This window comes from Ailuropoda melanoleuca, chromosome 2 (assembly GCF_002007445.2).
Source record: "Ailuropoda melanoleuca isolate Jingjing chromosome 2, ASM200744v2, whole genome shotgun sequence".
NCBI lineage: Eukaryota > Metazoa > Chordata > Mammalia > Carnivora > Ursidae > Ailuropoda > Ailuropoda melanoleuca.
The window spans coordinates 140716734-140788822 of record NC_048219.1 but is presented as its reverse complement, the minus strand read 5'-3'; the positions used below and the strand labels follow the sequence as shown (position 1 = coordinate 140788822).

At 45.1% G+C, this 72089-nt stretch overlaps 2 long non-coding RNA genes across 2 annotated transcripts in view; one reads left to right on the top strand and one right to left on the bottom strand.

Moving 5' to 3' along the window:
* Window positions 1–1607, bottom strand: part of LOC117801093 — an 11485-nt gene extending 9878 nt beyond the window's left edge. The window contains exons 1-2 of the long non-coding RNA XR_004623490.1: window positions 1512–1607; window positions 330–492 (exon numbers count right to left, since the gene is read on the bottom strand). This is a non-coding gene — a long non-coding RNA (uncharacterized LOC117801093). The remainder of the gene's footprint in view (window positions 1–329; window positions 493–1511) is intronic.
* A 45457-nt stretch (window positions 1608–47064) lies between these two features.
* Window positions 47065–50985, top strand: LOC105241443. The gene is made up of 4 exons (XR_860499.3): window positions 47065–47215; window positions 48020–48173; window positions 48712–48798; window positions 50627–50985. It is a non-coding gene; the product is annotated as an uncharacterized LOC105241443 (long non-coding RNA).
* The last annotated feature ends 21104 nt before the right edge of the window (window positions 50986–72089 follow it).

Genomic DNA, 72089 nt, shown 5'->3' with positions numbered 1-72089 from the left:
GCGGCAGGGACTGACCTAGGACAGCGGATGCATTTTCAGGTTCTTTCCAGGGCAGCTGTGGTTTAGAAATACCAGGGACTGCCAAGCACACTGCTACACGATCTGAGAAGGTGCAACTACCACTCTGTAACCCGTATTTAGGAGGCCGGGAAGACGAAGCCCTCCCCCCTGGGCAGACCACCGGAGCTGCTGGTCTGCCTGGAGTCCTGGGGTGGGGCACGTCCTCCCACCACCTGGCACACAGTCACCTTCGCTCTAACGAAGCCAGTGCTGTCCCTGACTGCCTCGGGCTCCCGCAGCCTCCCTCCTGAGCCTGCAATCCCCCTCACCTTGCAAATGCTTGCCACCGGCTCATCCCATCGTCATCGGTGCCCTGGGGAGGAGACTTATCCTGTCGACTTCTGGTGCCTTCTTACTTCAAGGCCAGGCCTGGGCACCCGCTGGTCATTGTGGGTGTGCTTCTGGTTTTCAAGGAGTGGCCACTCTTTGTACCTGGATAATTATTTTTTAAAAAATGAGGTGCTGTGAGAAGTGAAGCAAGGCGTCTGTTCCTGAGGGATAACCTTTCTTTCACGTTGTGTAGCTAAGTACTCCAGACTAGAAAGACGCATGAGTGTACAAATAAAGGGAGCCCTGAGGTTTGGGGCTAAGGGTCACCCTCCTTCCAAGGAAAGAAGGTTCCAGCTCAGGCTCCTGTGGGTCAATATGGCTGCGGGCACACGGCTTCCTCAAAGCACTGGCTGCCCATCCCTACGCAGGTGCAACTCCGGAGGTTGGCCCTGCTGTGAGGTCTCTTAAGGGGATTAACAAGCCGGCCTTACCAAACCAGGCTTCTCTGGTTCTCAGCTAATTACCCTCCAGTAACCTTTTCTTTCCCTTGGAGGCCCAAGGGTCTGTGACAGGCCACTCCCTCAAGTCTCCAGGCACGTGGCAGTGCAGGCCCAGGAAGAGGCTGGGCTGGGAGCAGAAGGAAGGCTTGGTAGTTCCCAAGCTGGCACTGCGCCAAGGACACTGAATGTCGAGAGTAACCTGTTGCGTCTGTAAACCGAAAAGTGCCCCCAAAGAAATTCCACATCATCGAGGTGCTCGTTGCAGTGGGGAAGGCAGAGGAAGGAAAGAGCAGGAGTCAGTAGCTGATAAAGTATAGACCTGTGGAAGAGGCCCCAGATTTGTAAAATGGAAAAAGTGAGAAGTTCTAAAAAAAAGAGAGGGAGAGAATTGTTCTACACTCTGGAACATTTGGCGGGCTCGGGTATTGCGTGATTTTTACAAATCATGGAATTTTAAAATAATAACACATTATTATAACATATGTTTACAGCCAATAGTGGCAAAAACACAGAGAAGTATAAAGAGACAATCAAAATCACCAGCAAGAATAACCACTCACACACAAGAAAAACCACGGTTAATATTCGGTATGCCACACCCTCATCCTTTAGAGCGGTCTCTACCTAAAATCTAAGGTTTCTGTACAGAAGTCATACAATATGGTTACTATAGTTACTCACCTTGCAAATATTTCTTGATGACCTATTTTTTGCTGGGGATGCGCCAATGAGCAAATCGGACAAGCTCTCTGTCCTCATGGAGCTGGCACTCCTCCTAGGGAAACAGACAATAAATAAATAAACATGAAAATGTGCCATGTGCCGACAGGAATAAATGCAATAGAAAAAAATAAGGCAGGGTGGAGGACAGGAAGGATGGGGCCGCAGTGGGTAGGGGGAGGCGTGAGTGGCCACTATTTTTATATGGAAGCCAGGGATGATCTGGCCGACAAGCTGATTCAATCAGAGACTCAAGAAAGTGAAGAAGCAGCTGTGAGGAAATCTCAGGGCAGTGTTTCAGGCAGAGGAAAGCAAGTGCAATGTCCTGGGGCCACAACTGTCGGAAGAAGACTCAGGAGTCCAGGGTAGCTGGAGTAGAGTGAATGAGGAGAAGAGTGGAGAAGTGGGGCGGGGGCGGGGGGGGCAATGGGGGAGTCCAATTATGGAAGGCATGTAAGCCACTGTGTATCCTGTTTTGTTTGACTTATTGTTAGATTATGAGGATTTTCCTACTTCATTACATTTTCTTCAAATCATAATTTTCTAATGACAGCATGGAATTCCACCACTTAGACTAACCATCAGGTATTCAAACAATATCTTCTGTGGTTTTTAAAATTATTTTTCTCTGTTATCACTAGCATGATGCTTAACACATAAATCTTTATGAGATCTCTGTTTTGTCCATATAGTAAATTCCTAGGCATGTAATGGGTCAAAAAACATAAATACGTATAAAATTTTTGATACACATTGCCAAATTTGCCCAGAAAGGGTCTGATGAATTATAACTCTGTATGGGTAAGAATTTCCATTTCACCACTGGATATAACAATTTTTAAAAACTTTTGGCAACTTGATAAATGAAGCCCTATACTACATTGTTATTTTAATTATCATTTACTTGGTCACTAGTGAAGTTGGAGTTTTTCATATGTTAATTGGTTATTGCAAACTGCTCAGGTCCCTTGTCCATTTTTTCATGCAGTTTTTTCTTACTCTTTATATGTAGAGGCTCTTTATTTATTTGCTGGGTCTTTTTTTCTCAGTTGTCAATTATCTTTGAAGTTTGCTTATGGTTTTTTTTTTTACTTAAATTTTTAAATTCCTAGGTGGTCAAATATATCACTATTTCTCATATGATTTCATCCTTTGCTTCCTTACCACAAGATCAGATAATTTTTTTTAGGTAGGCTCCACTCCCAGCGTGGAGTCCAATGCAGGGCTTGAACTCACAACCCTGAGATCAAGACCTGCCTGGGCTGAGATCAAGAATCAGACACGTAAGTGACTGACCACCCAGGCATCCCAAGATCAGATAAAGATTTACCTATATTTTCTTTATTTAAAAAAATATATATATATATATATTTAAATCAGTCTTATTGTTTATGGGAATAAATATACAACTTTTTTTCTACTTAGCCAACCAGTTATCATCCTATGATCATTAATTGAATAGTGTAAACTTTTCCTACTAATATACAGCATACATTTATAATGCACAAAATTCATATAAATGTGTGTGCATGTGTACACAATTTCAGGATTTTCTGTCTTACATCCATTAATTTGCAAGTGTATTCTTGAAACAATGTCAGATTGATTTATATATCATAGCATTTTAATAATTTTGATGTTTGGTAGGGAAAATCTCCCCCAAAATTCTTCCTTTTCTATATTTTCTTGGTTAATCTCTTCCATTTATACTTCTTACAACTTTAAATCATTGTTATTACAATCCATAAACAATCTCATAGTAATTTTTATTAGAATGACTTAGCACTTACAAATTAATTGACAGAGAAAGTACCTCTTCCCTACTGAATCTTTACTAATGTGGTATGTCTCTAAATTTAGCCTATCTTATGCACCTCAAAATACTTACCACTTTCCACATATAAATTCTGTACACTTCTTTTAAGATGCTTATTCCAAGGTATTTTACTTTTTATTGCTGCTGTGAATTCTTTTGGAGGGAGATCCCCCCTTTTCTTTTAAAGAGGGCAATTGAAAAAGCTGGACAGAAATATGTTTGTGTTGTACCTCATCACAGGGGAACAACCTCATTCCTCACTGATGGATTAGAGAATACAGCTCTAATGGATAACTTCCTATCCATGGTCCTCAACTGGAGGGTGGGGAGATCATGCATGAAGTGTGTATTAGTTAAACTAAAAGGCTAGGTTGCTATATCCAAAAGACCTAACAATAGTGTGGAGTAGAGAGCAAAGAAGTTTCTTTCCCTCTCATGTAATAGTCACAGACAAGCATACCAGGCTGGTGGACAGCTGTTCTCTGTGAGGTCCCTCATGGACACTTGTTCCTTCCAGGTTGTCATCTGCCACACCCCCTAAGGTATTATTGTTGTCCATTTGGTCAAAGCTAGATTGCCTCACATTGGTGTTGCCAACGGTGCAAAGGGAGAAGAGAGTATTGGAGGGGCACGCACAGTCCTCGGGTCTAACTAGGCCTGGGGCTGACACGATGCTCAGACATGGACAGAACATGACCCCGCTGCCACACCTACATCCAAGGTGGGTGGAAAATCCAGTCTAGTCATGTACCCAGGAAGAAGGGGAGGACAGCTTTGCAGGACAACTGCCAATACCAACCCCTCACATAGAAGACGTGGTAAGAGAGGGCTGATCACTTAAAAGGGGGTAGGGCCAAGCACACAATTACCCAAGTCTGGTGCACGATATCTCCCTTTCACATCACCATTGCTCTTACGGTTGTGATGCACAGGCATGTTCCATTGGCCACTCCCTCCCTCAGAAGTACATGGAAGAGGGGTGCCCTGGGTGGCTCAGTTGGTTAAGCATCTGCCTTCAGTTCAGGTCATGATCCCGGGGTCCTGGGATCGAGCCCCCACATCGGGCTCCCTGCTCAGTGGAGAGTCTGCTTCTCCCTCTCCCTCTCCCCTTTCCCCTGCTCATGCTTGCTCTCCCTTTCACGTTCTGTTTCTCTCTCTCTCTCTCAAGTAAATAAACAAAATCTTTAAAAAAAAAAAAAGCACATGGAAGATTCATAATGACCAAACCAAACTCATGAGAACATGCCACCGTTCTTTGCATTTGAGGACAATGCTAATTTTCCTGCTGTCCTCACAGAGTTACAGGCTTTGGCTTTTAGTATCAATATTGACACATTAGTTCAAAATAAATCCTTTCTGTTTGTGGATCACCAGACTCATCTGTCTGCCATTGTGTCTCACATCTCTGCTACATTAAATGGCAGGGATGACAAGCGGTTTGCCAATATCTAGTATTGCTTTCTCTAGGATAAGGCCATAATTAACTGGGTGCTGGCTGTCAGAATAGACTGCACGTTTTCCAACTTCCTTTGCAGCTAGGTATGGCCTCGTGGCTAGGTTCTGGCTCGTGGCATGTGAGCAGAAGAGATATGTGCAATTTTCAAGCTGTGCCCTTAATTGGAGGAGCACGCCCCTCCCTTCCTCCTACCCCCCTCCTTCTGCCTAGAATGTGGATCTAACGGGGGGATCAGCAGATAAGGCAGCATTCCGGGAGCAGAAAGATCCTGGGTGTCTGATAATTCTGTAGAACTGAGCACATACTGGCTTGGACTTTTACATGCAAGAAAAATAAGCCTCTATTTTGTATAAGCTGGGTCTCTGCGACAACAGCTGAGACCGTATCTTAATTACTACTGAGTTTCAGGAACTCTTTCTGGTTGTCCTCCAACTCCGCATAAGGCAGCTATCTGGGCACCTGGTCTTGGCTGTCCTGGGCACAGTTGTGCTGCAACAGCCGCTGTGTGCAGCTTTGAGGAATTCATTCTTCCATTCCCTTCTAACACCCACTCATTCATCCTCCAAGTGTGTGTGGAGCACCTGCCTTGTGCCAGGCATGGGGCCAGGCTTTGGGAACATAACGATGAATAAGGCAGGGTCTCCATCCCTTAAGTTTTTGGAGAAGACTGGCCACATTTAGAAGTATATTAGCATGAGTTGGTGGAGAAATTCAGAGGGCGAAGAAATTCTGCTGAAAGTAGTCGATATCAAGCTAGAGACCAATAGCCATGTCTCTCACGCTCTACCTACCAGGAGCACACTCTGCCTGTTTCGCAAGAGGGGAAAGTGGTTCTGGAAGAGAAATCCTAAGCTAATACAATTTTTCACAACCTCCTTAATTGCCTTTCATATGAGGCTCTACAAAGTTCAGAAACCCTGCCAGAGTACAGGGATATAGATTCGACATTAACATTTTCAAAGACAGTTAAAGCAAGACTCTCCCCCTTTTCCCGCGCAGCATTCCCCCTGCAGTCCCTGTAATCTGGAGCCCCCATACCTCTGGCTGCCATTATTGCTTTTTCACAGAAACAGCTGGGTGGGGGATCCAGCCTGGACTGGCGCAGGGTCATCTGTCACAACCCCACACCTGACCAACCCCAAATTCAGGGTCTGTCTGGCTGTGTCCTAAACACGGCTGTGCTCTCCAGCTGTGTGCTTCTGTTCAGACTGTTCCTTGCTCCTAGAAAGCCCTTCCCCCAGGCTGCCTGATAGAATCTCAAATACTGTAAGGACTTTCCTGATAGCCCAAGTGGGTGCACACACCGACACCTGCGGCTCTGCCTTGGCCCCTGACCAGACTGTAAGCTCCTCAGACCAGGGGATGTGCTGGTGTTTTACTCATCTTGGCGTGCACTTAGCTCAGAGCTTTGCATGCGGGAGGTGCTTACTAAGTATTTTGGGTTTGATGGAGCTGATTTTTCTCTCTTAAGGCATGGTGACTGAGGAAAAGCACAACGGGAGGCGCTAGGGCATGGGGATCATGCACTCGCCTCGGTGGTGTAGCAGTGACTTTTTCACAGGTGAAAGTGGGATAATAATGCTGCTTCCTACTTTATAGGGCTTTAGGGAAGGACATTGTACATGCTAGCTCTTCTCACAACCTATAATTCCCTAACTGTGTGAACCCAATCTCGTCTTTTCATTTCTCTGGGATTCATTCACACAGGGAATAAAAAAAAAAAAAGAAAGAAAAATGTTGGGTATCAGAACAGCTGTTGATCCCTTTGAAAAAAAGACTCTATCATCTGTGACCATCATAACAGTCAATTCCAAGCGGATGAAAGATCTAAATGTGAAAGGGAAAACTGGAAAACTTTTGGAATCACACATAGAGAATATCTGCATGACCTCACCAGGCCAGGCTGCGGAACTAAGAGGAGCGGGTGGTGGCAGAGCGCACCTGACACCAGCTCCTCCGACGTCATGGGAGGCTTTCAGGCTCTCCTGTTGTCACCAGACTGGCCTGCTCTGGGGGGAGAGGGTGGACACCTAGAAACAAAGCCTTTCTCGGAAGCAAGGGAGGCAGACGCTGCACCTATCACTTCTAGAAGCGCCCCATAGCAGCCCCAGCCGCAAGTCTGGTACTAGAAAAGAAAGGAGTTGCGGATGTTGTGAGCAGCTGGCGGTCTCTGTTGTATTGAACAGAAAGGAGAAGACTGATACATTAAATTAGATTCACTTGAAAGTTCTGTTCAACAAAGACAACAGAAAGGTAAAAAAAGAAAAAAAGGACCAATATTGGACAGGAAAAAAAAATGTTAGGAACATGTATGATTGACAAAAGTTAGTATCCAGAATCTATGAAGAACTCTTTCAAATCAGTAAGAAAAAGAGTAGTAACTAGATAGAAAAATTCACAAAAGATGTAAACAAGCAGTGCTCAGAAGAAGAAACACAAACATATTTAAAAATGATAATAATAAGCCTCGTGGGTAGTCAAGGAAAGGCACATTAAAACCATAAATGGACATCACTTCACATCCATCAGCTTGGCATGAGAGTTTTAATTCGACAGTATAGAAAAAAGATCCAAGGAAACTCAATCATTGTTAGTAGTAGTATGAATTAATGCAACTGTATTAGAGAATTTAACACTCATGAATAAAGTTGAAATGCACACACCATGTGGGCTAACCTAGTCTACCTTTTAGATTTATACCCTGGAAAAACCCTGGAAAAACTTTTGCACCTGGGTACAAGGAGAGCTGGCAAGAACTCTCATAACAATGTTGTGTAATAGCCAAAAAACACCTATATGTAAGCAACCTGAATGTCCACCAACTGGAGAATGGATAACCTGTGCCGTGTTAACATGACGGAATGCTATGCAGCAGCTAAAATGGCAGAGTTAGAGCTCGACAGACGAGTGTGTAACACAACTCTGAAAACAAAGGAGCAGATTGCAGAAGAATCATTCATGGTGATGCCATGCATCAAATTCGAAAATATGCCAACAACTCCATCTGTTGTTGAAGGACACGTAAATTTGTTGTGGAAATATAAAAGAATGCACGGAAGGCTAAACATGAAATTCAGAATGCTAGTTTTTTAAGGGCAGTGGGACAGGGGAGGGGGATATGCTCAGGATGACTTCACAGAAGGTGTCAACTGAATTGATAATATTTTATTTCTTGAACTGGGTGGTAAGTACCTAAGTATCCACTTAATTGTTTTTATCCTTTTTATATATCTGAAAATATTTCATGATAAATTTAAGTCATATTTCAAAAGAAGGGGTTAGTGGTAGTCAGAATCCACAACAGCCCCAGTGACCCTGGCCTTCTGGTATTCATGCCCTTGCATAGTTCCCTCCCTTCAGTGATGGTGTATGACTTCTTATGCTAGGTCATAGAAGGCACTATGGTTTCTGCCTTGTTCTCTTGTGTCATTTGCTCTAGGGGAAGCCATCTGCTATGCTAGAGGACACCCATCCAGCTCTGTGAAGAGGTGCACATGGAGAGCGCCTGGAACTTCTCACCAACAGCCTGCCCCAGCTTGCCTGCCAGGTGAGAAAGCCACCTGGGAATCAGATCGTCCAGCCCCAGTCAAGTCTCCAGATGACCGCAGCCCAGGTGACATCTGACGGCCACCATCTGAGAGACCTCAAGCCAGAAGCACCTGGCCATGTGGGGTCTGAACTCCTGACCCACAGAAACTATGGGAAAAAAATAAATGATTATTGTGGTAAGCCACTAGGAACTGGCGTGATCTGTTATGCAACACAGACAACTAACGCAGGGTTGTACTGAGTGGTGCCCAGGTTCCCTTTCAGATCTAGCATTCTGGGCTCCTAGCATTGCCCCCTCTTCGCTCTATTCATCCGTTCACTCAGTCATTCAACTACTATGTAGAAGAAACTTCAGAAGTCTTAGGATCACTTCTGACTCTCTTTGGGATCCAGTCCTGGGCTAGAAATACTGCAAATAGGTCAATCATTCAGGGGTTCAGTATTTCTTGGTTTGATCTACAAAAGATCCAGCTCACAAAAGAGATCCTCCATCCTTAGTTTACTGCCATTGCAGAAAGTACAAGAACAGTCTCAAGAGGGAGGGAAGGCCTTATGCTTTAAAATGGGATTATGTTTCCATAGGTAAAGACTCAGGAATTTTACATGGCATGAAGTGGTAAAAAGCTGGATCATACCTTCTGGCCTATACACCACACTGAAAAGATTTCTCCTACCTGCCGAAATTTTACCAGCTACTGAATTTTTACTAACCACGCCCGCCAACCTCACTCTTTCTCCATCTGAACTATACCAGCTACTTCTGACTGTTGGTCAAATCAGCAGGGTCTAGAACCACAGCGCCTTCGCAGGCAAATACCACACGGGTTGCAATGAGCACTGGGAGTTACATACAACTGATGAGTCACTGAACTCTACCTCTGAAACTAATAATACACTCTATGTTAATTAATTGAATTAAAAAAAAAGAATCAGCCTACCAGCAAAGGCACGTCCCACAACAATACAATGAGAACAAAATGTAAGCGGGGCTTGGCCTAACCCCATCGGTTGTGGGTGCGTGCAGGTACGCACCAGCTCTTCAAGCACGATTAAACCTGGGCTGCATTCCCGGGGATGGATCCTGATGCAGTGCAACTGGGAAAGTGGTACGGCCTCATGGGCTTCCAGAACACCTTCAGAGCAGGCATTGCTGCCCTGCTCCGTTCTCCCTCCTTAAAGATGCGGCGCCTCTTTGCATTTTCGCTTGGTGTGATGAAAAGTAGCTGACTTGGAATGAGAACACCTGGGCTTGACTCCGGCTGCGGGTAACTAGGGGGTGCTCACAATGTGGGCTTCTTCGGTGGACTCTAGCTCACATACACTAAAGACAGCTCAATTGGAAGGAGATGAAAATAACTCACAGGATGGAAGGGAGAGCTGAACGGCCTGGCTTTGGGCCATCCTGGGGATCTGGGTAATGAGAGCCCACAGGCATTCTCTCTTCGCACAACTCAACATTTTTCTCCTCTAGGGGATCTCCCCCAAGTTTCAAATCTCCAACATAAAGAGTCCAGTGGCCTAGCCAGAGCCATATGCCGGACCTTGGAGGTGCGGGGTGGAAGGGGCTAGAAAGGGGGATAGTCCACCAGGATGCAGGGATGGGAGAAAAGTCAGTTTCCCAGCAAAAGCAATGCTGGGCTGGCAAAAAAAGAAGTGTCCGTTCACGGTCTAGCCTTAGACGCTTGTCAGAAGGCTCAAATACGGTCAGGCTCCTATGAGAGTTTCTTTTAAATCCCTGTAAAGGTCCAATCTTATTTTCTCTTTCTTGAATTTTGAGGTCAGCAAGAGCCTCTCCCTCTGACACCCCTGCTGCTCCGAGGCCTGGAGGGGGCTATGGCAGCCTGGGGCGGGGTGGGGGGCGGGGGGCAGCTGTCATCAGGAGGGGAAACCACCAATTGCTCCCAGGAGTGTGGTCTATGCCAATAATCTGAGGCTTAGAAGAAATGCAATTGCTTGGCCCTGATAGGAGAAGTGTCTCCGAAGTGAGCATTTGTGTGTCGGTCAGTGTCCGTGAGCCCCCCGAGGGGAGCCCCGTGCTATAAGGTGGACGAAGTAGTCCCCAGCCTCAGCAGCGGCTCAGTCGCCACTGCGTGTGCTGCCAAAGAACTACAAAGGAATCACAGCACACCTATCGTCGGGTCATACAGGCGGCTCTATTCCCCTTTCCCCCAAATGCTATTTCCAGAGCTTTGGCAGACAGACTTCTCTCTCTCCCACCCCACCCACCTCCTCCCGTTTGAGGTCCTTGTTTGCAATGTCTTTTTCACGTTCTCTCCTCCCCACAGCGTTCAGCTACTGGCTCCATTTCATCTCAGTCACAAACAGAACCTGGCAAATAGAGGTGATGAGGAAGCCACGTTCTGGAGACAAGGGCGGAGGAGGAAGCCAAACCCAGGCTTGAAGACCCCCAGTGAACCATCTCTTGTTCTGTAACTCCCTGGGGATTTGTGAACCTCGGGAAGAAAGGTGGCCAGACAGCGGTCACAGCCCCACCTGGAAATTCCCATTCAGGCCCCAGGAACATGGGTGTAGTTTTCCAGTGCCAATCTTGCTGACACGTACCTGTCCTGAGACCCCTATCTCCTCCTCTGGGTCCTGGAGGGGAGTTTTCTTTGTTCCCAGTTCTTGAAATGGTAACGATTTTCCTTGTCATCTCTGAGACTTGCAATAGTGTCGTGGGAGACAAATGCATCCGTGTTAGTAATTCTTAGATAAAAGCGCTTCACACATGTGAAAGAATTATCTTTAATTTCGTCTCTTGGGTGTATGGTGAGGATTAATTAGTTAATCTCAGCAAAGTGCTATAATTGGCAGGAGGAATTATCAAAACCCTGGGGAAGGAATAGCTTTGAATATAGTCACTTAAAACAGTTCTGCTGTTAATAGCAGCTGACATAGCCGGTCTAGTGTCTCTGATGGCACAAACGGGCTTGGTTTCCAGCAACATCCTAGACCATACCTGCCTGGTCAGGGGTGAAAAGATGAAAATAACTTTGAGTGGGGGTGAGGAGAGACATCAACATGCCAAGAAAACTCAGGACCTGAGTCAGCCTCAAATTCTGTTCTTGCCATTGACCTTCATCCAGGGCCCAGAAACACATGTGTGAAATGGAGTAGGAGGAAAAGAACCCCCACAGAGCTGCTGGGGGGGGGGGCGCTGACTCAGTATAGAGCCTCCCCTAAGAGAACAGAGACGGCAAGGAAGGCTCCCAACCCAGACCCCACAGCAGATAGACCCTGAATCTTTCTAGGTCTCCATGTCTGCCTTTGTAAGATAAAACATGTGAGCCAAATGTCTAGGTACTGTAGGAAGACATAGTAACAGCAAGATGCTTACATAGGACTCACTACCTGTCAGCCGCTGTACTGAGACTTTACTTGTATTAAGTCGTACTCATGGCAGACAGCAGGTTGCTTCTCCCACCTTACAGAGCTGGTAAAGTTTGGTGGGAACCCAGCTGGTCGCATCCTGACAACCCACACTTATAACCACTATGTCATGCTGCCTACTTGAGTAAAAATCTCTTCATGAACCTCTGTTCATGAAGAACCTAGAGGCGAGTATTTCAAAAGTACCAAACGTGAAATTCTTTGAGATGCTCCACAATTTAAGCTTGGGCTCACAGAAATAAACAGCTGTGTTACTCTTCCAGGTGTCTGGACAACCATACAATAAAAAAAAAAAAAAAAAGATTGAGAGTATAACCGCTCTCTCCTCTGAGCTTTTAACAATCTTAAAGTGAGTCACATGTTGGCTTTTAAACCTAGATTGTATCTTTAAACTAAAATCCTTGTTTAGACAATGGTGCTTTCAGTAGTCTCTTAGCAAAACCAGCCAATTATGTGAACCCCAAACGTTAAGCTTATTTGGTTTGCAAAAACCGTTTGGAGATTTAAGTGCACAGATTTGGGTAATTTTTCAAAGGAATCTTAAGAAGACATCTAAGCATGAGAATTTTTATCTACTTTTGTCTGGTTCTCCCTTCTAATATATCAATCAGTTGATGAGCTGTTGACATTTGCATGATGCACTGGGCAGACAGGTCCATGGTCGTGCCAAAAATGGCAATTACTTATGTCAGTACCTGATTTTTACTTGCTCTCTTTTTCTCAGTTTAGTTTCTTCTAAAGCAAGCAATGTATTTAATAAGTAAACTCTTACTTAGGTGAATTTCTTCAATTCAAATCACTCACTAAGAATTCTACATCTCCTTTGACCAAGGCTAGTGCTTTGGTGACCTGTGATGTGCCTTGTTAAATCCGACTTTGATTCAGGAAGTCTAAGGTGGGGTCTGAGGTCCTGCATTTCCAGCAATTCCTAGATGATCCCAATGCTGCTGGTCCCCTACCAAGCTTGAGTGTCTAGCTCTTAGACCACACCAAATGGACAAGGAGAGAAGAGGAGGGGATGGCAACTCCCAGCAGTGGCTTTGGTGACAAGATGACCTGAATAAGAGTCAACAGTGATTTGAAGGGCTGTGCTAAGGAAGGACCTCCCACTTCCAAAAAGGAAAAGGAAAAAAAAAAAAAAACTCATCTGAAATGTTATAGTAAGAAAGTTTCTCCTTCGTTTTCTTAAATATGAACACTCTAAGAAGAGAGATACCAATTTATTTCAGGAGTTAGCAGGGGAGGACGGCAATGGAGGGCACTGGGGGGTGTTTGGGAACACCACAGAGGGAGCTCAGGGGTGCAGAAATGGGGAGGGATCGAGGGCTACTGGGGTGAGGGCTGGGCCTGCAGGGCAGAGGAGACTCCATGGTGTTCTGTGCCTTCCTGGTGACAGGAGACCCCTCAGGAAGGGCACTCTGGCCCCGAGCTCGCCACCCTGCCCCCTTCCCTGCATTTTGGAGGTGGTTGAACGTGAAGCCACAATAAGGGGCTTTTCTGACCCAGAAAGAGAATGAAAGCTTAGAGCTGAAGGCTGTGTGAAGCCCCTGATTCGGTCAAAGGAGCAGCAAGGGAATTCTAGGGAGGACCTAACAGCATAGCCCACACAGCACAGAAGACCACAGGCTCTGCAGCTGGACTGGCTCCAAATCCCGCCTCAGTCACCAAAACTCTACGTGTTAGGGCTTTAGCCACTCCATGCCCTGTTTGCTCACTGGTCAGACATGATGGGAAAAAACTCAGAATTCACTCCAGTATCCTCGCTCATCTTCTTCCTTATAATAGAACTCAAATATTTACATTGCTGGCTGGGAAACAGTAAGACGCTACATCCTAGCCTCCCTTGCAGCTAGGTGTCAAGGTGTAAGTAAGTCCTGACCAATGCAATGTAAGCAGAAATATTGCTGGGATTTCTGGGAATGAAACAAGGTGGCCCTTAAAAAAAATTTTAATTTCATTTCAAAAAAAGTGGGCCTTTTATCTTCTCTTCCTACTTCCAGCTGCCTGCAACAGACATGTGATGACTGGAGCTATTGCAGCTATCTTGGACCTTGAAGTGACCTCGAAGCCTTGTGCTGAGGATGGTGGAAGAGAAAGATGACATCTTGATGATGCCATGGAGCCACCATATCAATAGTGGCCTGGCCTACTTCCAGATGTTTTCTTTTTTACATGGGAGGAAAATAAACCTCTATCTTAAAGCCATTACTGCTTAGGACATTTCTGTATAAGCAGCTGAACTGAATAGTAACTGATTCACGAGATAACATTATTAACTACCTCAACATGATTTTGTGAGAACTCAATAAGAGGATGTATATAAAACTCATAGCGCAACTCCAAGCACTCAGTAAGTCTCAATCATTGTTCAGTATGATTATCGTTAAGTGACTCACCGGGTCAGAACACCGAATGACAGCTCAGAGCTAAACTAACAGCTATGAGAGCTGAGGGGAACTTAGTCACCAATCCCAAGCCCCATATTTTAAAGATGAGATGACTTGGTGGTGGGTAGTAAGGAGGGCACGTATTGCATGGTGCACTGGGTGTTATACGCAACTAATGAAGCATCAAACTTTACATCAGAATCAGGGGATGTACTGTATGGTGATTAACATAATATAATAAAATAAAATTAATTATAAAAAATAAAAATAAAAAATAAAGATGAGATGACTGAGGCCCAGAGACACAAAGGCACTTGAACGGGGCAACCAGCATGATAGAAACAGCCCCAGTCTCCTCACATCTGCCTGCTCCAAAGGCTTTCTCGAAGTGGCAGGCGGGCAAAGGAAAGGATCCATGAATCAAGAGATGACCCCTAGATCATAGGACATGCAAATGTTCTAGGGGGACCAACATTTAATTCCAAGGCTTTCATTCAAACAAAACCAATCCATGTTTGATTATTGACTTCTATCAGGAAACAAGGAAGAGGCAGGGGGGAATAGGGCGGTCAGGTTTGGCTCTGTACCCGTCTGTGCAATGGTTGTGTGTGCACTGCTGTGGATGGAGAGCCGTGACACTGGGAGGAAAGCAGTAGGCTTCTCTGACGGCCCTTCCTCAGTGGGGCCAGCCCATGCCCCAGGAAGTCATGCTTTCTGGACTCTCTGAAGCATCCCCTTCCCAGCCTGACTCCAGAGGCTTCTGACTGCTCACTCCCTCACCTTCCCAGCTGTGACCCAGCAGAATCACGTGCCTGCCTTCTACTAAGTGAGAGGCAGCCCGTGTCTGTTTGAGGCGTCTTGGAGGAGAGGGCATAGACTGGTTTCCCTGAGTCTGTAGCAAGACCCCAGGTGGCGGAGCTACCTTGATGACTTGAAAGCATCCTGCTCTAATCTGCTCACGACAGTGGTCTCCACCCGAAAGCCCACACGTGCCAGTAGAATGCTGGCCCCAGCAGCTCAAGGACTCCATGGTAGGTCCCCCAGAGAGCCTTCTGGGCAGGAATGGCAAATGGGTTTTTTTCCCGTGCTAGCCGCTTAGCGCTGCCTTCCTGGACAGCTGTGCTGAAGAAGGATTCTGGCCCTTCGCAGAAGGACTCCAGCAGCACGTTAACAATGGCTGCCATGGGCCCCGCGAGAGGCAGAGTCACAGGCTCACACGCTTGCCATCCTTAGCCTGGGATTTCAGATGCACGAGACCACCAGCCTCAAACTAGATCGCTACAGACCTGTGTCCTACATGGAATTTTGGAGAACCAGCCTGTGGCTCCTGAACACATCCCCCCCACCCATTCCTTCTCACAGACACTGCTCACATACAGAACAAAATTCAAATTGCATCCATCTTTGCCATTTTTGCACTTGGAAGCATTTAATCTGAAGAATTCACTGACTGGCACAGTGTTGGTGGTTCACTCTGAATAACCAGCGTAAGTCAAGTATAAAGTGTGTACAACATTATTTTGATCCAAGAGCTGGCACTGCTGTGTAGTAGGCCCTTCCTTTCTGGAAGCAATTCCTCTTCTCTGGAAATCTCCACCCTCCATCTCCCGGGATGGGCCCCCAGCAGGGGTTCAACCACAAGATCGGGTCCTCTTATCATACTTGCTTAGTGCTGGGGCGGCTACTTGTTTCAGGTGGAGATAATCTGATCCACTCTCTCAGGAATGTCATGTTTGAACCAGAAGTTACAGAGGTTGGGAGTTGGAGGCGGAGTCTAGCGTGAGCTAGAGCAGGTATCTCAAAATCAGACCCTCCAGGGCTTAGTTGGGCAAGCAGGCCATGTGTAATAAAGACAGCAGTCCACTGCGCTGATAGCAACTCGGTCTGTGTTTGGGGGTTACTAGGAGCGGTGGGGACTATGTCCACCGGGAGAGATACACCCAATCTAAAAGGGTAACTCTACCCAGTTCCAGCCAACTGTTGCCCTACCGGAGAGGGGCCTAAGGCTGCCACATTATTTGATTTTTTTTTCCCAAGAGAAACCAGATATCTAGATTTTTATGTGAAGGCCTTCTAACTTTTTTGACTTGTCAACTAAATTTCAAAACTGTACTGGGCTTATAAATCATGCCTTTGGTAAAACATCGCCTGAGGGCCAATGGTTTACAATCCATACTTTTGAGAAGGTCTCTAAATGAGTCAGGGTCCTATCAGGGCACAAACTGCTTGCTCAGAGAGGAGGATTTTTATAATGGGACAATTTACAAAAACGTAGGGCAGGGTTGGGACTAGGGTAAAGTGAGAGAAGCACTGGCCTCAGAGGCAAAATTTAAGGGCACACCGAAAATTTCAATAAGTAAGACAAATGATATTTTAATGCGGTAGTTTAAAAATCAAAATTAACACCAAAAAAAAATCAATGATAAACAGAATTGACATTCCGTTTTAAATAAAGACATTTTAAATAAAGACAGACTCAGTATTACTGAGATTTCCTTCCACCTCAAGCTCCAATACGGCCCAGCACACCACTAATCAAGGTGTAGGGAAACCACAAGTGGGTGTGCAGCTCCCTGGGGGTGGTAAAAACAGAGCTGTTGCCACAGGAAGGCCAAAGGGATGAAAGGAAAGAAGTGTTCTTAGAACATCAAAGGAGAGAGTCACGCTGAGAAGGCCACTGTCAGATAACCTGTGACTGCTGGCCAAGAGACTTGCCCGTCCCAAGGCATTCCCCAAGGGGAAGAAACACCCTGACCTCACTCTCCTTTCTTTCTCCAAGCTCCTGCCAGGATATACCATTGGCCAAAGCCAACCAAAAGTCAAGGGAGTAGGAGGCCACCGATGTAGTCCATAGAGCCCACCAATACAGTTCACAGAAACACAAAGGATAGAAAATGGACTGGAAGGGCAAATGGAAAAGCATGGGCCTGGAACTCCTGCCTTTGTCCCCTGCCTCCCTGAAACCTGGGAATTCAGTGATCCCTGGGACTCCATAAGTTTTCCTAGTATCCTCCAAAAATAGCCCCCCCCCTTTTTTTGGCTTAAGCTAGCTGGAGTTGGTTTCTGATATTTACCACCCAAAGAATCTTACCTAACACACCCGGCCTGCATGAAAGTGACTGACCTACCGACTGTCGAACCCCAGGTAAATTCCAGCAGTATTCAGCCATGCCTGAGCAGTCCCAGCTCACACACAGATGTACCTCTTCCTGCTAGCCATCAGCATTTGGGGACTCAACTGACATGGTATTTCCTAACTAATAACAACTCATTGACAAAGTGATTGCTCATGGCTAATTACCAATCATAAAGGAATAAAGTTGAAGCCACCAAAAATAGCTTAGGTATATTATAATGGTCCTGCCCTAAATTTAGGTATTGAGTTACTCTTTGACCTATAATTCCATGGACTTTTCCTTAAGGGAGGGTACCATAGAATCCATCCTGTCCGGCATCCATAGAACTTTAATATCTATGTGGGTTTAAAAAATGCATTCTATAGGTAGAAGATAATAAGAGAAAGGCAGAAAATGTACATTGATTACTCAAAACCAGGGGGGCAAGGCAATTTCGTAAGAATAAAATTTACTCTGAATGTGACTTTGACCAAGAACCTTGTTTAGGCACTGATATGGGCTGAATTCTGTCTCTCAAAAATGTATATGTTGAATTACAAACCCCTAGCTCCTCAGAAAATAACCTTATTTAGAGATACAGTCTTTAAAGAGGTAAGTAAGTTAAAATAAGGCCATTAGAGTGGGTTCAAATCCAATATGGATGACGTCCTTATAAGAAGAGGTAATGCGGACACAGACACAAGCACAGAAGGAAGACCATATGCAAACCTAGAGAGAAGATGGTCATCTACAAACCAAGGAGAAAGGCCTAGAACAGATTCTTCCCTCGTGGCCCTCAGGAGAAACCCAGCCTTGATCTCTGACTTCCAGCATCCAGAACTGAGAGAAAAGTAATGTCTATTGTTTAAGCCATCCAGTCTGTGGTACTTTTTGTGGAAACCCTGGCAAACCATTACAGGCACCATAACAACAACAACAACAGCAAATACGTGTAAAGGGTTTGCCAAATGGGAGGCGCTGCTTTGAATGCTGTATGTATTAACTCATTTAATCTTCACAACTTCTGTGGGAGGGAAGCATCATATTTACTACCCCCATTTCATAGATGAGGAGACTGAGGCATCAAGGGGTTAACTAACTTGCCTAATATCACACAAGAAACAAGTAGGAGAATTTGGATGATAAGCCTCCGTCTGAATTCAAAAATATGGACCCCGAATCTGTGCTTGTAAGCACCATACCCTATTGCCTCTTGGGTGTAGAACTCTTCTCCAGAGGAAGATTCCTTCCCCTACTCCTACTCCTAAGCTGTCACCAGCCAGACAAAATAGAAAGTCAGGTCATATGGGTGTACCCATACACAAGTACTCAAGTACCTTTGATTAATCTGATACGTTCAGAGACATTGAAACCAAATTTTCGTAGATTTAATGTTTGTGTCCCCACCAAAATTCCTATGTTGAAATCCTAACCGCCTCCCACCCCCGTGTGACAGTGTTAGGAGGTAGGGCACAGAGAGGTAATTAGGTCATGAGAATGAAGCCCTCTAGCATGGGCCTATACTGTTATAAAAAGAAACACAAGAGAGATTATTTTTCTGTTGGTTGTGTGAGGAAATAACAAAAAGATGTCTGCAAACCAAGGAGGGTGCCCTCACCAGATACTAGATCTGCCAGCACCTTACTCTTAGACTTCCCAGACTCCAGAACTGTGAGAAATAAGGGGTTTAAGCCCCCAGGCTGTGGTATTCTGGGATAGTAGCTAAAACTAAGATACAGGTCTTAAAAATCATGGTGTTATTATAAGACATGGGTGATTGAACCAATCGTGTCCCACAACCTAGGCATGCGGTTGAGATCAATGTAATTTGACGGGTTGATGCAATGTGTTTTCCAAGTGCTTATGGAAAGCTATGCCAGTACCCTTGGCCATCAAAGTCCTGTTGGGTATAACCACTCACCAGGGATGACTCCCAGGACAATTAAGTGTCTTGCAGCTCAGATACGGCTTTTGAAATCCCCTTCTTGCTTTTCACCAGCATCAACATCCACTACCACCACAACCTCTTCGCACAACTCCCAAAAGGGTAAGGGTAAAACAAGAATAATACCTGTTTCATAGGGTTGTTGTGAGAATTAACAAGCCTGGCGCCTAGGGTTCTCTCAGGAAATGTTAGTTCTTTTCCCTTCTGCAACGAGTTGTAAAGTCTCGCTCAACAAAGACGAAAACTATTGATTATAAACTTGTGTTTACGTTATAATTCATTTTATTAAATTAAGCCTCCTCTCCTGACTTTGGCAGAGGTCATGATAAATCATCATTATGTGCACACTAGTTGGAAAGATACAGGCTTTGCCCGATCTGCACAGTCAGCATGGGCCTGTGAGCAGGGCGGTTGCTGCGGGACACCTTCATCTCAGCAGCTGCCTGGAAGGGAAGGGAACTCTGGGCGTATTAAAAAACAGAAGAGAGGCATTCTAAAAGGATGACCCTGTCCCACCCCAGTCCTGTTTTGGCCAGACTCTCCTATCCATTCAAAGTGCTCAAATTCACCTGCTCTAAAATCCAGGAGCTGTGATTTATTTTGCTGTGCACTGTGCCAGCCCAGCCCAGAGCATGTGCCAAAATCCTGGTTTTCCTCTCTGCACAAAAGAGTTTGGACGAAACAAAGCTGGGATGAGCCAGGTCACAGGCTTTAGTACCCTACTGGCCAATGAATAGGAGACAAAGGCAAAATGGAGACCGGCTGTCCAAAGCTTTGTGGACCGTGGGAAGCGGCGTTGCCAAGGCAATGATTTAGAGCCAGACCGGAGAAGCTGGTGTTAACAAGGACAGGAGACCTGCGCCACGTTTCCTGAAAGGGAAGAGAGAAACTCAAAGGGAATTCACCACCAATTGGTAGGATTTCCATGTTTTGTCTAAAATATGTATTTCTAGCCTGCCTTATGTTGGAAAATTCTGTTCAGAACTCTGAACTCTGAACACAGTAGACTTATCATATCCTGACTGTCGGAGATAATTTAAAATCAGATGAGAGGGAAGGAAGGGGAGTTGAGAGTCATGGTTATTGTCCAATTCAAGCCTGATAAAAAGCATCCAATAATGGTCTATTTATAGAGACATATGGGATGGTCATAAGGAGCAGAGCCCAGGGGCTGAAACTCAGGTCGAACGACAGGTTTTGTAAGAGACACTCACCAGTTAGGGAAATCATTTAATCTCTTGGTACTTTAGATTAGATCACCAACAAGAATGAGTAAGACCTGTAGAATTTCATACTGGGGGAGTAAAAGCAGGAAGAGCCTGACTCCACACATTTAGTTTGAAATAATTAAATTAGTCCCTTTTTATTTTAAAATCAGACCGCATTGTCAGGGGACACCATATCAACATGTTTGTTTATTTAGGCCTAATTCATTGACTTGCCTGCTGAGGATCACCAGGTGTTCTGATTTCTGAGCCCAAACTGTATTTGAATGAAAGACTGGGTTTTTCTAAGAGAAAGTCAACCCTAGGCAGGTCTATACTCAACCTCAAACTCACCGCTCCACCCCTCAAGCCATTTGCTCAGTTCCCTTGTTGTAGAAATAATGCAAGTTATTTATTAGCAAGTGAGATAAGTCGTGGAATAAAATCAGTGGACTGTGTCTGCTGTGCAACCATGAACAGTTAGTTCTAGGAGGGCACAGAGGAAAGAGAGCCAGGGGGCACAGCCGAGAAACCCAGTTATTTCTCCAGCATAAAATCAGATCCAAATAGTTTCTGCAAATCTGTTATACACATCGCACAGTTTCACAAGATAGATGCATACATATGGTTCAACATCACCAAACAGCAAAATCCTTTGCAATGCACACTAACGGCTGACCAAGTGCTCATACGTACATTCCTTCATTTGATTCTTATATCACCTTGAAAAGTCAACAGATGAGGTCCTATGGTCTCCATTAAATGGAAGGGGAAACAGATGCTCATGGAGAGTGAAGTGTCCAAGGCAGCATTATACACAGGAATGATGTAGCCTCTGAGATTTTTACGGCCACTGAATCTGGATCCTCCGATTGCTAGCCCCAGCCTATCAAATCTCAAAACAGGACCACCACCACCCCCCAACTTCCAAAACAAGACTTCTTTCTCAAATATGAAGGCCCCACTAATAGTCATGACAGCCATTTACAGCCAAATTCCTTTCTCTGTAGAATTTCACTCAGTCACCAGGCTACCGCATCACAAAACCTTAGACACAAAAATCATCTCTAGTCTAAAAATCTGATTTTATAAACAGATGAAGAGACTGAGACACAGAGAGCTTAAGCGACTTGCCCAAAACCACACCGCTGAATTATTTGTTGCATTGGTTAACTAAAATTTTAAGATCAATTCAGTCATTTCATAGTTTACAAAAAATAATTAGAAAGTACCTATTTATATGGTATGAACCTGACTAAACACAATACCGAAGGAATAGTTTAGCGGCCTTAGTTTAATTTTACTGGTTTCCAGGTGAGTCAAAGTCAAAAATTCATAGCACATGCTCCAGAAGCAAGAGACGGGTAAACCAATCTATCGTTTGAGATATAAATAACTGAGACCCCAACTAACTATTGTTTAAACAATAAGAAAAAATACATTGTTTCATATAACTGGTCCAAAGTAGGACAATTACAAAGTTGGTTAATTCAGTGGCTTGGAATTCATCAGGAACTCCGGCTCTCCCTTTCCATTGCACTCTGTGATGACCACGTTTGGGGCCTGCAAATTCTGTTTCTGTATTTAATTATAGTCCTGCCCCAGGTCCAGGCAACAACGGTGCCCAGGGTCAGAAAAAGGAATGCCTCTTGTTTAGATCAGGGAAAACCATTCCCAGGAGCTCCTCTGAAGATGTCCCTTCCTATCTCATTGGCTAGAATTGTGTCACATGTCCATCCCTAAACCAATAATCAAAGGGGATGGAATTCAGGACTGGCTTAGAATAATCACCATCTAGACCCACTCCTGGCCCCTCTGAGTGGTCACCTTCCTGCACCACCATACAGTCTTCACAAGGGCTCCTGCCAGCCCTGGTCATTTGGAAGGTCAGAGTCAGTATTTTTCAGACTGAAGGTTGTGATCCATAAGCAGGCATAAAATCAATGTAATGAGTCACCATCAGCATTTTTAATGAAATAAAATAGCATAACAATATCATAGTGCTTTGCATGCAAGAGCAAGTATTGTTTCAAGAAACTTTTGTTTCAGTTTTCATATAAATACTGCGTGTGTGAGTGTGATATTTCCTACCATGGGTCATAATTAAAACCCACCGTACTAGAAAGTACTTCTAAACTTCTACCATGGGAAGAGCTCTGCCTTATTCATTTCTGGGCCCTCCGTGCCTGGCCTATAAGACACTGTATATATGTCAGATAAACCAAATTGATGAAAAATTTGAGATTGACCCTCTGCTCCCAACGTCCTTCGGTTGCTCAGACTCCAAACTCCTGGACCTCACCCTCCATGAACAGCGAACAGCGTGTCGTGTCAATGATCCTTTGTGACCTTCTGAAAAAGCAGGAGAGAGGCACAGCTCTGTTCACATCAAAGGTGAGAATTTCTTGCCCGCACATGAGCACCGTGCACCTGACTATATCCAGAGACATCTTAGTCTCGCCTAATCCAAAACCACTGGCCTTCAAAGCCCAAAGGACTCCCTGCCTCCCCAGCAGCCCCGGCCCAGGGAGACGCTGCCAAACAGTTACATTGAGCAGTCCACAGCACGGGGAGACGGGGTTCCGGAACACAGTCACATGATCCGAAGCTGTGACTCCTGGCAGCCCTCCCTCAAAGGCCTCCCCGCTCCCAGGCCTGGAAGAAAACTATTGGAGGGATCGTTAAAGAAGGCCGGCTTTAGCCCATGGTTACCGAAGCTGGTGGGTTCCCAGCCCCCTGGCCAGCACATCCTTAGTAACCCTGGTGGGTCCGGGCTTTCTGGCCCGGAGTCAGCAGCCATTGAAATCCGGGAGTTATTTCATTAAACTGGCTTCAAGTTACACGCTCTTATAGGACGGGGGGAATTAAACCTAACGGGCTATTATCTGTGCCTTAAATAACCACTTCTTTCCATGTGAACTGTCTCCCGGCTCCTGTCTCCTGCTACCGAGTGGGGCTGCGGGAGCAGCTACAGCGCTGCTTTTACCAAACGGGGTTTAAAGTGTCTCTGCTTTCTGAGTATCTTGTTTTCCGTTGCTCTGCACGTTCCTAGGCTGAATGCTTTTGCAAGATCCCCACAGTGCCTTTCTTCTGTGTATTTCTTCTATGTATCTGGGGGACAAGACACCATAGAGGAGTGTCTCCTGTCTTCGGTTTCAGAGGAGGAAGGAGACACATGCGTGCACGTACAACACCCAAAGTAGGTTTGCCTCTTTTGTCTCCTTTTTCAAAACTTAGATATATGGTTGATGGTTGAAACTGACGTTGGAGAAGAATGTGTTTTCTCCATGCTAAATGCCTTAACTCCCAGCTCACCCTGTGTAGCTGGAAGATGTTTCTGGATCTTTGAGCAGGTCAGTGCAGATGTTATAAAAATCCGTCTCCTGTGGAATCTCCTCAGTCCCCTGACAGCCAGTATGTGTACGGAGAGAGGCCACACACCCCTTAGTGACAGCCTTGGAGTGTGCTGCTTCCCTGAGTGCAGAGGGGACCCTGTGGGCACTGAAGACCCATGTCATTTTCTCTGACATCTCCACTGCACGGAATGTGCTATCAGGAGGGAGACGACAGGAACAGGACAAAATGGACTCAGAGAACTGGGGTCCCCTCTCCACTGCTTACTCTGTAAGCCACATTTAACACATGTGCGAACATCTCCGTGCCTCAGTTTAAACATCTGTAAAATGGGAATGATGATACCTGCTCTACATGGAAAGGGCTTTGTAAATAAGGCATAACAATTTACAACAGTAGTGACATTAAGGAGACTGTCAGGACTCTTCTCAGATTGGTCCTAGCCTACCACATCTACTACACTTACGGGGAAGCTTTTGATGATAAATCTCATCATCGATGTCATAACGGTCACCCTCACTCATCAAACACCAGGAGTAGACAGGCATCAGATGAAATAGAGACCCAACATCAGCCCTGAAAGGCCAGTTGGGCAAGACATTTCAGACATCCAACACATGGCCCCCTCCCCACCCCTCAGCTGCGTCACATCCCTCCACTTAGACGCGCCTTTAGACCACACAGCACCTTGGTATAATTTTAAACTCTTTCTACACACTGCCTTGTACTATCTGCATTGCACACTTGGACAGCCTGGTTCCTGTCTGGTGAACCACATTGAAACCAAGGGAATAAGAGCTAATGTAATTGGTTGAAGTCATTTCCAGAAATACAGTATTGGGGACATATCAAGAAGGTATCTGGGTTCTAAACAGGAAATCATAGTAATTAGAACCAACATAGCATCCAAATTACTTTAAGGAAGACAATTGTTACAAAACCAGATTACAGACACACCAAACTCCTTGTTGAAAATTGAAAGAAGTCTTGTTTTTTTAATTATATCCCTTTATTCTGGTAAATTCCTTGCTCATTCTAGAACAAATCTTAATATTCACGATCCCTATTGTTATTCATGAAATAACACCATCATGATTTTACCTACTCTGAAATAGAGCTTGACCCAGGGAACGGGACAAATGAGGTTGCTGAATTTAACAGCAGCATTATCACACAGCCTTACAGGAAACATGTAGGCAACCCCAGAATTACAGCAAATTTAGACTGGTGCCATAGGAAGAAATATATATGCCTTTCGACTGACTCACAAATGGACTTCCCAGACCCATTGTATTTCAGTATTCCATGCCCTAATTTTATATGTATATATATAATCTTACATATATATATACACATACACACACACACATTATATATATATAAATTTATAAATAGTTGTGGGTTTTTGTTGGTTTTTTTTGGATTTCAGTATTGTATTTCACCATTGTATTTCATTACATATATATACACACACATATTATATATATATATATATATAAATTTATAAATAGTTGTGGGTTTTTGTTGTTTGTTTTTTTTTTTTCCTTTAGAGAGAGAGCTTGAGTGCAAGGGGAGGAGGGGCAGAGGGAGAGAGAGAATCTCAAGCAGACTCCACACCCAGCACAGAGCCCAACTCAGGGCTCAACCTCACAACCCTGAGATCATGACCTGAGCCGAAATCAAGAGCGGGACACTTAACTGACTGAGCCACCCAGGAGACGCTATAAACAGTTTTATACACACACACACACACACACACACACACACACAAGCTCACATAAACACACACACACATCTGTGTATATATGGTGGGGAGTCAGAGTACTTAGGATCACTAGCACACAATGAAAAATGGAATCCTTTTTCTTTTCTCGGGAAGTGACAACAGGTAAGCAATTTAGAAAATGTGGACAAAATGAAGGAAAGGAAAAAGTGAAAGAGACGATGAAGAAGAAAATGGCAAAGAAAAGAGCACAATGACTTTCGTTGTGTCCTGACTGGGCTCGAGCTCAGATTGTCCTCACATGCCCTCAGGAAGGTGGAGGGCCAGTGTCAAGGCTGTTTCTGGGGGAAATTCTCCTTTACTCTGCAAAAGTCAGGTGTCTTCAACACGTTGGAGTTCGTTTTTCTCCTATTTCTTAGCAACGGGCCTGCCTTATTAGCGATCGGCTAGAAGCAAGTACATTATCATTGACCACTGACAAAGCAACAGGACTTCTTCTGTCCCTGGGCGCTCGCTGGTTACCCATCAATCACTTTTTATTGACTTGGAACTAAGACGCATGAATCCAAAAACTGCAATTTAAAATTTTTATAGGCAAACGAATGGTATATCAACTTATGTAAAGCTGATTCTTCAATAACACTCTTGAAAGGCATGGCCCCCACCAGTGATGGAGCTCTGTGTTTTGGTTTCTCACTAAGGGCGGAAGGAAGGAACACTTACTAATCCCCTGGTATATGCCAGGCACTGTGTGGGAAGCGTTACGCAGACTCCACAGAATGTAAGCCTCCACCTCTATCACGTGCCCGTTACTTCACATGCCGCCAGGAAAGCAAAAACACTGGCAGCGAACTGAAAGATGCCATCTAGGGTGTGTTCCCTGTGAAGCTAAGGCAGTTTCATAAGCCTCAAGGCCCCATACTTGCACAGACCCTTCCAAGATTCCCAGAGGGCCCTCAGCAATGCGTTCACATGACCATATGTTTTTGTAAAATTTGCAAAAGATATTTTAACTGCACTCAGACCACTGTCTCCTTCTACTCTAACTTCTCCTCTGCCACACTTCCCCTTGTGTTGGCTGGCATGGCATGGCCATGGGCAATTTGGGGATCTTCCAAAAGGGGAAGTTGAGTTGGGGATGCATTTAGTCTGGGAGCAGTGGGAAAGTTTATGTGGTCATAGTCACATCCATATAGTGAAGTTATTCCTAGCCAGCCTGTTTTGCAATGGTTTCCACCATTTCTACCCTCCACATGTCTGCTTTTTTTTTTTTTAAGATTTTATTTATTTATTTAACAGAGAGAGACACAGAGAGAGAGGGAACACAAGCAGAGGGAGAGGGAGAAGCAGGCTTCCTGCTGAGCAGGGAGCCCGATGTGGGGCTCGATCCCAGAACCCTGGGATCACGCCCTGAGTCGAAGGCAGACACTTAACGACTGAGCCACCCAGGCGCCCCACATGTCTGCTCTCCTGACAGGGGGACCCTCAGGTGCAGGGCTCAAGGTTGTATCTGATAGAAACATGTCTCACCGCACTCACCAGAAGTATATGGCATGGGTACTGGCAAAGAAACAAAGTTGGAAGTGTATGAAGCCAAAAATTAGCCTGTGGAAAATTCGTCCAAATCTTACATCTCGCATGTGAAAGAAACTTCACAGAGGTTTTCCCAAATTTGACAACAATCTTAAAAATTTATCTGGCATTACCTAAAATAAGTGGTGAAGCTGGAGAACACATTTCTAAATTACGTATGGTTAAAAATCTCCTCAACCGTAGAGAAGGAAGACTGAATTTGTCTCCCTCTTCTCTCTATAGAAAATGACAAGGCAAAATCACTATTCATATAGCAAAAAAAAAAAAAAAAAAAAAAAAAAAAAAAGGACAAAGGTATTACAGAAGTGTGTCAGAGTGTGAAGTTAATAAAAATATTATGGTGTTCTGTGGATTTTTATGGTGTTTGTGATTTATGTCAGCTTTTTAAATTTTTCTAATTTGTTGTCTCTTTTTTCTCATCTCAAAAAATACCCACATTCTTACTTAATCTTGCATTCATTATTTTACATTCTCTTCTTTAAAAAGTTCCCCAAATAATATAAGGTTCAGGCGGCATAAAACCTAGACCCACTCCTGGAGGCCATCTCCATTTCTGAGAACTTTTAGCTTTGGAGGGTGGGCAGAGTGGGGGGACTATATGTCTTAGAATTGATGAAATCCACAGTATGTGTTATTTCCTTGAATTCCATGTAATGACACCGTGAGATAGGTGTCACATTCATTTCACAGACGAGGAAACTGGGCTCAGGAAGTTCAGAAATTTGCCCAAAATTATACCTTCAGAGTTAACACTGCTACTGTCATGGTTTCACCAGCAACATTCAGAACCCGAAGGCCCAAAATGAAGCCTGTGTGCAGTTGGGAGGAATCACTTTCCAAGGACCCTCAAAGCTTGATAAGATACAGAGGCAAGATTTGAACCAGACTTTTTACTCTAAATCCTGAAGTCTTGCCACAACACTGCACCATGGTCCTCTTTGAAAAAGAACGGCTATCAGCTACTTCCTCCTTGTAGAAATGTGTATTTCCTGTTAAGGGTCCAAGAAGGTACTCCGTTTTCACTCCTACGTGTAATTTTGCAAGTAAAAGCCTCTGTCTTCAGTTCAGGAGTTCTAGGAATTTGACAAAGGAACCATCCCCAAACTCTGCTTCCAAGCCTCTGTTCCACCAACCAGACCCGTCAGAGAGGACCCCCTTTTGGGTTAAGACATTAACGTCCACTTACTTTCAAAATGCACAGGTGTAACCTGGATGTAGAAACTCAGCAAGGAAGCTATTCTCCATCTCTAAGAAGTTAACAGGACCCTATGGTCAGAAGCTTTAACAAGGCAGATGGCCTAGGGGGAAGCAGTGCTGTGGTCTTCATTTCCATTCTACCTAGCCCGCTGCAGTTCATAAACACTAACCGAATAGTTCCTAGTGCAAAACTTCCTCTTAGCCATTAAGCCAGAACCACCAATCCAGTATTTCCAGGGACCACCTACGCGAGGAGGCCTTCTGCCGTTGCCATCACGGCGGACATCATCACCCAGCAGCCTGAGCTTTCCACCCAGGATTCGCGGAAAGAGAGCCAGGATTGAAAGCAGGACTTGAACGTGGGGTCCTTGAACCTTCTTGAAATCCACACCAATCTGTTGCCGGATTAAGGCGGGATTGTGCTGTTTCAGGGAAAGGTCCATAACTTTCATCAGGTACCAAAGGGCTCTATGAACCCCCAGAAGCTGAAGGACCACTGTTTTAGGAGAAAAGCACTAAACCAAAGTTAGTACAAGTCTCAGGGAGATGCTGATACCAAAAACAAAGTCAAACTGCTTTTTGTTTCTTTGACCACAAGAGCACTCTAACAAAAAAACAAAACAAAACAAAACAAAACAAAAAAAAAGCTGTGTGTATGATGTATGTGATTAAGAAGTTCATTTTGTTTAACTGGCTTGTAATCTTTTTAACTTGCTTGTAGTATCTTCAACTTGTTAATCATTTGAGAATTTCTGATTATTATCAAATCATTAAAATAATGACTTAAGATTTGCTCCCTTAAAATGGCTTGTATTATCCTAGAGGACTGATCAACCTTCCATTTCTAAAGCACTGTGCCATATAATTTTGAATAATACAGTTGAGCGAGAATCCTACTTTTGGCCTTGTCAGACTACTAAGCAAAAAATATTGAACTGCACAGAAATCATCCTGCCCCAGTCTCATTTTGACCTTCTTTTCCTCAGCTAGTTTTTATATATACTTGCTGTGTTTCGAAATGCATTATTTATTACTTGAACTAAAGCAGTAATCTGTTTCTTTTAATATAAAAAAGCTCTGCCAACTCAACCAGCTCCCAGAATCAGCAAAAATGATAGCATTGGGCATTACTTTAAAAAAAAAAAGAAAAGAAAAGAAAAGCAGGGGCGCCTGGGTGGCTCAATTGGTTCAGTGTGTGACTCTTGGTTTCTGCTCAGGTCATGATCTCAGGGTGGGAGATCCAGCCCCGTGTGGGACTCCGAGCTCAGTGTGGAGTCTGCTTAAGATTCCCTCTCCCTGAGACACCTGGGTGGCTCAGTCCATTAAGCGCCTGCCTTCGACTCAGGTCATGAGTCGGGGTCCTGGGACCAAGTCCCACATCGGGCTCTCTGCTCGGCAGGGAGCCTGCTTCTCCCTCTCCCTCTCTCCGATCATGCTTTCTCTCTCATTGTCTCTCTCTCAAATAAATAAATAAAATTTTTTTAAAAAGTAAGATTCTCTCTCCCTCTTCCTCTGCCCCTCCCCACTGCATGCACTCACTCACTTGCTCTAAAGTGAATAAATAAATCCTTCAAAAAATAAAAAGTTTTTAAAAAGCAGCTTCTTTTAAGAAAGTAGCTTCCCTCTTCATCCTTTACCTTGTTTCCTTGATCCCTCTCCCTCTGACCTGCAAATGCTTTCATCTCATATTTCTGTACCTTCAGGCCCTTCCAGACCCATAATCCCATAGAAAAAGCTAATTTTGGCACCTGAGTCAGGCCTTTCCAGGTGGTAACTTTGAGGGAAATAACCAACAACTGGCTCGAGAGAAACTGTAATTGGAATGACAGGGAAACAGGGAAGTCTGTCCAGCGCTGGTTGCACGTCCTCCAAACCCCTGCATTCGCTCCCTTCAACAGCACCTCTTAAAGAGGTCTGTTAAATTCATCGCAAATAAAGGGACATAGGTTTCAAGAGGTAGTAATTTTTTCATTTCTTAAATGGTCAACTTTGGGGTTTGGTTGTTTGAGGCTTATATTTTCTCTTCCATTTCTGCAAAGAACATTGAATCTCTCTGCCCCTCCAATCCTACTGACTGCAGCAAAGCAAACATCTGAAGAGGTGAGAGCAGGTAAGTCCAAAATCCTTGACATCGTTTCTACATCTCAGGCATGTCCCACCTTAGGAGTGCTCGCCTCCTCTCAGTAGAAGCCAAAAAACTTTCCTTGCAGCTAGGCCTCACCCGAGAGATCTGGGCCCTGCCAGTGAGATGGTCTTACACAAGGCTTCATTCGGAAATGAGCCACAGAGGAAGCCAACTGTGCAGAATCCATTTCCTAGAAGGGGTGGCGGTGGGTGTCCAGCTTTCAGGGGCACCAGTGGCATGAGCTGGGCTGTGGGGTCTAGACCTGGAGGCCACGGCAGGGGCCCTTTGCTGCTGCCCTCTTGGGATGTGGTTGGTCTGAGTATTCTTCTGGTTTCCTGACCTCCGCACTTGACTCACTGGCCCTCCTGGAGATTTCGAGTGTCTTAATACCCTTTAATAAAATCCTTTTCCACTTCAACTGCAGTGAGTGGGTTAGTCATGGGTAACTAAGGTCCTTCAGAGATACCATGCCCGTGGAGCCCTGCACAATCTCCTGGCAGCCTGCTTCTCTCATGGCATCTGCTGGTGTTCTCCCTTCTCACAGTCCTTTGCCCCTCTCCCCCAATGAGCTAAGCTCCTTCCTGCCCCAGGCTTCACTCAAGCTGGCCCCTCCACTGCGAACACTCTGTCCCTGCTCTAAACCCCACCACCCTCAAACTGAGAACACAGCTCCAAACTGACATGTTAGGTCCCCCTCGTGCACATCCTCCTGGCACCCTATACTTACCCTTCATGACACTTATCACAATTGAAATTAAGTACTTAGTTGGCTAATTAATGTTTTTCTCCCCAAAGAGACTGTAATAATTATAACTAACATTTGTTGAGCTCTTTCCAAATACCAGGAAACCTTCTAAGGGCTTGACGTGGATTATCTCATTTAATCTTCACTGCAATTCTGGGGAAGGTATTATTACAACACCCATTTTACAAATGGAGAAACTGAGGCTTAGAGAAATTAAATAACAAATCCTGGGGCACATGAGAAGTATGTTCTGGAATCAGGAACTCTGACTCCAGGTCACACTCTTAATCCCATCTGTGGTCTCCATGGTGGGTGCCTGACCCCTCCCCCGCAAAGTTGTGCAAGATAAGCCATGGCGGGTGGGGGGGGGGGATATGGCATTTATCTCTCTACATATTTATATATTTACTTACTTCATCCTTAATTTTTTGTATCCATTTTCTAATGTATATTTTATGATGTACATGCTAGCAATACATTACATAATTTATAAGTAAATAAAAACAGCATAGAGACGCTCAATTTTTTTTTTTCCTACAGGGATGTACAAAGACTGACATTTGAGGCCACTGCTCTGGGCTCTGCGAAAGCAGGACTCTTGCTCACCCCATTCCTCCCGGCAGCTAGCACAGAGCCTGACACGTTGCAGATACCCAATAAATATGTGTTGACTGACAGGGACAACACCCAGCAGTAACTAAGAGGAAGAAAGTGCCAATGTCCCATTTGTAAATTAGGATTTTTCCGTATTTCTGCATCTCTGAAGACTTCCTTGCCTGCTCCTTCTCAAATTCTGAATCTGAGACCGATTCTCATTCATGCTTGTAGATGGCCCACTCCCTGCTGAAAATGATTTTCAGCGGAGCCAGAGGCGTGGCCATCCCTCAGGCAGCCTGTGCTTTCTTAGATCATTTTGCACTGGCCTGCCGCCACTGACGGTGAAGCCTGGGTGGGGACTGGTGGTGGCAGGGGCAGCTCAGGGACATGCGAGTCACCTGTGCAAAGTCTGCACCCAGTTCCTCTCTCCTTCAGTCTCCGCGGACCTCCCACGAAAACTATTCAGACCCCTCCTTTCTCTGCAGTTACGAAGGCTCGTGGGGGCTTGGGGAGTGGGACCAGGTTGTACCTGAGCAAGGAGGAAAGAGACAACAGGGCTTTTGTCAAAGAGTGAAAGGGGGGACCAACACTTTGAGAACATGGCCCTTCTTTCCGCTCTGACAAAGGGCTGGTGAAAGTGGAACATCACTAAACAAATTCTTGCTAAATTAAAAACTCATGAAAATCACCATCTCACGTGGGTGGAAAGATGCAACTAGCCAACCACGTGGGCGTGGATTTCCCACAGGGCCCTTGAAAACACCGCTTTGGACATGGGCTCGTACCCCATAAATGTGCTTCTTCAGTCATTTTTAGAATTCCGCAACCGTTGAACTGTTTTTAGATGTTTGTGGGTTTTTTTCTTCTTTAAAAACCTAAGAAATGGGAGGCTGCGTGGGGTGGAGAGGCAGCACAAAGAGGCCTGCAGACCTCAGACCTAACCACCAAAGAACAATCTGGGGTCAGAGATCTCAAGGTCAGGGAAGGTGAGCCCCGTGAAGAGGCCAACAGCTGCGTTTACAGTCACAGGTGCGCCCCACACAGGGTGGCCCCACGGGGTCGGCTGATGGTGGAAATCGTTCCTGGAGCTATGGGTGCCCCACAGACCAGACTGCCACTGGCAGACTTGACATCGGCTGGCTTCTCGGATCTCCACCACCTTAGACACGGCCCGAGCAGTGCAAGCAGTAGTCTCCATGCTGCCAGTGTTAGTGAGACAGGAAGCAGCTAGTAACTGCCACCACATGGAGCTGGGTGTTGACAAAGGCCACTCCTGCAGCTGCACCCCTCCTGTGTGTTCGAAAACCACCGCACTTCACCTTCCAAGTCTTCCGAGCAGAGATAACTCCAAAGCCGGCCTTCTCCACATGGCCGGCCACCTGCCCGACTCCTTTGAAGAAAATTTCTCATTTATTTAAAACATATGAAATTTGATGGAAACCTTCAATACATTTTAAAAGATATTTTAAGAATGACTTAAAAAACATTTCACGAAATACATTTTAAAGATATTTTCTCTACAAATATGCATTCGATATGCATAGTCACCAATGCAGCAATCACTTAGTTAGAGCTTGCTACGTGTGGGGCAGTGTGCTAATTGCTGGGAATGTAAAATGCAAAAAGTACACACATACACACACACATCATATATAGATAGAGATAGGTAGAGATACGCGAGTCACCTGTGCATATACACATATAGACACACACGTAAATTCGTACCCTGTTAAATTTGAACTGAAATATTAACCATCTAATCTTGACATCAAATATATTACTTGGTTAACTCCCAAAATGAAAGTAGGAAAATATCTGTTCCAATTACTGCCAAGCTAATGGCTCTCAATCAAGCCTGTTCACTTGAATCACTTTCGGAGCTTTTTAAAAGTACTAATGCCAAACCCCTACCTCAGACCCACTAAATCAGAATTTCTGAAAATGGGCCCATTTTGGGAGTGTGTCCTTTGAAAAGGCTCCCAGGTCGTTTTGAAGCTTTTCCCTGATCTAAATGCTCTTAACAGTAGCTGAACAGCTGAGACCCACATTTGCTAGTTACTAGTAGCTGCTTCCAAACCAAATTTCTTTATAATTTTTAAGTAATTGCTATTCAGTGAGATCACATTTAATAAGCAGAGGCTGTGTGATGGGGTGGAGGGTACTTTCAGCCAACGGGGGATCCAAACATGCCAGACACCATGACTGAGATGTCCAGGGCAAGGAGCCTAGGCAGGAGCCAAGGAAATGAGATGGGGGAGTACATCCAGGGGTTAAGTGGTGCCCCAGAAATAAAATACATCCCAGAAACCCAGAGAGGGGCATGGGGGAACCACAGATCATGTCCAAAACTTACTCATTAGAAAAGAGGTCTATATTCCACCATTGGTGCACATACCAGTTGGGGGCAGACCCAATCAATGGCAGGCCCTACTACCTGGTAGATAGGCAAAGCAAGGGCCACTATTCCCCACACTAAAAAACTGGGGCAAGAACAAAAGAATATTGGGGCACGTGGGTGGCTCAGTCGGTTAAGTGTCTGCCTTCGGCTCAGGTCATGATCCCCGGGTCCTGGGATTGAGTCCTGCATCGGGCTCCCTGCTCAGCGGGGAGCCTGCTTCTCCCTCTCTTTCTGCCTGTAGCTCCCCCTGCTTGTGTTTTCTCTATGTCAAATAAATAAAGAATTTTTTTAATTAAAAAAATAAAAACAAAAATTTTTAAAGGAGTATTATTAGTGCCAGGGAAACCCATTTATTTAAAGAGTTTCATTTTCACACAAGAAAAGGATGAATAATAGCAAATGTCTGTGAAGCATTTGTCACAGGCGTTGTTCTAAGTGCCTTTAAAGAATGAACCCAACACTACCATTAGATGCCCTCAAGCTGGGAAGCTTGGTCTCAATTAAAGCAGCTCCAGAAAGAAAGGTTTTTAAAAACAAAACAAAACAAAACAAAACAAAACAAAAAACCTTGTTTTCATCAAAAAAAGTCTCTGCTTTTCCCCTGGTGATGTGTCCCTGGCCTTTGGTACATTCATTGACTTTTGGACATTCCAGCCATGCCACAGGTCAGGGATATACATGCTTGGGCCAGTGTTATCACTAACCCCCTTAAGTATGATCATGCTGTGATTATTAGCAGAGGACACTAAACAATGCTCTCCACTAAAAATAGAACGTGAGCCACAAATGCAAGCTGTATAGGTAACTCTTACACTTTCCAGTAGCCACATTAAAGTTGGTAAAAGGGAAATTAGTATATTAATATATTTGTTTAGCCCAATAGATCTAAAATATTATCACTTTAATATATCCATACAAAAAAATTATTGATGAGATATGTTATATTCTTTTTTCATGGCAAGTCTTTGAAATCCAGTGTGTATTTTATACAGAGCACATTGCAATTCAAACTAGTTACATTTCTTTATTTTTTAACTTTATTGAGGAATAACTGGGAATACTTGATAAATGTATTTATATATATTTAAAGTATAAAGCTAGCTCATCTCAAGTTCCTCATAGGCACATAATGGCCAGTGGCTTGCCTACAGGACGGCACAACCCTAGAGGGAGGTAAAGACTAGCTGCAGGGTCAACCCAAAACCATCTCTCAGGGCTAACTCTGGAGGATGTGAGTTTTTGTTTTTTTCTTAATAGAAGCCACTTTTTCTTACACTCTCATCCTTAGAAGATAGGAATCTATCACGCACGGCTTGAATGTCTTCTTTTTCAATGTGCATGATTATTTGGGATAATTCTTTTACATTTTAGTTGTCTCTTATGCAGAAACCTTTTTTAAAATGGGCCAATGTTATTCCCATTAGGACTTCCTTGTTTGGGTCTCTGGAATTTGGTGAATCAGAGGCTGTCAACCCTGCCTGGGCCCTTGGAGTATCTCTGACTGGCTCCCTAATGAGGCCTTCGAGCTGTTCCATGAAGAGACCCAAACTTTCAAGGACCCAAGATTTTAAAACATACAGTTGCTTTCATACATCCTGAAGCCCCTTTTGGTCTCTGCGTTTGCCTTTCTCCGCAGTTTTTCTCAGTCTCTCCTGAGGGACAAGGACCAGGGTAGCACTCAGCGTTCCAATTGTAGATGGCACACAATTCAGTGTACAGATTACTTTTGGGGTTTACATTTATTTATATTTTTTTAAAGATTTTTTATTTATTCGACAGAGATAGAGACAGCCAGCGAGAGAGGGAACACAAGCAGGGGGAGTGGGAGAGGAAGAAGCAGGCTCATAGCGGAAGAGCCTGATGTGGGGCTCGATCCCATAACGCCGGGATCACGCCCTGAGCCGAAGGCAGACACTTAACTGCTGTGCCACCCAGGCGCCCCGGGGTTTACATTTATTTTAATCATGCCTGCATTTTCTGCATTCCCCCACCTTTCCTTTTTTTTTTTTTTTTAAACTGTTGTCACACCTCAGTAAGAAAATCACATTCCTAAAATCCAGGATCCTTCTCCGTGAGCCTTCTTCCTTTTTGAAAAACAAATTCTTTGAGAAGGCAGATCAGAATTCCAAAACCTCAAGCATCAACAGGGAGTGGCCAGTCTGACAGTTATTACCATGTACAAACTTGTCTAATATTTTTTTATCCTGAAACTTAATTTGGGTGACTAATATCCCCTGGGATAGGCCAGACACTTGTTTCCTACCTACCCCACCCAAATTCCCAAGTGGTTCTCAAAAACATGCTCTAAGAAAGCCTGATCTGTTCACTTTTAACGTTCTAGAACCTTCAAAGCCAAAGCTGTATGATGAGAAAAATACTTCCCTCCTACTGCACCAGCTGACCTTGACGCAGAGGCCTGAGAAGGACAGCTGACATGGGGCTTGATTATTTCAGTCACGGGAAGCCACCGTCCATGAAGAAAGCAAACCCAACTTTCTGGTACAATGCCATCGGCAAGGAGGAGTGTTTTGTCAGGATTCTGCGAGGGACTCAAAAGGAAGGGGAGGGGGCGCCTCGGTTAAGTGTCTGACTCTTGATTTAGGCTCAGGTCATGATCTTAGGGTCCTGAGATCGAGCCCCGCATCGGGCTCTGAGCTGGGAGTGGAGTCTGCTTAAGATTCTCCCTCTCCCTCTGCCCCTGCCACCCTCTCTCTCTGTCCCCCTCTCTAGAAAAAGAAAGAAAGAAAGAAAGAAAGAAAGAAAGAAAGAAAGAAAGAAAGAAAGTTGAAAAAAGAAAAGAAAAAAGCGGATAAATGAAAAGAGAGAAATGGGAGTGGGTGAGGAGGACTCAGTCGGCTGGGGGCAGAGAAACAGCGTGCGGGACATCAGGATTTACGCAGCAGAAAACACTGAAGGCAGGCATTGGAACGTTCCTTCAGGATGCCCCCGTGTGCTCCCTGCAGGATGCCCTTTCCTGCTGAAGTCTTTAAAATGCTAAGTATGGGAATGACTGAGAGAAGCTGGGAGGGGTAGAGGGGAAATTGGTTATTCCTCATCACATTTCATCTGCTAGACAATGCTCGGTGCCGCCGAGCGATCAGCGATTTGACATTATCTTCCTGCTCTCGGGGCCTGTATTTCCTCCCCTCCCCACCCCACGGTAGGCCTCAAGACTTTAATTATAGGGAAGGTGAAGGTTTTGCATCCGTCTGGAAAACAAGGCGGGCATTTTTTTTCTCCTGCTCCTTTTAAATCCTGGGATTTTCCATCATTAGCCATCAAATGAATTCTTAAGGAGTCTCTTGCTAATCCCCGTCTGGGTGATTTTAGACACACACGCACACGCACACGCACACAGCCACAGTATAAATGTAGGTTGGCATAAATAGCAGGCAGTCCATTACTGACAGCCGAAATTTGGAAATCTTTTGTTTGAAGAGGAGGACTTTTCCTGGGTTTTTCAAGTAATAAGCAGACGGGAAGCAAGGGAAGCAGTTCTTGGTGCGGACAAGGGAGCTGGCATCAACAGTGGTGTTCGTGGCCGCCCCAGCCCTAAGCTGCCCTGTGAGGCCTGGCTGTTCCACTCTGGCTGACGCATGACTCAGGCGATTATTTGAGCAGCGTGGAGGTCTGGGCGGGGGTGGGGGGGGGAGGATTGCCCAACAGGGGCCACAGTAAAAGGGCTCATGGAATAGGAAGGCAGAAAACTTGTCAGAAACCTTAGAAGCTCTACTTTCTGGTCAAGGAGTCATTCTCTCTCCTACCTTCCAGAGACAATCAGCTATTAGTCAGCAGAGACCTGATGATTTTTCAATAATTGATTTGGCCTACCAAACTCTTGACCTAAGAAAATTACTGACAGGGTTCATGGTTTGTGCAATTTAAAGCAGTCCCACACAGGAGAGTCCCTTTGATCCAAGGTTGGCAGCGATATTCCAAAGTGGGCCATCGACCGATAAATGGATTTTTTCCATATAGTCATCCATACAATGAGCGTTACTCAGCCAGGAAAAGGAAGGAGCCTCTTATACATGCACCAACACAGATGAAGCCTGAAAACATCACGCTGAGTGGAAGAAGCCACAAAAGGCCCCCCATTATATGATGCCACCTATATGAACTATCCCAAACGGGCAAATTCATAGAGACAGAGCAGATCCGTGGTTACCAGGGACTGAGGAGAGAGGGAAGTAAGGAGCGACTGCTAAAGAATGCAGGGTTTCCTTTGGGGGAATGGAAATGTTTTGGAACTAGATAGTGTGATGGTTGCACCGTATTGTGAATTTACTAAATGTCACTAATGGTAGATTTTATGTCATGTGAATTTTACCACATTTTTTTAAAAAGCCTAATGGGTTAAAAAAAAAAAAAAAAGGAAGCCACACTAACCATCGTCTTTAGCAGAGGCCTTTCTTCCCTTCATTCCTGAATTCAGCCTTGTTAAAAGCTTCCCTGAGTTAATCAACGACCAATTTTTCCCAATCAACCCCATAAAGGAGCTGTCTGATTAAGTGGGCCAATGCCAGACAACCACTGTGTATGCTGACCTTGGTCTGTATTAATCACCCAAAGGCTGTGTCTCCGTGTAAGCCCACGGAGGCTTCTCACAAAGGTGATGGAAAGCAGTCACACGGAGATTTTCTTCAAACCAGGGAACAACCTTAGGATTCATTTCACCCTGGGAACCTCCCTTCACTGAAACACAAAGATGGTTCAAAGGTCTAAGCTTTTCGTTGCATGACGACTCCTTTTGTGTAAATAAAAAGGCACATATAAACAGGGAGATGGATATGGCAGTATACCTACAGATATTTTTCAGGACAAAATCAGAAACTTGTCAACAGTGTCACCTTAGGGAAAGAGACTGGGGCAGGGGAACGTCATTTGTTATGTTGTGCTTTTTAAAGCCATTAAGTTTTACATAATTACATAATTGGAAAACTATGGTTTTAATAATATATATTGATATATTTGCACATAAATATAGGTAATACATAAATATAATATAAAAAATACCATCTGGGTCACTGGACTCTTTCAACTGGGTCTCATTAATTTAATTATTAGAAAATAGTTGAATTCAAATTGAAATTCTCACAAAACGACTCACTTACACACTTCAAAAACGTCAATGACATAAAGAATAGGGAAAAAATTGCTGAGAAACTGTAGCAGATGAAAGGATGCCACGCACAAATCTTGTGGAATCCTGAGTCAGAAAGTTGTTGACAAATTCTATAAGGACATGATTGGGACAATTGGGAAATTTCAATCTGGACTGTAGATTGATTAATGGTACTCCTGATAGATCGATGTTTAAATTCCTGGATGTGATCAACATAAGAGATGGTAGGAGAATGAATTTGCTTTTAGGAGATAAATGATGAAGGGGAGATAGCTTAACTTGTCAACTCCATGCATGCGTGTGTGTGCGCATATGTGTGTGTATGAATGTATGTGTGGATGTGTATGTATGTGTGTATATGTATATGTGTGTGGATGTGGGTGTGGATGTGGGTGTGTGGAGAGAGAGATAAAGCAAATGTAGACCTCTCTGAATTTTTACCTAAGAAGTGTCTTTGAAAAAAGAAAAAAAAATTCTGATTTTTATTATATTAGTTGCAGCAACAATCAAAGAGCAGGAAGCAGCGGTGTGAAGTTTTAGTTCTCAGCCACCAAACAGAATTTTCAGTAAAGCCTCCCTTACCCTTAATTTAATTACCAAAAACATTCCCAACAGACCAGTTTGCTCTTCCCAGGGGCCTCCCGGGAGCCCACGCCAGACCCTCTTCAGAGGGAAGCCGCCAGCTGCCCTCCACCTTCTGCAGGTCCGCCTGTGCCCAGGCAGAAACCAGTCCTGGGAGAGAGCTTTTTCAAAAAACTTTGCATTTGAGAAGCCCACCGGATTCCCATTCTTCTCCCTCCGTTTATCCTTCACGTTTTTACACACATGCGCATTCACGCACACATTTTTTAGAACAGGTGCTGCTGATGTTACTGGGGAGTGAAATGAATCCAGACCCCTTCAGTAATTAGCGTCATACTAACAGAACTCTCTAGCTCTTGGAGCAACCAGTCAGATACTTTGTTTCCTAAGGAGACAGACCCGGCTTCAAATCTCAGGTCTGCCATTTATGTATTATGTTCACTTGACCAATTACTTAACCTCTCTAAGCCTCAGTTTTTTTCATCTCTAAAATGGGATGATAATAGTCATTATGTCTCCACTGGGCTGCTTGCAGAGTTAATAAGATGGTGCACGCATGCAGCCCAGCACAAGGAAGGTACTCCATAAATGAGAATGTAATTACTTAAAAAAAAAATCTGTTGTTTTGAAGGGGACTGACTCTAATGTATGAAAATCAAAGATCATTTTAAGAAGTTACCTCAATTGTAGAAAGAGGATTATTTAGTGAGGGATTTAATTTTCCCTGAACTATTCACGATGAGCAAAATCATTGAAAAATGATACTTTTAAAGGGCAAACTTGTTACACAATGACACTTCCAAGGTTTATTATTCTTCGTATTTAACTACTTATCTCTTCAATTTTAACACAAAGCTAATCATTAATATTATCGTATTCTAGAAGTAATTATTTTAAAAGCTTTTGCTGTAATAGCTGAAGCCAACCTGGCTATTCCCGGTACCAAAGAAAGTAAAAGTGTTTATTTTTTTTAGGACTGACATGAAAGAGATTGATTTTTGATGCCAAGAAATCACTTAGCATTCCTGTGACTTCAACTTCACAGCATCTTGGAATATGTTTATCCTTAATCAAAATTCTTCCTAGAGGCAAAATGCCAACACCTCTTCTCTTGTACCTTCCCTAACAAAACCCAAAGAGAAGTCAAAGACAAGGTCATGACCTTCTGCTCATCAGCAGTGCAGGTGAACACTTGGCGATGTCATAAACCACCATAAGCTGTAACTACTTCGAGTCCATTTCTTCTGGGTACCTCTTGCCTGGTGGATAATACTGTGCCTAGCTTTCTGGTGGGGAAACTGAGGTGTGGAACTGGAAAAGGCTAAGATCAGAATATCCATTAAGATGAAATCACTGAGGGCCGCCTGGGTGGCTGAGTAGCTTAGGCATCTGCTTTCACCTCGGGGTCCTGGGATCAAGCCTAGCATCCTGCTTCCTGCTTAGCAGGGAGTCTGCTTCTCCCTCTCTCCCTCTGCACCCCCCACCACTCGTGCTCTCTCTCTCTCTCTCTCTCTCTCTCTCTCTGTGTCTCTCAAATAAATAAATAAAATCTTTTTTTAAGAAAAGAAAGAAAGGAAAAAAAAATCACTGAAGGGGGCACCTGGTGGCACGGTCAGTTAAGCATCCAACTCTTGGTTTTGGCTCAGGTCTGATCTCAGGGTCGTGGGATCAAGCCCCATGTCAGGCTCCATGCTCCAAGGGGAGTCTGCCTGAGATCTCTCTCTCTCCCTCTGCTCCACCCCGCTCTCTCTCTCTCTCTAAAATAAAAACAAAATAAATATTTTTTTTAAAAAAAGATAAAATCACTGAAGTCTCCAAGCTTGGGCACCAAAGCCAAAACTGCAGTAAGGTACCACCTCACACCTGTCAGAATGGCTAAAATTAACAACACAGGAAACAATAGGTGTTTGTGAGGACATGGAGAAAGGGGAACCCTCTTACACTGCTGGTGGGAATGCAAGCTGGTACAGCCACTCTGGAAAACAGTAAGGAGGTTCCTCAAAAAGTTCAAAATAGAGCTACCCTATGACCCAGCAATTGCACTACTAGGTATTTACCCAAAGGATACAAAAGTACTGATTCAAAGGGGCATCTGTGCCCCAATGTTTATAGCAACAATGTCCACAGTAGCCAAAATATGGAAAGAACCCGAATGCCTATTAACTGATGAATGGATAAAGAAGATGTGGTGTGTGTGTGTGTGTGTGTGTGTGTGTGTGTGTATAGAGTTTGCCTCCCTCACTTTATCCCCCTTCCTCTATGTTTATCTATTGTTTCTAAAATTCTGTATATGAGTGAAATCATATGGTATTTGTCTTTCTCTGACTGATTTGTTACACTTAGTATAATATTCTCTAGTTCTATCTATCTATATCTACCTATCTACACACACACACACATATATGCATAAAATAGATATACATACTTATATACATATATACACAAATAGGTATACATATGTGTGTGTATATATATATATATATGCATATATATGATAGATATATACACCATGTAATATTACTTAGCCATCAAAAAGAATAAAATCTTGCCATTTACAACGACCTGGATAGAACTAGAGAATATTATACTAAGTAAAATAAGTCAGAGAAAGACAAATACCATATGATTTCACTCATATACAGAATTTTAGAAACAATAAATAAACATAGGGGAAGAGGGGGTAAAGTGAGGGAGGCAGACTATAAGAGCCTCTTAACTGCAGAGAACAAACAGGGTTGCTGGAAGAGAGGTGGGCAGGAGATGGGCTAAATGAGTGATGGGTATGAAGGGCACTCGTGATGAGCACTGGGTGTTATATGTAGTGATGAATCACTAACTTCTATTCCTGAAACAAATATTACACTATATGTTAACTAAAAAATTTTAAAAATAAATAAAAATAAATAAAATTGAGAACCAACAATTTAGCCTTTAAGGTGACAAATAGGCGTCATTTTAAACGAACTCCGATTCAATGAAAATGATGGGAGAAGCTGTCTGAGCAGGACCATGAGCGGGCATCGGGGCTCCGGGGAGAGTGCTGTGAGCAGGGAGAAGTGTCTGCTGTGGGCACAGCAGGGGTAGGCCGTGCAGGAGCTGTGTACCGCCCATCCTGATCTGGGAGGAAACCGAGGCCAGAGAGCTTACGGGACTTGCCATGGAAATGAAACTAGTGTCACAGCCAAGTCTAAACCCAGGTCTCCTATCATCTAGCTCAGTCGTCCATTTTTTTTCCGTAAGTGAGTAGTTCCTCAACTCACCGAGATGCCACACCAGCCCTGTGGTTAACCTGACCGTTAACCGTGTGACAGCCACCACACACCTGCTGTTCCGTATTCCTACGCGCAGTGTCACTCACACAGAAGTATAAAGAGGCCCCTCCCTGAAGCAGGCGTGGCCACAGCGGTCAAGTGGGCACCGGGTGCTCCCAGTACCAACTGCTTCCCACTGCTGTTGCCATTCAGGTTGGCCTTAAAGAGAGGCCGAGAGGGAGGTAACGCTGAGCAGGGGTTGAGAAGTATCGCCACAGCCGCAGTTTACCGCTAAGCCCCGGACGGGCCTCTCAGGAACGTGCGCGGCAACCGCACCAGGCACCCCCGCCAGGCACCCCAGCCATGCCCAGGTACACGTCCCTGGCGTCCTAATCACTGCCTGTATTAGAAGCCTCTGGGCGTGGGGGTAGTGACTCGTGTGTGTGTGTGTGTGTGTGTGTGTGTGTGTGTGTGTGTGTGACTCAGGGATCTGTCATAAAGACCCCATGAGTCACCTACTTCCTGACCAACACACAGTGGAGACAACTTCAGGATGCACGACAGCACAGGAAAAGAGCCTCTTGGCCAAGAGTAGGTTATGTGTTTTCAGGAAACTGGTCACTTTTAATACAAACACACACACACACACACACACACCACCCAAGCTAAAAGTCAACAAGTTTAGCGTCTCCTCATCGAGACAATGCCGTCCAAATGGTTTTATTTAACTTTTCTTCATTGTGGCAAAATATGCATAACACAAAATTTATTACTTTAGCCATTTCTGGTGCACAGTTCAGGGGCATGAACTGTTTTACAACCATCACCATCATCCACCCCCGGAACTTTTTCATCTCCCCAAAATGAAACTCTGCACCCATCAAACACCAACTCTCCGTCCTCCCCTCCCCCCAGCCCTGGAAACAACCAGCCTACTTTCCGTCCCTATGAATTTGACTAAACTATCTGTGCATAATGTTTTACTTCATTAATCATTTATCACTTCATTGTTATCTTTGGCTCCTTGCTGTTTTTTTCTCAGAATCCCCTGTATATAAATAAAAATGGTTCTCTGGAGTTTTTATTCCTATTGGGTAGCCATAGATGGGGAAGCAGAAATGACCAAGGAATGTTCCAAATGAGCAAAGGAGTAAGCTCCAGAGTACCCAACCCAACACATTCTGGTCGTTCATACGAAGAGAAACCAGTTTGCTACAATCCAATACTTTCCCCCGGTGGGTCACAGTGGCTTTGAAAGGCAATCAGCATGGGGACCATATCACGTCTATAGGGCTCCTACCGTAGTAGTTGTTCTGGGAAACCAATGAAAGAAAAGCGGGGCAAGTAAGAAACATCAATGTCTTTGGCCCACACATTTAAATGGTTGTTAATACTCTGCCTCAAAATGCACCTGCAGACCAACTCTGGCTCTGCACAACTCTGCAGGAAGGGGGAGGCCGTGCCCACGAGGACTGCAGCTGCTTCCACGCGCCATCCCAGGGGTCACCTCACAAAGCACACGGCCTGCGCCTGACCACTGGTCTCAGGCCCAGTGTGGACAACCCCCCAGGGTGTGGGCCTGGGAGAATCAGAAAGAAGTTCACTTCTGAGAAGCCTGTTGAGGATTGAAATGTTTTGAACCTGCAGTCCATAGACACCCCACCCCACAGCCATGACCCAAAGGAAGTAAAAAAATATCCTGACTGGGGACTATTTTGAATTCAGACCATGAGCCAACCGAGATGAATGTGGTAAGGAATACAGTAACATTTAAAAGATGTGATCCCTTCCTGCAAGGAGCTCACCAGCTGGTTAGGAACCCAGGACCTGGAGCCTGGGTCTCCATCCAGCTGAGACCGTGACCTGGACACCGCATGCAGGCCTCCTGGAGGAAGGGCTAGCAGAGCTGGCTCCTTGAGAGAAGAAAAGCTCTGGAGGAAGTTGAGTCTCAGGGGCCAATTGTGTTAGAACCGGTGGCCTTTTCAGAGCCCGGTCACATCTGCCACTTAAATGTCTGCCCTTTGATCTCTGAAGTGAGGCCCCAACTGTGTGCTGGCAAGCCCCCGAGTCATTGAGCAGTGAGAGGAGACCCACCCCCCACCAAGCTGTTGCCCACCGGGGGCCACAGCAGCCCAGTGCTCCCGGATTTCTAGAGGACGAGAGTCACATCAGGGGCCTCGCCTGCTGATTCATTTCCACACCTCACTGAACGCCACCCACAGAACAACTTGCAGAAGCATTTCGAACAGCTCACACTGAATGCCCTTCCTAACATCCTAGAGGAGCAAAAAAGGAAATTAATGGTTTACCCAGGAGCTTTTATTTATACAAACGTAAAAACAACAACAACAAAAACCCCATAAATACCTTCCCAGATTTGTAGACCTCATCTTGCTGTTGTTTCCTTCTTCTATTGCTTGGAAGGAAAGAATGGGAACGATGCAGAAATAAACCCCTTTAGTAATATAGGAGAATGGTGGTTTGATGGCAATTGTGGGCAAATACAGGCATGGCATCAGGACACACTGAAGCCAGTGACTTCTGCAAAATTAAATACAATCACATCCCACGCACACCTTCACCAACCATTCCCCTCCATAAAACCCTTGAGTGGCTTCCCCTCGCTCTTAGGACAAAGGCCAAATTTCTCAATGAGGCCTCCAGGGCTTGACCATCTGTCGCTGGAGCCTCTCCAGCCTCATTCCACTTCCTCCTCTCCCTGCCCCCCACACACACCCCCTGCTCCTTCAGTTCTGTTCTGCACCTGCAGCACGCTCCCTCCAGGCTCACCAGCTTTCTGCGCACCTCTCTGCCTGCCTGGAACACTATCCCTGCTCAGCCCCTCATCTAGTTGAGGCCCTTGGATTCTGGAGACCTCAACACAAACTTCACTTGCTCCCCTCCCTGTTCTTCTCTAACCACATCATCATGCCCCCTCTGTCCATGTGCTACATGAGGCTAGCCCTTCTCCCATCACTTTTCAGACTTCCTGTGACTATTAAGTGAGATATAGTGTGGGCAGATACAGAATCGACATCTCCAATTTTCTCTGTGCCTTCCTGTACTGCAAAGCTAAAACCTTGTTTCCGGCTCCCTTGCAGCTATGCTTCCAGATATAATTTGGTTCTACGAACCAGATGTCCTTGCACAGGGCTTGAATTTTAAAAGTTAAGATGGGAGAGAGGTGAGCATGAGGTATGCATTCTGCTGGCACCGATCAAAACTGGAGTCATGTGGCACTGCAGCCCACAACTCGATCCCCACTTTATAACGAAGGTAGTATATTCTTGGAGCAAACATTTCTGGCAGTGGCTTCCTGACTGTGGCAAAAGGAGATGGTCTCTGGGAAGGCCAGGTCTGGGAGACAGCTCTGGGGGTCATTCCTGGAGGCCCAGCCTGAAGCCTGCTCCTTGTGCACCTCATTCTCTATATTAAATCCCTTTCTGCTTAAACTACTCAATTCTGTGGGCTGCGCTGAACCCTGACTGCTATATATATGGGAAAGTGCTCTGGATCTAGAAACTGCCATGGAAATGTGGGTTATGATTACTCATCAAGTCCCCAGAGCTGCCATCTGGAAAGGGGCCACAGAAATAGCCATCAACTATGGAATGCATAGCTTCAGGAAGAGCAGACAAGTGGCCACACTCTGGAACAGTCTACCCCGGGACCAACAGCCATTTTAACCTAGAATCTGCACCTGAGGCATGAAGGTGTCTCTAAGTGTCATTTTTTGGAATCCATTTCCCTTCTGTAGTCTTGTTTTTCCCTACCTGGAGAACAGGAACAGGCTGGAGTTTGCAGTGTGTGGCATTTGGGAAGGGTTTTCAAGAGCTAAGCGTCTCCTAACGCATATCCAGGAAGGGCTGGCGTTCCTTTATCAGGTGGAAATCTCATGAGTCATCCTGAATGGCTCCCACATACCTCTCTCACTCTGGCAAGTCCTTCCTGTATCCTTGATGCTTGCTCATTCTGCAGTCATTCCTGACTCAGGGAGGGATGAGGACCGAGGCCGAGGGCTTTGGGGACTGCTCGCCAGCCTCACATTTTTCACCACACAGAGCAGACCGTTTCAGCACCTGGTCACGCTAGGCTGACTGCAGCTACTGGGGTGAGTCCCAACAGGATAACAGCATGGAGGTCTTGCTTCTTCAGCACATTTTTTCTCCAGCTGTCTACGAACTCTGGCTCAGCTACAGAGAGCTCAGCTGGAATGCCCCGGGTGTGGCATTCATGAGCCTGAATAGAAAACCCAAAGCTCAGAGGGAGGGCGGGGGAGACGGAACAAACATCACCTAAGGCAGCCTTGGGGCCTCTGATTATTTCTCCATATCATTTTACCACTCCTTAAAGGCTTGTGGGATCACCTGCCAGGATGAAAGGGTCTCAGTAAAAGGAGCTCATGGGGAAGAGGGGTAAGTGAAAGATTAAAGACTCAGAGCCCTGGAGATGTGACTCGAGCGATGTGGCCGGGAGAGAGAAAGAATAAGTCACCACCAGATAAATTGCAGTACTTGTTGGCCTGTGGAAAAATGAACCTGCATCCCTTTCCGATGGAATGGGGGCTGGTTGGTGTTCTGGGTGGGACTGGGTGTTCTGGGAGTAGTGTTTTCAGAGTCCCTCCTCAGATAAAGCTCAGGGCGCAGCTGCCTTTGAGGAAGGGGCAGTGGAGCTGTGGGAACGGCCACGTTCTCCTCAGCTTCATCTAGAGCCGCCCCAGCCATATTTGTTTGACATGTTGGGCTTCTCAAATGATTTCATTTACCAAGAAAGAGGTACACTGGGTTTAAAAAGAGAGAGAAAGCTGGAAAGCCACTGATCTGCGGAAGAATCAGTAAGCTGGGAGTCGGGAAGCCTGGTTCTGCCACTAATTTTCTGGGCCACCTTAGCAAGTTATCTCGCCCCTCTGGGCTAGGGCTTCCTCGTCTGGACACGGGAGAAGGGCCAGCATCGTAAGTTTACGGCAAGGGTTCCAAGAGGGGCTGTGGCAAACCTGCAGCCAGGACCTGCCTGTGGCATATTATTACCAAGAGACCTTCTACAAAGAATCTACCCTAAGACAAAGAGAGGTAAGAAAATATACTTTGGACCAGGGATGGTACCCTAGAATATGTCCCCATGGACTCCAGCGGCATGCTGGGCGAGGGGCCGGCAAGTGAACTGGGAAAAGAGCTATCAAGATAAAACTCCATAAGCCACTGGGAGCAAAGCCCCACTGCTCTAGACGCATGAAACAAAGAAACCACAGAGATGAAGATCAGGGGCTGCCCCCCACTTAGCTGAGAGGCCAATTCAAGGCCACCCCTGAGGGTCTCCTGCAGTGTGAACAGAAAAGCCAGAGTAGTCTTGTCTCCGAGGCCCTGGTGCAAATGGGCTCTGGCAGGCATCCTTGGCAGCAAGTTTCAGGAACTCCGTGAGCACGGGGGCCGCCACAAGGAGCCGTCACCATTGGGCAGAGTCGGTGCAGGAGGGTGGGAGTGGTGCTCAGGCCACACATGGGCCACCCTGGGGGGCTCTCAGAAACAATAAGGATGACCTAAAGGGGGACAGAAGGACCTGCCTCAACAGGTGAGGACAGAGCCTAAAAAACGCATCACTGATTGTTAGCTTTCCGGGAGCTCCGCGGACAGTGGTGACCTGGCCAACACCGGGAACAGACGCAAGAATATGAGAAGCAATCCCAGGCAGTCCATGGTAAACGCTTCACCTTCGCCCACTTACACACATTTAAGCCCTTCTGGGGGCAGAGTAAGAGGAGAGAGCTTTCCGCTGGGGGGTGGGGGTGCAGGGAGGCTGTTCCTCAGGGCTCAGCTCTAGCTGGGCCTCGCAGGGCAAGAAGAACTGAGAAGCTTCCGGGCCAAGCAGGTGGCCTGGGCAGGAAACACAGAGGCAGAACCATGGGAGGCCCTCTCAGGGATGAATCGTGTCACCAAGGAGCTAGAAAGCCCGCGATGATGGACCCTGGGGAAGGCTCCTTCCAGAGCGGCTCCAGAGCCAGGACCACACAGCAGGATGCCCGGCCCTGCATCATCTGAGCTTCTGGGGCACTTCCATTCCTCGCTAAGCAAAATGAGGACAACAACACCCTCCACTTACCTCTAACTGTAAATCATGAGAAAATTCATGTGCTGATGTCTAGGAAAATGTCTTTAGAGGGCAGATGGAAGGTCTTTACCTGATTTTCTAAAACAGAAGTAAACATTTCTAGGCAGTAGAGTCACAGACAGACTCTTTTGAGATTCTCTAGAAAAATTATGAACTCTGATCATGAAAAATGACTCCACACAGTCACATAATTCAAAAACTGTTGCAAACAATTTTCAGGAATTCCTGGAGCGCTGAAGCTTTGCATGGGCCCCTTAAGATCCATGATGCTCAGACAGAGAAACTCCCATTTTAGGGAGTTTCAATCCTTTATGATCTTATCAATCCTTTCAATCCTTTATGATACTTTTTTTTGCCATTTTATATGGCAATACCCTGAACTGAATGATCAGGAGTGTCCCCAGTTATTTCTATTATCAAGTAGAAAAATGAGCTGGCTGAGAACACGCATTTTCGGGTCAGCTAGACTGAGGTTCTCATTCCAATTCTGCCACAATCTGTGCGATCCAAGCCAGTACGACCGTTCAACACTTGCTCTGGCTACCAGTGGCCTGCCACTCTTAGAGGTGGCTGGGAGCCACGGCTCCTCCCACAGCCACCTGCCACACAGTGTGATGCTTCAGTGCAGGCAATTCGCAGACACACAGACATTCCTGGCAAGCTGGACAGAAGCAGTCACACAGGCCATTCCAATAAAGGATGATGTCCCTAGGTGCACCTTCAAGATTTTCCACTGAGGCTTCACTCGTTGCAAATTCAGCCATTGTGAGTCAGGGTCAGCCAATCTTCTCATGGACCCACAGACAGAGTTTTCCATGAATGGGGGGGGGTCCCAGAATGAAGTGTCGAGCCACTGGGTGTGCCGAGCCAGCTCCTGTATCTTGTTCCTACAGCGGTGGAAAGGGTGGTGCAGTCCTATCCTACAAACCTCTTCATGCCACTCGTTTCACCAATAAAAACCTGTTTCTAATGTGTGTTACCCTCATCAACAGAGGCCCGGCTGAGGATGCAGATGATGAGACTTGCAGCCCCTGCCCGTAGCCAGGTTTAGAGTGGGTTTCTAACAGCGTGCTTTCAGTGGTAGCCAACCACCCCCAGCGGGGGCGATGACATTTATCTCCCATACACAACTGCATCAGGCTGTTCATAATGAAGTTATAAAAATAAATTAGAATCAATAGAACAACAAATTACTTGACTTTCTGAGTCGTAGTTTACTCATCTCTATAATAGGAACAAAAGTCCCTACCTCATGGCATTCTGTAGAGAAAGACATGAGATAGCGACGGGATCAGCTCATTCTCAGGGAGTACCAAGCACTGCCTGACAGGCCACTAAGTACTATACACGGACTACCTCATTTCATCCAAGGACAACCTTACGTATGAGGTAAGCACTCTTTCTGTCTCTGTTACAGGTGAAGAAACCAAAGATGAGCGTTTTGGTGGTAACGACAAGAAAAAGTGTGTGGAAGCACCTGTGTCATCTGACACAGAGCAGGGCTTGACAGACGCAGCTCTTCTGCTTGTTGTCAAAGTGATGGGCTGTTACATGAGTTCTGAGAAATCTGGCTTTTGCGCTTGATGAGAGATATTGCAACTTTTTCATTTTGCTGCCTGAAATGCGGATCTGTAAGCATTCTCTTGGAGGAGAGGTTTCATGCTTAATTTCAGAATGGCTCCACTGTAGTATCCTTCCCACGGCAAAATCAGCCTTTATGCTCCCCTCAAATAAACTTCAGCTCGTTGATTAAAGCATTGTGAAAAGTCATGTCAACAGGACTTCAGGAGACCTGGCTGTGTTGTGTGGTGTGTTGTAGTGCGGGGTGGGGTGGGGTGGTTGATGTTGTGGTCTGCCCCTGTTCTGCTCACGTTGTGGTCTCCTAAGGACTCAGTTTCCTCATATGTATTGTTAGGGGATTGAGACTAGACAGTTTCCACAGGTCTTTCCATTTTAACACTCTATGAGCTATAATGCCCTCTTTTTTTCCTAGGCCCTGGTTTTTGGCGCCTTTTTTTTTTTTTTTTAACTCAGCGGGGCCTCAACGTATATAACAAAACTGGCTTATCTGCTTTCTGAATTCCCTACACACAGTTCTATAAATAAGAGAGCTTTTATTTTAGCCCAGCTTTGCTCTGACCTGACAGTTCTACCTCTAGGATTTACCATACAGATATATAAACAGTGTTAACTATTCAAGTGTAAGTTGTAATAGCAAAAGTTTGAGTGCAACTTGGCTAGCCACCAGAATTCGCTAGTGCTGCCCTAACAAGCCCCTCAGACTGGGGGGCTTCCAGACAGATACTTATTTTCTTATGATTCTGGAGGCTAGAAGTCCAAAGTGTCAGCACGGTTGGTTTCTGCTGAGGCCTCTCTCTCTGGCTTGTAGAGGATAGCCTTCTCCCTGTGTCTTCATGTGGTCTTCCCTCCGTGTGTGTGTGTGTGTGTGTGTCTGTGTCTGTGTGTCTCTGTCCTAATCTCCTCTTCTTATAAGAATACTAGTCATATAAGATGAGGGCCCACTCCAATAACCTCATTTAACCTAAATTACCTCTTTAAAGACTCAATCTCTAAATACAGTCACATTCTGAGGAACTGGGAGTTAGGACTTCAGCCTGTAAATTTTGGAGATACAAATTCAGCCCACACTACCTCTAATAGAAAATCTGTCAAACACCTGAGAATGCATTCATTGCTGCTGTGATCTTGCTATGAGGAAGAAGACACATAAAACAGGAGAATTTATTTTAGAAAAATCTTAAGATTCATAAACTAACTGGGCCCAACTGATCTGTTGCTATTGTTGAACTGAAAAGGAAAAGACAAGACAGAGCTCTCAAACAGTTAATTAACACCGATTTGTTCCAGGCCAATTATGTTCCTAACCCTGGTAAGATAATGTGTATGTTATTAACAATTCATTAATTGATAATTAATCAATTAACATTTGATTACATAAAAATAAAGACTACATAACTTAAAAAAAAAAAAAGAATCTGTCAAACAAATGATGACACATTCATATGATAGAATACCGTGTAATCATTCAAAAATAAAGCAGCGTTGTAAGTCCTGAAATTATACTCCCTGGAATTATCTCCAAGATACATATTAAATAATGAAAAATTTAAGTATAGTATGCATAGTATGCTATCATTCACCTTTAAAAGAAGAGGAAGAAGGAGATATATATATATATATATATATACTTTTGCTAATTGATGCATGGACTATTTTTGGAAGTCAAGTAAAAACAAACAAAACACACACACACACACACACACCCCAGAAAGGTTGTCTCCAAAGAAAGATCCTGAGATCCTGATGGACTGAGACATAGAAATGAGAAAGTGATTGGATTTTCACTACAAAGGCTCACATAAATATTATATGCTGTGCCATGAGCACATTACCTAGTTTTTTAAGTAAATGAAATATTAAAAATTAATTTAAAATGCTGGGAAACGTAGGTTTAGAAGGGAGCATAAGCCACATTCAGGTTTGTTGTACAAAGCTCAAGCATGTGAAAGGGTTTTGCTTTATCCTCGAGCATTCCCCCACCCTTGGGGGGTTTCTGCATAAATGCCTCTTCACGGATGTCTGTCTCCATGGCAGCTGGCCAGTGCTGCCTGTTCTCTCTTTGGCTCCCATTCTCTCTCTTGCTTGTGCTCTCTCTCTCCCCGCCCCTCCTACACACACTAACACAATTGAAGAAGTGGAACTTTCCAGAATTCTGGAGAACTTTGAGTAGTTGGACCTTGAGAGAGTTCCTGAATGCACCTTGTCAGGCTATTTCCCACTGCCAAGATGAAGGGAAACGGGAGGCATTGGAAAAGAAACCATCACTCCAAATAGAATGGAAATGGAAGCACTGCAAAGTAAATGGCTGAAAATTTCACAAGTGTCATTCACCATTCGCAAAGACTGTTTTTAGACAACATAATAATCCACTACGACATTATTCTGTCTGTAGGACTATTACAGTACAATTTTACCTTTCCATCTTCCACAGCACAGTGCGATTCTTTAGTAGTCATCCTTTGTCTTTCCCAAGTTTTGGGGTCAGACTAATCCAAATGATGACTTGGGGAAACTGGGGCAGGGGGCAGCCTGAAAAACCACAAGCTCTCAAGCTGCAGCATTCCAACACGGTCCCCAATCGCTGCTCGCTAACCAGCCTTTTCCTTGACATAACTTTGGATTACTCACTACGCTCTGTCCCGAGCCTGGACTATCTCCCCCTCTACTCTTCCCCCACCCTTAAAGTTCTAGTTCTTTCCAAAAGCCTTGCTTGGCCACAGCCACTTACACTGCATTTTCTCCTTTTTAAATCCCTACGGTGTAATTCAACGAGTGTTAATCGGGTCCCAACTGTGGGTCATACTGTTGGGGGTGAAAGGAACGGCCATCTGCTCAATCTGATTAATGGGGGGGGGGGAGTTACTCTAAGAACACACAAAAGGTAAGGAAGGGGACAGGGATGTCACAGGATCGGATATCAAGTCATGGTACAGCAGTCCTCATGGGAACTAAGCTTTCAAGGTGTTCTGGATTTGAGGCGTCTTTAGAGACATTAGCGGCAAAAAGTCCCAAGCTTCCACACGCTGGTGACCCACCCTTCACAAAGTTGTTACCCTCCATGTGCCTTCTTCTTTCTCCATCTCCGTCAGCTGCCCCCCTCCCCCACTCACAGTTTTGCTGCCTTCTAACCTCAGTGATTTATCTGTGATTCGGCTGGCTAGGGTCCTGGAACTACCACCCAGCATCTTTCCATCTTTTGCCACTGCCGCCAGCTGGCAACTTGTTTCAGTGTTTTGAATTTCAAATTCCCAAGTAAGAACACCTGATTTTCCCGGTAAAACTTTTTGGCCAGGATATTTGGGGCTTGTAATCATAGCCAGCCAGTGGTTTGGTGGATCTTAGATGAAATGGCCCATCACTAGTTTGGAGATGCTGAGAGAGTCTCTAGGGATTTGATGGGGGCTCCGAGATCAAGTTTGACCTGAACTTTCTAAAGATGGTTATTCTGACAGCAGCTGTAGGCTGGTGTCTGCATGGGTCTTCTTCACTTCCAAATCACAATAAGGCAAGAGGGGAGCAGTCCCCGAGAAGCTCCTCAAAAATACCTCAACAGCCATTTGGAAAAAAAAAGCCCATTTCTGGCAAGTGGACTGGAAGGGACTTAAGCAGTTACCACTTGAGTATAAAACAGGACATACACTAGATGACTTTTTAAAATTAGGCACCGGCTGATGCGGCCAGAAACTTACAAGAAGCATCGGTTATACCTAGATGACCAAGACTTTAGCCTTGATGTACAGAGCCTGTATTAGTCAGGATTTTCCAGGGACACAGAACCAATAGATCTCACTCTCTCTCTCTCTCTCTCTCCATATATATACATATGTATATATGTGTATATATATATGTATATATATATATACACATATTTGAATTTAGCTCTCATGATTAGGGAGGCCAAGAAGTCTAACAATCTGCCACCTACAAGCTGGAGAACCAGAAGAGCCTGTAGTGTAATCGAGTCCTACTCCCAGGACCTGAGGACTAGTGGAGCCAATGGTCTAAGTTCCAGTCTGAGTGGGAAGGCCCAGGAACCAGGAGCACCAATGTTTGAAGGGAGAAGATCAATTGCCCAGCTCAAATCAGAAGAAGAAAAAAAAAAAAAAAGGCAAATGCCCCCTGGCTCTGCCTTTTTATTCTATTCAGGCCCTCAGTGGATTGGATGATGCCCACCCAGGGATAGGGCTATCTTCTCTATTCTGTTCACTAATTCAAATGCTAATGCTGATCTCTTCTGGAAACACTCTCACCAGCACATCCACAAGTGATGTTTTACCAGCTATGTAGAATCCCTTAGGCCAGTCAAGATGATTCATAAAATGAACCATCACAGAGCCCCATCTAGGAGGGAAGATTGACATGGAGAGAAATATGTTCCCAAACAGTACAAGCCCCTGAGATGGCACAGAAGAAAGAGTAATTCTGTAAGGGAAGCCTTCCTCAGGGAAGCGAAACCGTGAATAACAAGTTGAGTTGGCAGGTGAGGAGAGCAAGACATCCTGGGCAGAGGCACGGAGGAGTCAAGGAAGACGGTGCGAGGAGGAACAGTACCCTCCAGGCCAGTTGTTTAGAAATATGAAGGGGAGGGGAGTAGGAATGGAGGCTGGAGAGAGACATATGGGTACCAGATCGTGAAGACCTCTGACCTCCAATCGGGACCAGTAGAGTTTTAAGGAGGAGAGAAGCATAAAAGATTTTCCATTTAGGAAAATCACTGTGGCAGAAATGTGGAGGGCAGCTTTAATGGAGGCAGGCAGAACAGTTATGATGCTATTAGACTTGAACCAAGGCATTGGCGAGGAAATAAAGAGGAGAATGCAGGTTTGGAAGATCAAGAGTATAGAACAAGTTTGGGGTAATGGGAGATAATGAATAGTGTTTGGGGTACGTGTTGAGTTTAAGATGCGTCAAGGCCACCCAGGCATATTTCCAATATAGGATTTTGGGCAGGTGGTCCTGAAGCTAAGGAGAGAGAGCAGAGCTGCAGATAGAAATTTGGGAGTCTTGTTCATCAAAGTGGAGGTTAAAGTGATGGGCTTGAAGGAAGTCACTGAGGATGGAATGTAGAGAGCAGAGTAGAAGAAATACGAAAATGGAATCCTGGCAGTCATGCTACAATGGATTATATGGTATCTTGTAACATTTCTGAATGTTTCTCTTCCAAATTCAATTAAACTCTCCATGTTATCGTCTTCCTATATCTTTACTCCTCTCTTTTTGGCCCCTTCTTTCCAAGCCAGTTTTGGATAAATTAGAGAAAAGTGCCCTTCCTTTGGGCTAAGGCAGCCTTATACCAGTGCAGGACCCAATAATAAAACCTGGCTTCATTTACCACCTCAGCCTGGGCCTTGGTGCAGTGCACAAACTGCTCGACCTTATGGGGCAGCTTTGGCCCCCATCCAACAAGGTCTACACAACAAGATTCCAAACAAGGCCCATAAGAAATACTTGTAGTTGACTCTTAAATTTCCTTGTGATCTAAAAGTTTTGAAAGCAGCATTTTCTTCCCCCCTTTGCGCCACACCGTGATCTGGCAGGTTTTGCAAATGATGGCTTTCCAAAACTGCTCAGCTCTTAAGAGTTGAGAAATGAAAACGGCAGACCAATGTCTCTCACACACAAGCAGCTCCTGGTCCTTATCCCTAAATCTAGCGAAGAAATGCTACGGAATCCTCTCTTTCAAAAGATGGCATCTCTGAGGTGCTAGCAACTTTATACCCCATGGCTTTAGCTCGGCTTACTCTCAGCTGCATGACATCACTCCCCCCATCTCTTTCAAGGCTTTCTTTAAAGCAGCCTCCTTCTTGCCTTTGTTCTCTGTCCTTTGGGGATGGTCTCTTTCTGAAAAAATGATTATTATTGAACATAATTGATGAATCTCCTACCTTTGAGATCCAAAAGTCATCTTATCTGAAAGGATTTATTCATGCTTCATATCGACGTGGAGTATGCACATTATAACCCTTTGAGGCAAGGTCCGTGCTTCTGCAAATGCTCTACCATGTTTAAAATTGTGGTGTATATAATTTCAGGTTACATTTTGCTGATAATATTAATAATAAATTTCTAATGTGAATGAGACTTTCAAATGCCAGCGGTGGTTTTGAATGGAAAAGAGAAGATAAGAAGGCACTTCAAAGAAGATAGACCATTGGTATCAGTAAACTTTGAAATTAGAAAAAAAAAAAAAGGAAATTGGAAGAAAGAGGGAAAAAAGCTGTTCTCAGTTAAATTGAGAGTAGCACAGAAGATATCTGGACCCCAGTTAATTCTATTAGATGGCCATCCTCACATCTGGCACGAGTAAAAGAAATTCACCCATAGTCCTGCCAGCCATCAAATTAAATTACCTCCATTTCTCTGTGTTCCCTTCTAATCCTGTCTAAATGTATATAACGGGTTCATAGTTTTAGTCACAGATCCTGGCTCATTTCCCTAGATTTCAAGCCCTCGGATATGAAACTGAACTCAAGTCAGTGTAAGTATGAATTGAGCATTTACTATTACTGAAATCTCAGCCATGGGGAAGTCTACCAGGCAGGAACAGCCCTGTCGAATTTATTACCCCCTCGCAGGAGTGCCAGCCCTGGGAGCCAGGGGCCGAGGCTTCCGACTGCTTCTCTCACTAACCAGCTGGGATCTGAGGCAAGGCTGCCTCTCTCGGTGCTTCCACTTCCTCATCCATAGAAGGAAGGGACTGGACTTGATCACTGGGATTTTTTAAAGATTTTATTGATTTATTTGAGAGAGCGAGAGCATGGCGGGGGGGGTGGGCAGAGGGAGAGGGAAAAGCAGGCTCCCCCCTGAGCAGGGAGCCCGATATGGGGCTCAGTATGGAGCTCAATCCCAGGACCCTGGGATCACGATCTGAGCCGAAGGCAGATGCTGTACCAACTAAGCCACCCAGGTTCCCCAATCATTGGTTTTTAAACTCCACTCTTCACAGGGTGGGAAGAAGGTGCTGGGGCTGATGGCGTGGTTTATTTCTGCCCCCCTCCCTCCACTCAGAGCAGTTCCATCTTTTCTAGTTTTCATGCCGAGCATCTGAGTCCAAAGTGTCTGACAAGAGGACAGACCGTGTGCGCATCCAGGGCGCTCTCAGAAAAGCCAGAACACGGGGTCACCCTGGTTACCAACAATACAAGCAGCCGGAGTTGAGAGAGGGGGGATGTCAAGGAGAACGGGAGAGAAAAGGAGAGCTTTGTGGAGGAGGCAGAACTTGACAGAACTTGAAGGAAGATGGTATTTGGAAAGTCAGAGGGAAGAGGGAAAAGAAGAGAGACTTCAGGAAGGACGTGGTAATACCTTCGTACCCAGAAGACAGAACCCGCTTGAGCGAGAGCTGGGCCTGGGGAGCAGAGGAGAAGGTTATGGAACACGATAGAAATTAAGGCCCGAGCACTTGAAAGCAAGCAGGTAACTGCAAGGCTGACAGAATAAGCTATAAGATCGCCTGAAGATTTCTGAGCAAGGGGATGACCTGCTGAAAATTGGTGCATAAGGAAGATGAATCTGTCAGGTTTCCACAAAGCAAACACTTCTCGGTGCTTCAGAGGGGCCTGTAGGCGCTAAGAATATAAAGCTGGGAGAGGCAGCGGCTGCCCTTGAGAAGCCTGGTGAAGGGGAACGCAGAATGGGTTGAAGAACCGGAGAGCAACAGTTGGGGCTGGGTTAAGGACGTGGCAGAGAGAAGGGAGGAAAAGGCAGAGAGGAGAGAGACACTGCCAAATAAAAACTAGCAGGACTTAGCGACCAGCTGAATAAAGTAATTCAAGGACAGGAACAAATAACAAATGACACACTTTTAAATTCTGGCGCTTGAGGGCCTCCTCCTCGTCCTCATGGGGCCACGGCTAGAACACCTTTCCCAGCCTCCTGTGCAGTTAGGTGTACCGGGTAACGGGGTTCTGAACAAAGACTGTGAACAGAAGTAATAGGATTCTCACCCAGGTCTGGTCCACGAAAACCTCCCACATATGATTCTCCCCTCTCCTTACCCACCCTCCTGATGAATGAAGAGGTGGTCAGATCCACAAGACTGAAGGAGGCTGGGTCTCTGAATGACTCCCTGAGAGGCAGCCGGCCAGACACAAACACCAGCTGGGCTTCCCGCAGCAGTGACTGACATCCCCAGAAGTCATCTGTCATGGCAGTTAGCTTATCCTAAAACGGAAACAGCAGTCGCTCCACTTTGACAACAAATACAGAAAGCTGGGATGAATTTGGAGGATGACGTAATAAATCCAGTGTTTCGTTTAGGGTTGTTTCACTTTGTGGTAATATAGAACCTCACCCAACTAACTTAAAGGGGGACAAAGGAGTTATTGGTAACACTTCCGATTTTAGGCATGGCTTAGAAGGAAGCCTTTCCCAAAGTTTCACTGATTGACCCAACTTAGAAAACCAATCAGAAAAGCCAGGGAATGTGATGCGCAGGTTGCCTTGGGGGGGGAGGGGCATGCTCTGCCCAGTACTGGGAGAACAGTCAACCCTACTATGAGTGAGGGAGAGGATGATTCCCCAGAGGGAAATCTGGGTACGAAGGAAGAGGAAATGGATGTTGAATGTTAAAAACCAGTAAGTGCTTTACTTTCTGTTTTGGACATGCTTAATTATTTGGAATACCTAAATGGGAAGGACTTTGTAAATGGTTTGAAATATGAAATTGAGAGGCACCTGGGTAGCTCAGTCGGTTAAGTGTCCAACTCTTGATTTCAGCTCAGGTCATGATCTCATGGTCCTGGGATTGAGCCCCATGTGGGGCTCCTTGTCAGTGGGGAGTTTGCCAGAGATTCTGTCTCTCTCAAATAAATAAATAAATCTTTAAAAAAAATGAATTTGAGACGTAGGTAGAATGAACTAGACATACAGTTTAATCCAAGCTGTGTGAATAAAAGATTTCCTTCCTTTTTCTAACTCCCCAAATCAGAGAAGATTGAAGGGGTAAAGAAGGAATTCCTGGGGTGGCTGGGTGGCTTAGTCAGTTAAGTGTGGGACTCTTGATTTCAGCTCAGGTCATGATCTCAGAGTTGGGAGATCAAGCCTGGCATGGGGCTCAGCACTAGACAGGGAGTCTGCTTAAGATTCTCTCTCTCCCTCTCCCTCTGCCCCTCCGCCCCTTAAAAAAAATTAAATTAAAAAAAAAAAAAAAAGAATTCCTTCTGGGGCCCCTAGCTGGCTCAGTCCATGGAGCCTGTGGCCTTTGATCTCAGGGTGATGAGTTTGAGCCCCACGCTGGGTGTAGAGATTGCTTAAATAAATAAACTTTAAAAAGAAAGAATTCCTTTTGGGAGTCCCATTTGATAATGTGGCTTGCGTCCCTTTCATGTCCTTTTAATGGGTCTTTGTCTGAGAGGTTTATAAAGTAAGGAACATATTATAGGGACATGGCTGAGAGTCACGAAATAGATAATATATGTTTTTTGGAGATTATGCTGCAAACCTCACACTCCCATAGCCTTTTTTAAAATGCTCGTTTTCAGACTCAATCAGTGAGGGCCACTGAGTTGAGTGGCACAACCCTGGGAACCAGCTTTCATTGAGAATTCAGAGAACATGAAAACAGTGCCCTCCAAAATGTGCAATATGCCATGACTGGATTCAGAAATTCTCCTTCACTTAAGAAAAGTCTTTATCTGGCCATAGAGAATCTGGCTGACTATGGTCTGAACTCTATTTCCACAGTCTGAAACATCCAAAAGCTCTCATACATTTATAAAATGCCTAATCGTACTTCAGGCATTTACTGTCTATATTCTACTTATTTCTGGATCTTAATTACTATATCCTCTTGATATTCCCTGCCTCCCAACTCCACTCCATCATCTGAGTCTACCATCTTGATTAGGCCTTTCATGACTTCTATGACAATTTAACTTAAACCAAGCATCCTCTGAGCTTAAGAACTTTATTGAAGATTTAGGGCTGTCACCAAAGAAGAATTACATCACATACTAGACAGTAAACAAATCGATAAAAAATCTCCATTAGATTTTTCTGTTTTCCCTACAAATTCCTCTTTATAAGGCCAAAGCTGCTAGTTTGACCCCTTTCCATAAGTCTTTTCCTAAATCTTTACCTGTTGCAGTCCCTTCTCTAGTATCTTCTACCTAGACTATCTTTATGCCAGAACCATGATCTCTTGATTATCATTGTGTTAAAAAAAAACTCGTGAAATGGAGTCACGTAAACCTTCCAACTTTGTTCTTCTTTTCAATATTGTTTTGACTATCCGAGATTCTTTGGATTTCTATTTTTGGTTTACCAGTTTCTACTAAAAAACAAACATGAAAAATAACATCTTAAGATCAAGTTTCCAATCCATGAACACAATATATATATCTCCATTTATTTAGGTCTTTTTAAGTTTCTTTCAGCAGCATTTTGTAGTTTTCAGTGTTTGGGTCAGACGTGCATTTTGTTAAATTTAACCCTACATGTTTCATATTTTATGCTGTTATCAATGGTATTTTTTGAATTTTTAGTTCCAATTATTCATAGCTATCCTACAGAAATAGAATTGATTTTTACATCTTAACCTTGAATTCTATAACCTTGCTAAATAGGATGCAAAATGGTACAGTCACTTTGGGAACAGTCTGGCAGTTTCTTAGAGTTAAATATATACTTACTCTATGACCTAGAAGTTTCACTTTTAGGAAGTAGAAACATGTCCTCACAAAGACAGGTATGCAAATGTTCATAATAGCCAGAACTGGAAACGACCCAAATGTCCCTCAACAGGTGAGTGAGTGGATAAGCAAATTGTAATACATTCATCCATACGCAAGAACATCACTCAGCAATAAGAAGGAACTAACTACCAATATGTGTAGCAAGGTGGATAAATCACATGGATGTACTTCAAACTAAGTGAAAGATGCCAGAAAAAGAGTGAATATTGTAGGATTCCATTTTTAACACTGTAGAAACTACGAATTTAGGATATAAAGACAGAAAGTAGACCAGTGCTACCTAGAACAAGAGTTAGGAGGAAGAATGACTGGGAAGGGGCACAAGGGAACATTTTGGAAAGATATCACACAAGTTCTGTGTCTTCACAATGGTGGTGACTACACTGTTGTTTACATTAGTGAAAACTCACTAAATCATGCATCAAAATGAATGCATCTATTGTATAGACATTTTACACCTTTATTGAGAAACTAAAATCACTCAAGCTATCTTTTAGAAAGCAAGAAGCACGTATGCACCAAGAAACAACTGAACTTCAAGAACAAATCAAACAGGACAGAAAAGGAATATTTTCTTAAATTTCACTAGATTGTTAGCCTCTAAACATAATGCTGCCCAATAGAACTTTCTGCTCTATCCAATACAGTAGACACTAGGCATATATGGCCATTGAGCAATGTAAATGTCGTTGGTACAACTGAGGAACTGAATTTTACATTTTATTTCATTTTAATTAATTTAAATTTCAGTTTAAATTTCAATAGCCATACGTGGCTTAGGGTTGGGGAGAGCAGTGAGGATAGGGACTGTATCTCCTGTATCTCTAGCCTATTACCTAATCTTGGCCTTAGTCATAGCTGTTTAATAAAGGAAAAAGAAAGAATACAAGAAGATCCAAATAACCCAATGTACGTAGTTGTGCCAAGTAGTGCAGTTGACGTAACATCAAATTTGGTCCCTTTGGTTCCTCTTCTGTTACTCACTGCAGACTTCATACTGTCCTTACGAGGCCGAAATGGGGAAATGCAACTAAGGGGACCTAACAAACTGCAAGGCATTGTGAAAATGAAGAGTACTGGAAATATAAGGAGACTCAAATGAGACAGTGCAAGTAAGCAAACTACCTAACCTTTTACTGCAAAGCATTGTACCAATGTTAGGTACTGGATGCATTAGCAGTGGGGTGGCCACATCTGGCGCCACCGTATGATTTCCAACGGAAGGATCAAGAGGGCCCTCCTGGAGCCACAGGAAGAGACAATGCAGGGATGCCTTGGTTTCATTTTAGCTTTGACATGCTAATACTAAAATCTCGGCGGAGTATAAACCACCTGCGCCTCGTAACCCTTTCGATTTACATACACACTTGCGACCTTTCCTATCCCGGGGCCGCTCTACCAGGATTGATCGCTGATTTGCAAGGGAGCACGCTTTGCAACTGCATAGGAAATGATTGCATCCGCAGCAGTGGTGGCCTGCAAGAATAAAAGAGGTGGCGCTCACCACCGGCAAATGAAAGAGAACCCACAGTGAATTACTGTCCCAGGCGGATCCAGGAACAGAACCTGAAGTCCTCGTTTGCACTTTCCTTGGTTCAAAAGTTGTTCTGCTATCTCCAGTAACTGCTCGCTCCTCCCTCCGCGGCTGTCTTTTGTTTTTGAAAGCAGGAGACCGACAATGGATTATTATCTGTGCATGCAGGTGTTGTTGAAGAGACCAATTTATGAACAATGGCCCTTCCCACGTTGTCCAAACATAAAGATTGCTCTGCAGCTGTTATTTGCAGAACCTGTCACCGTTTACCGCGCTGCCGCTGAGCCAGCCAGCTGTCCCGGAGCGCGCGGCGCGGGGCACCGCCCACCGCTGACAGCGCCGCCCGCCCCCCGCCCCCCGGCGTGCGCCAGCCCACCGGCCCGCGCCACGTGCCCGGGGGGCCCAGCTCCGCTCCGAATCCCGCGGCGGGCGCCCCTTTCCCCGAGGGCTGGCCAAGTTCCCAAAGCTCGCTCGGGATCCTCCCTTCCCGCTCCATATTCGTCGGGGCACGAAAGCAGAATCAAGGGACAGAGTTGCTTGGGGAGCCTGATAGCACATGAGTTTCAAGACCGAATATTCATGTGGACAGTGTTTGAAAGATGCCACGTGCAGATCTACTTTCCCTGTAAGACCTAGGTGAAATTGTCTTGATCCTAGCAATTCTACAGTCTAAGGTCCAAAGACCTCCCCCAGGATCGTGCTAATTCCCAGGGGGTCCTCCTACCTCCCGAATCTGCACACTCTTCTTGTTTGGTTCCTCCATCAACCCTAAAGCAAAATGCAGCCCTTTCACTGGTTCCCAAAATAAATCTGCTGGCATGAAGCAGTTCCTGAGAGATTTCACTGAAAACAAGGAGGGGTTTTCCACCAGAAGAAGGGTCACATCTTGACGGACACTTCAGCCATTCTCCCCACCCCCTTCCTATGGCCACATCCCTTCTGTTTCAAGCTGGAGAGCTCTAAATTCCTCTCCCGCTATTGTGCACACAGCGCTTCGCCAATCTCCCGGCCCTTCCCCCAGGCTTTACTACCCAGTTCCTACCCAGGGCCTTCCAAGTGGCAGGGCTCCCTCTCCTTCAAGGAAAGAAGAACTGTTTTCTTCCTGGTACAAAGACCTTCAGTTCCCGCCGGTGTCCTGCTGGCGTCAGCATGTCTGCTGGGCTGCCAGTTTCTCAAAAAGTTCACTGGCCTCCTGCACTCTGTTTTCTCATGTCAGGACAATTCACATAGCATGGATGGTGAGCTACCCAAGGAGCAGGATTTTGTAATAGCTTTCAGCCCTGAACTTCCAACAATGATCTTAAAATCAGCAATTGCTGACTCTTGCAGGACGAGATTAATATATTCCTACAGACTGAATTCAAACTGTCTAGGCTCTTCTAAGCCCGTGACAGGCGACTTCGGTCATCTTCAAGCTTGTCCATGAATTTGTGTGCCCATTCCAAGATTATAGATAGGAGTATATAGTATTTCTTAGGTTACAGTACTATCCATACCTTATGGTAAAGAATATTGAGTCTGAGCTGAAAATATTTCCTAAATGTATTCAGACACCAATTTCTAAGACCTCTGCCATCCTCAATATGGAGCCATAAAATAAATTGAATAGTCTCAGACCTCTTTTTAACCCCATTTTATGCTAATGATAATGCACTCTCAAATGACTAGTCATGTCCTTTATGGAGTAACCTTAGGCCTACTTTCCTAATTTGTAGTTAAATAAATAAAAATGTATGTTAAAAGCATGACATACTCTATAATTCTTTCTCCCTTCTCTTTCACCCAAGAAAGGAGACAACGACCAATCAAAAAACAATTTTTTTAAATCCTGATCTTAGCTAACATCTCATGATTTGCTTTGGAATATTATTAAGAGTCTAAAGGAAAAAGAAGTTATTTGAAAGAAAATTTGAATCAGCTTCCCAGAAGGAACACAGAGAACTCAAGAGATTTCCATTTTGCAGGACTCTTGAGAATGAGGTCCACCACCCCCGAATTCCATAATACCCAAACAGCAAAGTGGATTCACACAGGAGAGGAGACGGGGCTTCCAGAACTCAAGGCAAAACGCATCCAATGCCAGTTGGTCCACTCCTTGGCGGCATGCATCTGCTTGGCACAGCAACCAGCCCATGCCTGCCCTAACGTTCTAGGTTGGGTAAGTGGCTGCCGCCCAGGCGCGGTCTCTGAGGCAGGGTCACTGCCGCCCGGGGAGGAGGGTGCTTCTGTGCATGTTAACAAGCTCAGTGGAAGAAGGCAAACCACTTACCTCAGCACTACGTTAGGCTGGGGAACTACAAACTGGACGCCATGCAAATATTTATCTTCAAGGACCTGTGAAAGACCTCTGGGGGAAGGAAAATAAATCTCTACACATGTTTACTCATAATGATTTCTAACGGGCCCATCTAGATACAAGCCCAGCATTTCATTACACAGGCTTATTCAATGGCCACCGAACTGTGTAAATACATTATAAATAAGGGCACAGATCCTCTTTCCAGGGTGGATGGAGGTGTAATATTTGAGTGCCTGACCTCCATCTCCCACACCGATCCCTCCTTGGAGGGCCCAGGAAACGAGGAATTGGCTGAAGGATTTTATTTTCTTTGTCAATAGAGCCATTTGTAGAGGGACTTCCATTTTGAAGGAGCATATGCTGGTTTTTTACAGTTTGGGGGAAAAAAATTTGAAACAAAGGAAAAAGACCTTTGTGAAGGATTTAGTATACTTCATGCTGACCCTTGATCAGGAAGGTGCGAGGAATAGCAAATCCAAGAACATTCCCTGACCGTGATTTAAAAAATGAATTTCACAGGGTCCATTTCCTCATCTGAGTGAAGCAACAAAGCTAACGTTGGACTTGAGTTTGGCTACGAGAAAGAGAAGGGCATGACCTCAGAGCACCCACCCACAGCAAGGGCCTCGGGTGATGCTGAGAAAGCACTGGCTTTTGGACAAGGCTTCAGCACGTACAAGCACACGCGTGCACACGCACCCACAAACACACTCGTTCCGCACAATGACCTGATGTCAAGAAAGCAGGGAGACTGCTCTCCAGGCTAATGATTCTCCCCTGTTATTAGTCCACCTTTCCCTCCTCCACCCAGCTCTTCACCTCTTCCTGGCAGCTGGGCCAGGCGGTGACTCAGGAAGACAGCAGGGTGACAGGCCAGTTCACCACCATGGCTTAAAAAAATACTTAGGCCCTCTTGAGTATAATTCACTCGTAAACTAACCAGTCACCTGGGGAGAAAAGAAGGGGGCTGAGCAGGATGCAGGTGTGTGTTTGGGGCAAGGTGGGCGAGGTGGGGCATTTGGACAATAGTTCATGGACAAACAATAGCCCCTATTTTCAAGAAGATGTATTATGTAAACGCGCTGAGGTCAGATGGAGGAAAAACAATGCCAAACCTCGATGTCCCCAAGACGAAAAGAAATGCCCCTGAATGTTATGGGTCCCTTCTCTGAGTGTGACAGCTAATTTGGCCCTCTTGAGAGATAACACAGGTCCAGAGGAAACCCAGCCCAGCAGCATCTGATGGGGTTTGGTGGTGACACCAGGAACCATCTGCCCTTTTCTGTCTTTGTGCACAAGGCAAAATATCTCTGCCCCCATCTTCACTCAGAGAGCAGGCAACGTCTTCTTCCGTGTTAATGCCACAATGATCACGTCATGGAAAGACCTCACAGTGTTTGCCAACCTGACCCTGGCCTGTCCCTCCCTGTCTCAGCTGGCTGCTCACACCAGCCATGACGGCGTGATTCCCCAGCACAGCTTCAAAAGCGGAAGCTGGGGGAGGAGAACACCCTAAGGTTCCCAGCACTCAGTCGCACGCTCCTCAGCCCCAATGTCCCAGACTCTATGCTCCCATCAGCGTGCTGTGTGACAGACCTATGACCCAAATCCCACTGCTTCTGGCTCCTGGTCAGGCCCAAGTACAAGGGAATGAATAAAGCCATTTTCTCCGCAGCACTACCTTGCCTCCTTGTCAGGTGGAGAGGGTGATCCGTGGAGTAGCCGGCATGTCCTCCCCCTCCTTGGAAAAGAACTCAGCACACACCACCCCCGTCAGCCGGCCCACCAGCCAGCTGACTCTCCAGGGCAGTGGTGGGCGGAGGGGCAAGGCTGGCCCCAGCTGCCAGGTCGAGGACAGCAGGCCCAGGGAGACAGAGGGCCACTGTGCTCGCTCTGCCCCCTCCTGCTGCCCAAATCCCCAGGCAGCTCCAGCCTCTTTGGCCCAGGGTCTATGGTCCAGCCCCCAAAACAAGCCTCCCCCATCCTTATGTGTAATCAGTTGCATTAAAATGTCACTGGAACTTTCTCTGAATGCCCTTTCTAAAAGCCTATCAGTCCCATTAAGCCTGCCCTTTACCCATGTATCCTCTATTGCAATACATACATCAGCACATTCTGATAGGCACCTAATTAGCTACATAATCTTAATAAAGAAGCATTCAACCAAATGCTGAAACTTTCCAGTGTCTTCTATCTGCTTTATTTGTGTTCTTAAAGAGCCAGTGCTCTAAGAACCTTGGTGGCCTCTCTGCACGGAGAGGCTGCTCACGCTTGGTGTCTCAGGCACTGCTCATCTAGCCCAGCAATGGCACCCAAGGTCTTTACATGAGGGCCTGGGCTGGGTCTGACTGGGAGGACAGGACTGGTTGGAAGCTCTGCAGAGCTGGCACACAGTGTTGACATAAATTTAATGTTGATATGCAGAGGTTTAGAGTGGGAACTCATGAAATCATGGGGAACCCCAGTCCCACCCCCACCTCAGAGCTGGAGCAGATCCACCCAAGTGTCGCCATTGATTATGTTGCCAAGAAACCCCAGAGTCCTTCTAGAAAGACCCTCAGAAGCCATCCGGCTGCTTTCTGCTGTCCAAAAGGAGGCATGGTAAGACATCCCCTTTCCATCGCCTCCCAGCCTTTGGCTAAGATCGAGCGAAGACATCCCCTTTCCGTGACACAGGGCAAGATTAAAGGGAGAAGATCGTTCTGACGATCATGGGTGGCATGGGGTAGATTGAACTACTGTGTGGTTGTGGCAATAAGCACTGTCATTAAGTTAGCACTTGCCAAATAACACATCTTCTCAAAGCCTTGGCTGTACCATCTCATTTAACCCTCTCCACAACTTTGTGAGGTAAAAATACCACAGTCAATCCCATTTGAGAGATGAGGTAACTGAGCCCAAGTCCCCGGATCCAACAGCAAAGAAACTAGAGTACCAGGCTTTGAATCCAGGTCTGTCTAACCACAAAGCTCCCCTTCTTGCAACAGCCTGCCATACCTCCCAATTACGTTCTCTTCACACTGCATTTCTCATTTCACTCTTTGTCATCGGCCCTCCAAACGAGACATTTCAGTACCACCCCTTGGCAGGAAACACAGGAGTCATTTCCTGGGTTAGGAATGTAGGATAAACAGCTCACCAATCAATGACATTATGCCAGGCCTGATACTGACAGCTGGTCACAGCCAGTGGAGCTGGTCTTCTAGAAGGAAAGGCTGGTTTGAGAAGGGGAGATTTTCTTAGTCTGATTAGGAAGGAATGCAGAGTACTCTTAATCAGGTTCCTTTCTGCTTCCAAACAGCTTTCTGATACTTAGCAGACTGCCTGGGGAGGGAACTGCATGGTGTCACTTTGTCATCACAAGTCACCACAAAAACCCACCAGAAAATGACCCCTGCTATCTTCCTGGCACATGCTACCTCACTGCAGCCCAGGTCACCAGGCCCCATGGAGCTAGGGTTGCCCAGATTCAGCTCCCTTTCCCCCAAAAAAGTTAAATTTGAATTTCAGATAATTTTTTTAGTGCATGTCCCATGCAACATCTATAGTGAATACTTATTCTAAAAAAATTGTTCTTTTGCTTATCTGAAATTCAAATTTAACCAGGTCCTGTATTTTACCTGGCAACCCTACACAGGCTCCCAATAAAGCACTAGTCTTTGCAAAAATAAGCGTGCTAATAAGGGTCAGAAACTATCACACAGATGGTCACTGGAATGTAACCAAGCCATTAAGGCCCAGAGAATCCTTACAGCACCCACTCCAGAAGCCCGCCCTTAGGGCTTGGTAAGAGTATTTTCCCACCAGGAGGGGCCTGAGCTAAGCAGTTCTGATCCCTAAATAGCCCAAGAAAGGTAAAGGAGTCAATGCCACAGTTGTTCTCTCTGGTTGTAAAAACACAGTTCCCCTCTCCTCACCTCCTGTTCCTGAGGAAGTCCCCGAGTAACGAGTAACGCTTTCCTCAGCTGGAGACAGGGAAACCCCTTCCCTTGCCCACCCATTTTTAACAAGACAACCCAGATCTCCCCAGCTGGAACTCCTCTTTCACGAAGATTTGCTTGAGGGAGCAGATGGGAAGAATGGCAGTTTCGTAGCCAGAAAAAATTACCCTGGATGCCAGGGCAAGTTCACACTCGTGAACAGCAGTCCGTCCGGGGTTTGCGCCTTTCAAGTGCAATCATGTTGCTGAAATCTAGATGCCATTTCAAAACAGGATTCTGAAAGCTCAACAAGTGGGTTTCACTGGCAATTCTTCACTGGGATTTTCCCCCTTTTGCTTTGCTCTACAGAGAAACAGCTCAAAGTTACTACTTCGCCACCTTCAATGGAAAGACTTTCCGTTCTTCCTGAGCAACCTAGGGCCCAACCGACCAGGAGCGCTGCCTCCCCACGTTCCTGAAACCAAAATTCGGTATGGCCTCTCCTACCTGGCTCTTATCTCTGAATCATGTGCACCACAGCCCCCACAAAAGGCGACACCTGGTTTTGCAAGAACTTAGGGCCAACAGCCTGAATCTGCCTTCCTCTGGACAAGCCAACCCCCTCGCTCCCCAGATGACCTACATCTGTTAACGGGATTCTCCGAGCAGGGAGCCTGCCCGGTAAGAGGCACACAATGAGAATATATGGGACGATGTTTAATTCAGAAAAATATATTAATAGCATGTCATTTTATATTTGGAAAACTATTGTTTTTGCAATAGAAACTACAGAAAGGAAAGTGCAAACATTTCTTAAATTTACAGAAATCAATCTTTCACATTTGGTAGGAACGATAATAGCTAATATTTGAGAGCTGCCTAGCAGCGGACATTATGCTAAGTACTTTACATACATTATTTTGTTTACGCCTCAGCTATCCCATGAAATAGTGCTATTATCATCCCTTTGGCCAAGTGGGGAGACAGAGGCACATCCCACTAGGGATAAGACTGTGAATCCAATCCATGGGCTCTGACCAGAGTCCAACCCTTCCCCACCGCTCCATACCATGTCCCAGGACAGGAAGCACAAGGAGGCAAGCTAGGGTTTAGCCATGGCCTCAGCTACCACTGGCTTCCTGGTCCCTTCACAGGGACCTGAGACTATACTGGGAATTAGGAAAAACAACTACAAAATCAAAATTATTACCCTGGCATTTCCAACAGTCTGGTAGACTGAGTATACTCATGCTGCAGGGTATTAGAATAGCACTAATAAAATTATATGCTGATGTGGCTCTTTCTTATTACATCCTTGCCAAGGAAGGAAACCTTGCAGGGAAGCCCAGGAAAAGTTGAGTTTGATTGAAAATCTTCAGCCACTGGAAGATTTCAATATGTGACAGTATTGTACTTGTGCCTTGAAAGAAGTAGAGACAAACCCGTGTTGTTCTGCTGAATTGGGATACATTTATGAAGGACATTTCTCTCTCTCTCTCTCCCTACCCTCAACTTTTAAGGTGAACCTAACAATGTCATTCATTCACTAGGCAGGCATTAATAGAGTTCTGCCACAACAAGGTGTCATCCTGGGCATGATGGTAGACCCCAGCTGAAGCTGACACCATTCCTATAATTGAAAACATTATATTTTATTGAGAAATCTATATACTTTTTGAAGACAAATGCAGGGGTTTTAGCTTTCTACTGATGTGTAACAAACCCCCACAGCTGATTTTCTCACAGTTCTATAGAAGTCTGGGCACAGAGACTTCTGTGCCCAAATCTCTGGGGGTTCTCTGCCCAAATTTCACTGGGCTGAAATCAGTGTGTGAGCCTGGGCTAGGGTCCGTTGTGGGTCAACTGAGGCCTGGGGTCCTCTTCCAAGCTCATCCATGTTGTTGGCAGAATCTGTTTCCTTGCAGTTGTAAGATTGAGATCCCCCATTTCCTCCATGACTCTCAGTCGGGCTTCTCTCAGCCCCTACAGGCTTCCTCCATTCCTTACCATATGGCTCCCACCTTCAAGCCATCAATGTCATGTCTTTTGCTTCTAAAGGGGCCTCTGACATCATCCTCTGCTTCTAAAGGGCCTACCTGATTAAGTCAAGGCCACAAGGATAATCTCCCTTTTCTCCTATCGCGTAACATTATCATGTATCTCATTGCATTCATAGTTTCTGTCCATGTTCAAGGAGATTAGATAAGTGTGTGGATCACTGGGGGTCTTCTTAGAATTCTACCAGCTATAATATGTATGCATTTATGCAAAAATAGTGTTTTCTTAACCTCTGTTGACAGTAGTCTTCTCTGGGGTCATTGGGACATGGGGGGAAGCAAGGATACTTAACATCCTAGAGTAGTCAAAGTAGAACTGCCCTGGGGAAATCACCCATTGGACCCTCACTGAGAAACATTAAACTAAATGAAACAAAAAGAACCTTAAAATTTGATGGAATGCCACAGCCCTTCTCTGAGTAACAAAAGGTCATTAAAGACACATAGCTCCTCCTTCGTACTGGTGGATTACTCCCAACCAGGGCAAAGAGAGAAAACAAATGGAAGGAAGCTAAGTGCTCAGCCAAATAATAATGGAAGTCCAGTGACTCCCCAAAACAGGACTAAAGAAGTAAATAGTTATTTTCTTAATGTGATTTCAGATTTAATTTTTCACCACCTTCATCCTCAATGAATGTCTGTCATTGGAAGATGCTTAAATTTAACAGGTCAACCAATGCAGGGACCAGGCTGATTACTATTCTCGATGGTGGCTGGACTAAAGGAAAACTTGATCTGCAGTTTCACCTCTCTGATTTAGCGGACTGCTGTGGGGGCTGGTGGACAGGGGTAGGT